Here is a 72,089-nt window from a genome sequence, read left to right on the forward strand (position 1 = left end):
ACCTAATATTGAAGTCAGCCTGGGCTAACTCTCCAATTAAATTAAAAGACAGTGTCATCAGATTTGACAATGATTATACCTCTTTAGTTATGACTAAAATAAAAGTTGTTGTTCCATTTATCAAAAGCTTGAAGAAATTTGATATAAAAGCCCAACTGGTCTTCCCTGCCAAAATCAGGATTTTTCTTCCAGATGGTCAGAAAATATTTAATACATTGGAAGAAGCATTAGCATAAACAAAGAAAAAGAAACTAGTTGATAAGCTTGAAGACATGGACTGGTTAAGTACTAGTTTAAAAAGACATGCAACTAAAAATGGTTGGACTCTAAAAGAAAAAAGTAAAAAAAAAAAAGAAAAAAAGAAAAGCAATGTATCATTTATTTAACTGACTTTGTGGTTCCTTATTATCAATCTTAAACTGCATCTTTGTAGTCAAAATATAAGGTAAATGTTTATCTTTTATTTACTTCCTGTTTTAACAATGCACTAATTGTCTATATACTTAAGTAAAAAGAGGAATTTTTATTGTTTTGAATATCTTTACTACTTAGAAATTTATATACAAAGCCACATGTAAAGTCAGTATTAGGATATACATGTTTCTCGTTTAAAGTTATTGACACACTTATATTCCCCCAAAAGAAACATTTGCAGTAATATAGTTACAGCAGATCTTTTAGTTTTGGTGATATAATTACTGCTGTGCCTTATAGTCTGAATTTATACTTCTACAATTTTATTTTGTGCTTGTACATTGTGGGCTTCTTTGTAATTCATCTTGTGTTTTTGTAGCTGCTTGAGAGGACATATGAAAGAATTTGAATTTGATAATTCTTTCTTATATTAGCTCACTGACTAAATTATTAGATTTAACTTATATATATATATATATGGGTCTAGGTTACAACGTCGACAGATGAGAAGACCGACAGCGAAATCACCGACGCGAGAAGATCGACGGATGAAAACACCGACGCGGAGAACACCGAGATGGGGAAAGGATGTGTAAGTATGCGGTAGTGACGGACGTTAGGGTGCGAGTAAGGTAAGTGTGCGATGTTGGCGGTCTGTAGGGGTAGGGGTGGGTTAAGTGAGTTAGGGTTAGGGCGCGAGTTAGGTAAGGGTGCAGTAGTGAATGTTTTGGGCTAGGGGCGGGTTAAGTGAGTTAGGGTTAGGGCGCGAGTTAGGTAAGGGTGCAGTAGTGAATGTTTTGGGTTAGGGGCGGGTTAAGTGAGTTAGGGTCAGGGAGCGGGTTAGGTTAGTGTGCGATAGTGACGGACCTTAGGGTTAGGGTTTCGGTTAGGGTAGTGGATAGTTGTGTATGTAAGGTTTAGTGTTTGTTTGTTAGGATTTAGGTGTGCTTGTGTTGTGTGTGTGGTTTTTGGTCAGGGAATTTGTTTTGTTTATTGGTTGTTGTGATGATGTGTTGAGTGTGTGTGGTGTCGTGTGTGTGAGCTGTCGATGATGTGGTGTCGGTGATGTCATTGTCGATGTTGTGTGCTGTCGGTGTTATAACCTAGAACCATATATATATATATATATATATATATATATATATTGCTGCCCGACATGGACAAGGTGGTCATGAGCTTCCTTTTAAAAGACAGTCTTTCTGAGCCCTTCTTCGGTTACTTTCCCACTTTAACCTTAAATTTTGTGTGTAAAGTGTTTGTTTTTTTTTTTTCTAGCTTGAGCTACTTGTCAGCTAACACAGTTCACACATGCTGTTTGAGCATAACACATGTGTGGTATGTCAACTTGAAGTTTGACCTGGCTCAAACAGGAAGATGACTGAGAAATGAATCTACGATACGGGTTAACAGAGGATTAATAACTGGAAAGACCTTCTATACTGTTAATCAATATGGTACATCTCACATTTATTAAAATCCATGTTAACATACCTACCTCTGCTTAACTGTTATTAGGTTTATTCTGGCAATGAGTCTGGCAACATCCTTTAGCTCTGCTGAATTCGATCTCTTTGGAGATGTCAGGGAGCACAAAATGTGAAACACTTAAAAATGTAATTTTATACCATCTCCTTCTACATTGTTTTACAGAGGTCATTCGTGTGGATGTTTGTAATAATTTACTGTCTTTTATTTCATGCCGCTGTTTATAGATCATTTTTTAGATACACAACTCTTTTTGCATACAATAATTAGACTGTAAAATTGGTGATTATTTTTTAACAATTCCGAATTCTACCAATACTTATTTAAATATCCATGGCACAGATAGTAAAGTAAAAAACTGTATGTCTCACATGAGCTTTAGTTATCATTGGAATTAAAACGAAAACCAAACTGAATGAAGACAAATAAAACCACAAGGCCACAGCAACCTTGGAAAAACAGCAGGGAACCAAAAGTACTTAACGCAACTTTTTATTTTTAAAATAATCCAGCGTTTTCGCCACAAGTCTCTTGTAGCTTCATCAGAAAACAATAAAACCCTAATACCTGCCTTTATATAACAGGAAGGCAGGAAATGACATAATAAACCATGTTTACATTACTAACACATCAATTAACTGATTAATACTAGTTAGTGAAATAAAATCAATAAAATTGTTTCCCTAATTTAAAATATACAAGTATAAATATACCTGCATTAATTTACACAAATGACATGCATAAATGGAATCTAGACTGGTAAACCCTGCTAGAAAACATTCTAAATCTACTAAACTCCAATGGACACCTAATATAAAACTTGTATAAAAAGTAAAAAAGTGGAAATATATGTATATATTACGTGAGTATAGAAAAAACTATAACTAAAGTACAAAAACGTAATAAAATGAAAATAAGTAAACAAGGAAAAGGGTGATTATAAATAAAAATACCCTCGGCTATCTCAAATAACTTCTTAGCTTAAGGACGGCTGAAATATTACAGCTCTCATTCAGACCTGGTGCTCTAAAAGCATCAAGTCTCAATTGCCATTCTAACTCTAAGTATTCCAGTAATAAGGAAGAAGGCCCTCCCCTGATTGAAAAAGGGATATGGTCTATAGCCATGAATTCAAAACTGTGGCCAGGAAAAGACGCCACATGTTTTGCTAAGGCATTTAAACAATTGCCCCTTCTAATAGCATAATCGTGTTCGTAAATTCGATCACGAAGTCTTCGATCGGTTTTCCCTATGTAAAAACTACTGCAGCATTTGCAAAAGGCAATATAAATCACTGATTTGGTTTCACAATTCAATTTGTAGAAAATATTGTATATAATATTATTAATAGAAAACCTATTTCCTGTTTTTATCAGTTTACACCAGTTGCAAAAGCCACAAATGGTCATTCCTTTTTGTCTATTGAAACTATCCCTATTAAAGTTCCTTTGTGTTAGTTCCTTCAAGTTGTTTCCCCTCCTATATGTAATACCAGGTATCGTCCCCAACCTATTATTTAAGGAGCTATCGTTGGCTATAAAATGCCAATTTTTAGATATTATGGCCCAAATGGCCCGTGAATCAAGTGTAAAAGTTGTAATAAAATTCAAATTAAAATGCCTTTCATCATCAGGAAGTTGAACTGGAATTTGTAAATTGATGGTCTGATTATTACTATTTACCATACCATCCTCTATTCCCCCTTGCTCAATTGCTTTTTTACCTAAAAGGGGTTGATAAAAACCAGAAATTCTTTTATTGGATACCTCATCTATAACTTCCTCTAGAAGAGTAATAGGGTAGCCTCTACTTGAAAACATTTCCTTAAGGAGATTGCATTCTGAATTAAAATCACTTAAAGTATTGCAAAAACGTAATAAAATGAAAATAGGTAAACAAGAAAAAGGGTGATTATAAATAAAAATACCCTCGGCTATCTCAAATAACTTCTTAGCTTAAGGACGGCTGAAATATTACAGCTCTCACAATTAACTGATTAATACTAACTAGTATTAATCAGTTAATTGATGTGTTAGTAATGTAAACATGGTTTATTATGTCATTTCCTGCCTTCCTGTTATATAAAGGCAGGTATTAGGGTTTTATTGTTTTCTGATGAAGCTACAAGAGACTTGTGGCGAAAACGCTGGATTATTTTAAAAATAAAAAGTTGCGTTAAGTACTTTTGGTTCCCTGCTGTTTTTCCAAGGTTGCTGTGGCCTTGTGGTTTTATTTGTCTTCATTCAGTTTGGTTTTCGTTTTGGTTTTGTACTATGGCCACGGGCAGTCCTGATGGTTCAAACAGCTCTATTGTAATGGGAACGGACATCCCAGAAGCTAAGGATAGCTTCAGCGATTTACCAGCTCTTTTTGTTTCCCTCAATTTGAAACTAGACCTACTAAATGCACGTATGGATGCCATGGACTCTAATTTCAGCAGCAGGTTATCCCAAGTCACAAATGACATCACGGGTAATGCACCTCCTGCTTCCGGTGCGCATGGATCAGGCTTCACAGGACGGCTTCCCCTTGAGCAGCGTATTGATACAGTTCCTTGTAGTAATGACTTACTACCATCTAACAGTCGTATCCTTAACTCCCACGGTGACACTACTCGGGTGTCACAATCACTTTTGGGCTCTTTTTCATCTGATTCTCCCATCGAATCAGCGATACCGGCAGGCCAGCGTGGTGGCGGTCCTTCCGGCAATGTAGTTCCTACTACATCTCAACTTCCTCAACGGTCGAATAATACAACGGGACCCTGGCTGGCAGAATGCCCTTCTTCTACCGCTAATCCAACGCGAATGCGTAATACTGGTGGAACAGATAACACAAACATTAGCGGTCAAGTTTCTGGGCTGAGCAATCTTCTTCCAGCTATTAATAACTCAACGGCTGATGGTTTACCTGCACTGACAGATTGGATTAAAAACGTTGATCTTTTCGCTTTTAATAGCGGAAATACAGGTACTGTTTCTGATCATAGAATTTCTCATAATGAAGTAGTTATAGCGGACAAACTAAAAATTTTAGATATTAAACTTCTAAAATTGAAAAGATGCAACTCGAATCAGCATACTTTGAACAATGTTTAGCTGAAAGAATTGTACCTAAAGGGCTACGTAACAATTTCTCACCATCTGGTCTTCTAGTTGATGGAGATTTTTTTAGTGAGTTACAAGCCCTTTTTCAAGACCAAGGAGCATTACTATTGCAGCTCATTGTTAAACATTATGTAAAACATATAGCTTTACTTACTACTGATATTAACAATCTTGATCAAGAAATTAAAGCTGACTTAGATTTTGTCAGGTACAAATATGACTACCAGCGTGTTTTAAATAGCATCGACGCCCTAATGGTGAAATTGAAGTTTAATAAAACTAAAAAGCTAGTAAGGGATAGAACAGCTTACTCCAAGAAGGTAGCGTACCCTAATTTAACAATCCCAGTCAGAAGTGATGGTATTAATGGGAATGATAATATCAACGATACTCTACCTGGTGACACATGGGGTCATGGTAATGAGGAGGGGGGTGATGATGAAGGAGAATGGGAGGTTGTTACTGGTCCTAGATGGAGTAATAGGTTAAAAGATAAAGCTAATAATAAGTTTAAAAGCACTCATGCCTCCGATTCAACCCCACATAACAACCATAATACTAATAAGAGTAATAATTTTTTAGGGTCGCGCAACAATCAGAACTGGCGGAACAAGAACAGGAACCGCCAGTGATAGACATGGAGTCTAGCCAGCCACTTCTCCTGGCTTCTACACCTATTGGCCCTACCATTTTAAAAAATAAAAAGGGCGATTTTAAGATCTACAACTTTTCAGAATTTGTCCCCGATGATGAGCTTATTGAATTACTAGCCTTAGGGAACTCTTTTGTACCCACTCGAAAGAGCAAGCTAGCTGAGGTCATTATTGACCTCAAAAGTTTTGTACGTAAGTTAAATTTACAACTATTGTTTCATAATGAACAACGAGTTGGTGATTATTCCCTTAAACTATCCAGTGTGTTTAATCCACCACTACACTCTAAACTCCAGTTATTTGAAACAGTATGTGAAGCAGATATTAGGTCTCATCTGTCTGTGGGCAGCAAATCGGTGATTGAAAAGCCTTACAAGCATAACACTACTAAAGAACAAAGTGCAGCTTTAGACCTCCTTTGCCGACAGGCTGTTAGAGTTATAAAACCTGATAAAGGTGGGGGTTTAGTGATTCTCAGCGAGGAACAGTATAAAGATAGAATGTCATTGATTCTTGAAACTGAAGCTTATGCACCAGTATCCTTAAATGAGATTAATGGAACCTACCAAAGAATTAGGGGCCTTCTGAGGGATCTATACTTGGCGGCAAAAATAGACATCGATATATATCGATTCCTGGACATCTCTTTCCCGAAAATCCCTGTGATGTTCGGAGTGCCCAAGATTCATAAAAATCTTGTAGACCCTCCAATGAGGGCACTTGTTGATGGTAGGTCCTCGATGACCCATCCTTGCTCACGCCTTATTGACTCTATTCTATCAAAATACTTAGGGCGTATCCCAGGATTATGTAAAGATTCCTGGTCGTTTTTACATCAGATCAATGACATTCCCTTCAATGGTATGGATAATTTCCTTACCATTGATGTGGTTGATTTATACACCTCGATCCCCCATTTGGAGGGTGTCGAGTGGACTGGCCTGCTTTTAGAGGAACTTGGAGCAACTAAAAATGAGATTCAATTAGTGACAGAATTGTTAGACATCGTCTTGACATCGAATTTTTTCCTTTTTTGTAATGACTTTTTCCTACAAAAGCGAGGAGTAGCGATGGGCTCGCCCTGCGGGGCGAGCGTCGCTAACTTCTTCGTAGGATATTGGGAAAAACATTATCTAAGAAACAGGACTGATTTGATGCATCATGTCCGTTTCTACACCAGGTTTCTTGACGATGTCTTCATCTTGTTCCATGGTGATTCCTCTGAAGCAAACACATTCGTGCTGGAACTTAATGCAACTACTTCCTTCCTCAACTTCACTCACAATTTTTCCTATTTAGAGATTGACTATTTAGATGTCAGACTTATAAAAGATAATGTTAGGGAAGAGTATTTGGCCAGTATCTATAGAAAGCTGACATACTGCAACTCCTTCCTGCACTTTTCCAGCGCACATCCCTTTAAACAAAAACATTCCATTGTAAAGGGACAATTGGTGCGTGCAGGAAGGATGTGCAGTACTTTAAGTGATTTTAATTCAGAATGCAATCTCCTTAAGGAAATGTTTTCAAGTAGAGGCTACCCTATTACTCTTCTAGAGGAACTTATAGATGAGGTATCCAATAAAAGAATTTCTGGTTTTTATCAACCCCTTTTAGGTAAAAAAGCAATTGAGCAAGGGGGAATAGAGGATGGTATGGTAAATAGTAATAATCAGACCATCAATTTACAAATTCCAGTTCAACTTCCTGATGATGAAAGGCATTTTAATTTGAATTTTATTACAACTTTTACACTTGATTCATGGGCCATTTGGGCCATAATATCTAAAAATTGGCATTTTATAGCCAACGATAGCTCCTTAAATAATAGGTTGGGGACGATACCTGGTATTACATATAGGAGGGGAAACAACTTGAAGGAACTAACACAAAGGAACTTTAATAGGGATAGTTTCAATAGACAAAAAGGAATGACCATTTGTGGCTTTTGCAACTGGTGTAAACTGATAAAAACAGGAAATAGGTTTTCTATTAATAATATTATATACAATATTTTCTACAAATTGAATTGTGAAACCAAATCAGTGATTTATATTGCCTTTTGCAAATGCTGCAGTAGTTTTTACATAGGGAAAACCGATCGAAGACTTCGTGATCGAATTCTGAACACGATTATGCTATTAGAAGGGCAATTGTTTAATGCCTTAGCAAAACATGTGGCGTCTTTTCCTGGCCACAGTTTTGAATTCATGGCTATAGACCATATCCCTTTTTCAATCAGGGGAGGGCCTTCTTCCTTATTACTGGAATACTTAGAGTTTGAATGGCAATTGAGACTTGATGCTTTTAGAGCACCAGGTCTGAATGAGAGCTGTAATATTTCAGCCGTCCTTAAGCTAAGAAGTTATTTGAGATAGCCGAGGGTATTTTTATTTATAATCACCCTTTTTCTTGTTTACTTATTTTCATTTTATTACGTTTTTGTACTTTTGTACTTTAGTTATAGTTTTTTCTATACTCACGTAATATATACATATATTTCCACTTTTTTACTTTTTATACAAGTTTTATATTAGGTGTCCATTGGAGTTTAGTAGATTTAGAATGTTTTCTAGCAGGGTTTACCAGTCTAGATTCCATTTATGCATGTCATTTGTGTAAATTAATGCAGGTATATTTATACTTGTATATTTTAAATTAGGGAAACAATTTTATTGATTTTATTTCACTAACTAGTATTAATCAGTTAATTGATGTGTTAGTAATGTAAACATGGTTTATTATGTCATTTCCTGCCTTCCTGTTATATAAAGGCAGGTATTAGGGTTTTATTGTTTTCTGATGAAGCTACAAGAGACTTGTGGCGAAAACGCTGGATTATTTTAAAAATAAAAAGTTGCGTTAAGTACTTTTGGTTCCCTGCTGTTTTTCCAAGGTTGCTGTGGCCTTGTGGTTTTATCATTGGAATTAACTTTTTTCTTATATTAATGTTAGCTTGGTAGCTTTTGTAAGTCTGTAAGCTGTTTATACTAGAAGTGGATAGATACAATAAAACAGGCTACATTCTTCACTATTCCCACCATTTCTATGAACTTTAAAAAATAGAATATTTTTGCCAGTTTACTAAAACAGAATGATAAATATACACAGCTTCCAGACCACTACCATTCAAATATATTTAGCAAAAAAAATGTTAGAAGACAATATATTAATAGCCATATGATAAGTTATGCATGTGAAAAATATAGTAACTATAAATAAATGAGCTAACAAGTGATTATGTTTATAAACTGGAACATTTTAGTGCATTCCCTTGGCCATTGCCTCAGGCCAGTCCTGCACTTAATCTTGTTAAACTGTGATTACACTAATGATTTTTTTTTATCAACACAGGATCTAAGGGATAATACCAAATGAATTCAGGCTATGGATATTAATACCTTTAAATATATTCTTGTACATGCATTTATGTCTGTCTGTTGTTTTATTTATTATATACTGCACAGATTACTATACATTTTAGTTTTAAGGACTTTGTGTGTACATCTGCCAATAAATATTTAAATTACGTATTGTACATACGTAATAAACCATTGAGCCATGCAAATTTCAGTTACTTTTGCCATCTAAAAGTACAGACTATTCTGTGGTGTGCTGTTGGTGCAAAGTCTGGAACGTCAGAAGAAGCCCTTTTAGTTAATGACTTTTTTTGCATTCAAACACCATCTAGAGGATTCTCTAATTTGCTAAGATTTTAAAATAGCATTATATGATGTTCATATCAAATCTCTAATATACCACCTTTACCAGTGTGCCCCTTGCCAAGTTTTCCATTTAAGGAGCTACATCCTCCTAAGCTTTGGTTTAGCATCTGGTAATTTCTCAAGGCTGCAGTCAGATCGTTTGCTCTTGCAAGATGAATAATGAACACGATTTCATTTATTTCAATGAAGTCTAAATTAAAGGCATTTAATTAAGGACTGTACCCCTCCCCCACACAAGTATTTACCTTCCGTCAACCCAAGTCCAGGATGTCATGCTTTGCAGGGATTTAACTTTTACAGTTGTATGTTTGTTGACAGAACTATATTCATCACATCTAGACCTCAATAACTGAATGTTTATTTATTATTTAGTTTATTTTACATTTGTTGACCGGGCTAGTGTAACTGGATACCTGTCCATTTTCAGTAGAGGCCCAGGGAGATAAGCTCCAAGATATAACTATGATGTTAACAAGATAGCAAAATAAGGTAACATTAACAATACAAAAACAAAGTCATATTTACAATTCATGTTACTGGTTTCACAGTAAAAAAAAAAAAAAGAAAAATTCAGCAGTGCAGAGTACAGGCATAAGATAGCATGCTAGTACAAAACAAGATGTTCTAGAGGGAGATAGTATTGTGGTTAATAAGGAAGGAAATTACAGCTAATGAGATGAAGGGGTAGGAAGAACAAAGTAGTTAGAGACATATAGCTAGTCAGGTTTAGTACAGGGACATAACCAGTGTGTTCTGAGGAACACTTTCAATTTATTTTTGAAGCACGATAGAGAGGGAATTGAGGAGAGTTCACTGGGAAGGCAATTCCAGGCTTTTCCAACTGTATTAGAAAAGAGGGAGTCGTCTGCCTTGTTGTTTGGTTTAGTGGTAAGTACTAGAAGTCTCTGAGAGGACCTTAAGGATTTCAGGTTTTTATAGGGAGTGATGAGTGTGGATAGAATAGGAGTTTTGGAAGGTTTGTAAATGAGTGTTATGGACTATAGATAGTTGATGGAATTTAATCAGATTTTGTAGTTCAAGCCATCCCAGCTGCTTTAAATTAATGCAATGGTGGGTTCTAAATGGGTGTCCTGTAGCAATTCTGGCAATGTTATTGTAGGACATTTCCAATTTGCTAAGATTATTTTTAGATTGGTGAAAATGGGAGCGGCATAAAGAAGTGAAGAGATTAGATGACTGTATGCTATAGTAGTTTTTGCTAAAGGTAGGAGGAAAGATTTAATCCTACAGAGAGAGCCTAGTTTTTTGTTGACAGTTTTTATAGTATTGTTGATATGGATATCAAAGTTTAGATTGTTGTCTATGGTGATAGCTAATAGTTTGGTGGTAGGTTCGGGGATATAGTAGTTTTATTGGTAGAGATAAGTGAGAAATCAAGAGGAGAGGACTTATTGGTGGGAGAGAAGAGGAGGTGTTTAGTCTTTTTGGGGTTAAGGAGACGGCATCTATGTGTGAACCATTTTTCAACTGTGTTAAATACTTGTTGGGTAAGAGATTGAAGTTCAGAAGAGGTGGTAGCTGAGCATATCAGAGTGGAGTCATCTGCATATTGAATGCATGTGGCTTGGGGGATGGCAAGGTGAAGGTCGTTGATACATATGGAAAAAAGTAGAGGTCCTAGGATGGAACCTTGGGGGACAACAAGGTTGAGGGGCAGGTGAGAGGAAAGAGACTTGTGCCATAGTACGGCCTGTTGTCTTTTATCAAGGTAGGACTGGAACCACTTTATAGAAGATTTATCTAATGACAGGGATTCCAGCATTTTGATAAGGATTTGATGATTTACCATGTCAAAAGCTTTAGACAAGTCTATGAATAGTGCTGAAGAAAGGTTGTTAAGACTGGGGTTTTTGTTGATACAATCTGTGAAGGAGAGAAGGGCTGTGGTAGTGCTATGTGAAGGTCTGAAACCATGTTGACAGTTGGAAAGTAAATTATTTTGGGTTAGATGGTCAAGTAACTGTTTATGAATGTATTTCTCCATGATCTTTGCCAAAGGTGAGAGAAGGGCAATGGGGTGGTAGTTGGAGAGTTCAGTAGAGTGTCCGCCTTTATGGAGGGGGATAATATGGGAAATTTTCCATAAATTGGGGATATGACTTTCGGTAATAGTTCTATTGATCAGAATAGAAATGGGATAGGCAACAGCTTTGGCTGATAGTTGTAAGAATTCAGTGGGTAGTTGGTCTGCTGAGGGTGAACATGGTTTTAGTTTCTGTAAAAGGGTTAGAATATATGTTGTTGGGACAGGTTGAATATGAAAAGTAGGGGGTAAGGTTGATTTATAGGAAGTGTTATGTATGTTATGGAAATATTCTGAAGGCAATGTTTAGGCAGAAAGTTCTAAGGACCTGTGATAAAATCTTTCATATATGTTGCAACATTTTATTTAGTGAAATGCTGTCTGCTAAGAATGGCTTACATTCCAGGCTATTGTAATAGCCCAGGGTTAATTAGCTGTATGGTACTTGCTGGAGTCACTAAGAATATTTTTGAAAAAAAGTAGCACACGAAGGTGAATGCTGCCTATTGGTCACAGGTCCATAGATAAATGCTACTGCTTTAATATTTAAGTAACTTCAGACAGGCAATTTCCATTTATCAGTTGAGCAGTCTTAAAAACAGTTTTCAGTTTCTAAGATATATAAGTTGACAACAGCTGAAAATGAAATTCTTTGCTACATGTACCTACTTTAACCATTTCTTTCTTTTATTCCATACGGGAACTGTCATGTAATACTATGCAAGTCAAAGTGTATATATATATATATATATATATATATATATATATATATATATATATATATATATATATATATATATATATATATATATTATATATATATATATATATATATATATATATATATATATAATACTGCATTCACTGTCATTGCATGGCAATTTAAAGTCATAGTAAAGACAATGGGCAGGATTCACGAAGCCTCCGTGTAAGAGTTATAACTCATACACGGAGGCTGCAGTTAAACGGAGTGATGTCAGCATGCTTTGCATATTCATGAGAGCATGCTGAATCACACCTAAGGCTAACACGGTCCGTGTAAGACAGTAGGGGGCGTGTCCATAGGCCGAGCCCTGTAAGCGGACACGCCCCCAGAAGAGGAAAAGTGCCCAAAGTAAACACCCACGACAGAGTCCACGGAAATGTGAATAAACAGAACACAACACATGCCCCCACAGACTATGAACAGAAAACATATAAATAAACATGTTATATATTTTTTTAAATTGTAAAGATGTTTAACCGTGAGTGCTTCGTTTGCTGGCATGCCCGTAAGCGCAGCTACAGTTAGCAGTCAGTGGGAAAGCATATAAGAACTAAATATGCAAAGTAAGCCAGGAAGCAATAGCGTAGCGGTAGAGATGTTGGCTGAAGAGCAGGCATTCATGGTTCGAGCCCCCACAACACCAATTTTTATTTTTAGCAAAATAAGCACGAAACAAGTCCCTGACAAATATGTACACATAAAACCACATTTTATGTAAAATGTAATGAAATAGCCCATTTATATTGAAGAAATGTGAGGTAACAAAAGAATAAAAAATGCCAGATGTGCCCATAGCTGAGCTACAGTTTAACAGGGTGAGTGCATCTGCCCGTACGTGAGCAGTGGTTTAACTGGTGCAAAATGAGTGCCCGTAGCTGAGCAGTGGTTTAACATGCTAAATCTATGTGCCCCTAACTGAGCTGAGCGTAATATGCGTGCTGATAGCCAAATGAGGCTTAAACCAGCTTACCCCATTTGCGCGGAGCTGCGCACTGTGCAAACAAGCTAACCGACGGGCAACGTTGAGCAAGCCGTATCAAAACTGCCTTTACACAGACACACCCCTCAGCATGTCTAGACAGTCATGAAAAATAAAAAGCAGTGGCCAGGTTCGAACCCAGGATACTATACACCATAGTCAAGGTACCAAACCACTAAGCCATGACAGCAGTACCTAGAAATGCAATAATAGCTAATATATAGGAATGAATACAAACTGGAGCATGACAATGCAGGTTTACTGAAGTTGATACAATTCCAAAATGGCCAATCACAGATATGTGCGGGAAAAACGGACTATATAAGCCCCATAGGCGGGAATACACAGCATAAACGATTGTAGAACTGAACTGCAGGCAGAATGACAGGAGTAGGAGAGGGTAGTTGCTTTCGAGCACAGAGGTGGGGCATTGAGGAGTCCAGGTACATGGTCTGGCTCCTAGTCCACAATCATGAGGCCCAACTCATGCAGGGCCAGGTCCTCTGGGGAGCATACAGGGCTGAGGCGTGGGACCGGTTGGCTCATGATCTCACCAGTGCCACAGGGATTCCAAGGACTGGTGAGCAGGTCCGTCACCACCATGCGGACCTGAAGAGATGCAAGCAGGACCAACTGAACCTTTGGATCCAGGAGGCCTGGCAAATGCCCAACGCCCCACTACTGAGTAAGTTACATTTAATTATGTATGTAAGAAATTAAACTAGCTGATATTATGGAGATGTGTATTCCAATATTACTTCATTTATATTACAGCTGCAGGTGTCCGTTCTGTGAACCGCAGAGCCTATGGCGATAGGCTGGTGCGGTTGCGCCACCAGGCAGGTCAGTAATCCACTACCAGTAACTGTAAAGAAATATAAAAGTATGACAGTCAGCAAAAGAGTGCAGTGTAGTCACTAAGGAATAAAATGTGCAAGTAACAGTGTGAAAGTGTCTGCAAGTATTGCTTGATTACAAAAGTGTGTTTCAGCCTGTAAGTTAAACCGAAAAATGAAAATGTCTGACATAAATTCTGAAATAAAAATGCCCCACCTGTAAGAAAATAGTACACAACCTGCAGCAGGCTGAAAAGTATAGCTGCAGAAGATGATGAAATCACATGTGTGAAATATATCCCTGTTGAAATACTGAAACATGACAGAAGTGAGACTGCTGGAAAGGATTGTAATAACTACAGGTAAAACATGTCAATAAAGCCTAGAAGTAAGTACCATCCTGAATAGTAAAATGAAAGCAAGTGAGAGAGTGTGAGAAAGTGTCATGAATCCAGCAATACAGTAGTAATAACCCCTGAATAAAGTATACTGCAGTCAAGACAGAATGAAATGCATGTGAGAATCAAAACCAAACAGTGAAATCTGTTCAAAGTGTTGCTGCATCTGGAATGTGTATCCCAAAATCTGGATATGTTGCTCTCAGTCTGCAATATGCAGATAGGATGATTGTCTGATATACCAAACATCCACACTTGTCTACAGCTATATAAAGCAAATGTAGCAGGATGATGTAGCTGAACAAAGCTAGATATGAATGTGTATGAAGAACAATAAAATGTATATTGATGTTGCAGTAACAGTCCTATCACCAAGTTGAAATAGTTATCATATAGGAAACTGTAGTTAGAACAGTAGTGTGTATATATCTGTAGCTATTAGAAATGTACAGCATATGTATTGGTATTTGAAGGTGTTAATATTATTTTCTTCACCCCACCCTATAACCACATATAACCCATTCCACGTGAAAATGGTATGTGCAATCACAATTAACACCCCTGGACGTTTGTCCTGTTGGGTCATATATATTTGCATGTCCGTTGATGCATCTGCCCTGTTCATACATCCAAACCTGATGGCCTGTTGCCATCAATTAACCCTGCATGTTGTTGGACTGTGTATTGCTGTTCAAATTATGCATGTGTTATGCACGCTGTTCAATGGTGTGAATATCTGGGTGTTTGGTTAATGGGAATACTAATGCATGCTGTTACAACTAATTGTGAATGGTATTATATGTCACTAACCCAAACTGTCATGACATAATGCAAAACATAGGACGACAGGGAAGGCGGGTTCCAGCGGACCCACCTCTCCCACCTCAGCTGGCGAGTGCACCTGGCACTAGTGCCGAGTCCGGACCCTCCTCCGGTGGCCCTGTGCCACCTGCAGGTGGAAGCGCTGCAGGGGATGGGGCTCACCCCCCCTCTGCAAGTGTGGCCGGAGGAGAACCACCACTCACCCTCCGTAGCGTCCGGACTGTGGTGCGTAGGGAGATTCGGGACTCTGTTCTCGAGCCCCTACGCCAGCTTGAGGCATGGGTGGCACAACTAACGGGCATGCCTGTTGCCCGGCCTACACAGCCCCCAGCACAGCCCCGTCCTGGGCAGTGAAGGAACAGTGGCAACTGCCTATGGGTGGGGATATCAGTTCCACTGTTGCCATCTGTGGGCTCATGGGCTCTGGATATCCAAACCTCCATCCCCGTCAATTGTGTAACCCCCCACACGTGTCATACACCGCCCCTGTATGCGTCTTGTTTGTCTTGTCTGTTTACCTACCCAACCTACCTCCCCAGCTGTACCGACTTCCTTCACCTGACATACCACTCTCACCTGAAAAAAAAAAGGGCACTCTGTACCCACAAAAAATTACGCCCCATACATAGCTGCCCATTCTGCACACATGTCTGCTGGACATGGAATCTATCAATTACAATTGGCTGTACAACAAGTATTATTGTTGTCCTGACACCTCTCTCAGGGGTGGAAGGTTTCAAATGTCACACCAAATTACATACATATGCACAGCTGTTGCTGATGAAGAAATGGGCAGCTATGGGCCTTACCTACATCCCTCCTGCAAATCCCAAGCTTGTTTCCCTACTGTCTTACCCTCTTTGTGACCCCTTTTTCACCACTTTCCTGTCTCCCCATTTTCTTTTCTTTCAAAGAAAATAGCGCGGGTGTGCGCCAGAGTAAGCACTGTTAAGCGGGTGTGCGCGTGTGTGCGCAGAGCTAACCGCCAGTGCGCATGCGTGAGCTCTGCGCAAACCAGCGCTAACCCGGTTACAACTGCTTAAAAGTGCCTTAGTCACTTTGATTGACAGGTCCTGTACTCAGTTCAAAAGCAAAATAAAATCCCACTGTCAGTCCCGAACCCAGGACCTTGGAAACACTAGTCTGTATGACCTACCACTAAGCCATGACTCTTATACAAGAACATTGTGCTAAAATAAATATAACATGTAATAGTAGGGATGAATGTAAAGGGAATATAGGATGTGTAGTACCCAAAGCATGTCATGTAGAATTACTGTCAAAACTACTGGATTCCCACAATAGTACTGTGTGAACACAAACAGCCATGCTAGTTGGTAGCTTGTAGGTAATAATGTCAGTTAAAGTACATATATAAATGTATGTATATGTACATATATATATATATAAATATATATCTATATATAGTTGTAGGAGTCATTGTGCATACACACTTACTACAGGGAACATGAGAGAGGAATGGAGAAATGTGAATCTACAACACAGCCTGAATCATGAGAGAGATACTAACCTTTACACTCACAGAACACTGTCCACAGCATACCAGCATGGTCCCCGCCCTTACAATCTGAAAGGGCAACGCCTATCCCACATACCCTTTTATAGCACTGACCTGAAATCACAGTGAGAACTGCAATCAGTACACAACTGGCTGTATGCAATTAGCAAATGCTGGCTTACAATTGGTGCAGAGGCCATCACATGGACCTATGCAGATACCTACAAAAGCATCCAGTACTAACACTCCACACATGCAATACATTCATTGCACTGTCTGGAAGCAGACAGAGGGAGAGAGAAAAGTGAGAGAGAGAGAGAACAAAAAAAAAAATTATACACTGTGACTCTGTCACCCTAAGCTGTCAGCAGTGACAGTAGCAGCAGCAAGCAGAAGCAGTGGTAATGCAACCAGCTGCGACAAACACAGGTAATGCAAAGTAGCAGGTTAATAGTGTGCATACTGTGAACCCTCCAAATGTGTCATAGGTCTGTATCTATAGGTATGTCCATGTGATATGTTGTGTGTACGTAGTTCCACCAAAAGGGGATGACCATACATTACATGTCAATCAGTCTTAGGCCATGATCCTGGCAGCAGTTGTCTGTGCGTTGCCCCAGCAATGGCTGTAGTGACTGCTTTGAAAGGTCAGCCAGGTTCAAAAGGCAGGATCAGCCCATCACAAAGGCACACTGGCTGGGAACAAGTGTCTGCAGGTACCTGATATCACTGCATATGCATCCCATACTGCATAATTCCATAGCTTAGCAGACCAGGCCGGTTATGCATATGATGTGGTAGTTCCCAGGGTCAGTCGAGGTGCCTCCTTAGTGGTGTGGGACCACTGTCGCTGTATGCCACTGTCCAGGTACATATCCTGTAGTATGGCCAAGATAAATTATCAGTGTTATATGCGGTTGTATGTCCTCTCGGAGTGCAGGTAGCACACATCCAGGGATACCATGAGGTCACAGTGATGCTGTGTGTTCTGCTCTGCTGAGGGCGGCCCTCACCTGGACATGTGAGATGATAGGGAGGTTACATACAGCTGTGATAAATATTTCAACTGGTGGGGGAGAAGGAGGGGGGATACGTGCACCGAACATGTCTGCAAGACTGTTGCCAATATCCGTGTGTTTGGTGAATGTTAAGTAGGTGTGTATTAACACAGAGCATATCTGAGGCATGTGGTCCATATGTGTAACATAACTGAAGAAGGCCTTGTGGTCATCCATAGTGTTTGTGGCCATTTCCCTCCCAGAGTAGGCCGTGGCCGTTGTTATGATGGACCGTAGCGTAGTACCAGTGCTGACCACAGATGCCTTCCCTTAATGTGAATGTGCTCTGTCCTGCAGTAGCCTCCTGCTATTGTTATACAATCTGCCTCTGTCTGGGGTCCACCGGACAGGATGCCTAACCTTTGTGCATAGGGTCTGGGTTAGAAATGTGTGTGCAAGTTCCATGCAATCTGTGGCATGTCCGTGGTAAGCATTTGCAAAGGGGTCAGCAGTGTGGGTTGTGGCTTCCACTGGCCCAGTGTGCTGCATGGATACCATCTCAGTCCCAGCAAGTGAATAACTGTCTAATCACATACATATCAAAGTAGTCTACTGTGCTGGTGGTGGTGGTGGGATATGTATATCCAGGCCGAGTAACTTCTGTCCACATCACAGTAGTGGATGGCGTCCCACATACAGTACCTTGGGATGAACCCCCAGAGTGAGGTTGTGCATTGGACCTGTCAGTGTGTGCTGACCGATGGGGCATGCTACTATGTTGTGTGGAATGTGGCAGGTATTGTTGCACAGGTGTTGGCTGAGCACTGATATCTGGCCATGTACCTGTGTATCCACCACGACACACACACATGCAACATATGGGAGTAGTAGTATATCACTACACATGAGTATCATGTATAGTATGTGTGCCATATATTGCTGACATAGTCTGCTGATATCCTGTTTGTGTTCTCTTCCAGGGAGATGGCGCATCAGCGTAATCCCGCCTACTCTGTAGCGGAAGACGAGGAGATCCACCAGAGCCTGGTGCGGGAGTATGACATCCTGTTTTCCCGCACCAGTCAGAATCAGCAGGAGAGGGCTGCACTGTGGCAAGACCTTGTCCGTAGGGTAAATGATATTGGCACGCATAACAGGACATATGAGCAGGTACGACATCACTGCAGTGATTTAATCCGAAGTGTCCATCAGCGTGCATCAGATATCCACAGGCAACAGGTTGCCACAGGAGGTGGGGTGGCCACACATCCCCCCCTCACCAGACTGGAGGGGCTACTCCTAAGTGTTGTGGCTCCAGCCCCGGAACAGCAACAGCAGTACACCTGCATTATGATGGAGGCTGGTTCCACACAGCAGCACGACATGGAGCGTGCAGGTAATATGCCATATGTACACTTGACTGTTCTGTACACTGTATCATATGCAATATCAATGGCACAGTTGTGCCCACTGACATTAATCTCATCATTTCTGCAGGTCCCTCCGGGGTACAGCAAGGCAGGCCATCCATGCTGGTGAGTGTGTTTAACATAACCTATAATAGTCCTGATAATGCTAGTAACAGTAGTGTAACTCAGTAGTGCTCTGTGTGTATACTGCGGGGTGTGCATGTGTGCAGGTGTGCCTGTGCCCATGTGTGCATGTGTGCAGGTGTGCCTGTGTCCACGTGTGCATGTGTGCATGTGTGCCTGTGTCCACGTGTGCATGTGTGCATGTGTGCATGTGTACACGTGACCATGTGTGCATGTGTGCATGTGTGCATGTGTCCATGTGTGCATGTGACCACGTGTGCATGTGTCCATGTGTGCATGTGTGCACGTGTGCATGTGTCCATGTGTGCATGTGTCCACGTGTGCATGTGTGCATGTGTGCCTGTGTGCATGTGTCCACGTGTGCATGTCTGCATGTGTGCCTGTGTCCATGTGTGCATGTGTGCCTGTGTCCATGTGTGCATGTGTGCATGTGTGCATGTGTGTAGAAGTGCATCACTGGTAACAATGTCTGGAGACTGTAAACTGTGTTTCCTGTCTTCCTCCCACAGGTTCTGGTGCTGCTCTGGTGACCTGCAGCAGGGAACCTGAATCTTGTGCCACGGGTACTGGTAATGATGATATTTGTGTAATGGTACAGGAAGGTGTGTCAGGGTCCGCCATTGGTCAGCCAATTGACAGTACACAGCTGTCAACCCCATCATTGCGCACAGTCATCCTGCCAGTACATCCTTTGTCACCATTGTCCCTAGGTGATGGACAGGATACAGTGGGCATAGACCAGGGTAATGTGGTACCTGTGGCACATGCATCCCCACACAGCAGCCATGGGCAGGGTCCTCCGATGGTACCACACAGACAGTTGCCCATGGGTTCTCGTGGGAGCATCCGTGGGCGTACTGCCTCTGGCCGACGTGCCCAAAGAGGTCTGTCAACCTCAGCTATGTTTCGGACTGTCATGCAGGCACAGTCGCATATGGAAAGGTACACCAGACAGGGTCTGAGGGAGCTGAGAGCATGTCGCACAGCCATGACAGACAGTATGCGTGACATTGCGGATGCTATCCGTAATTTCACCGATGTCATAGACAGACGTTGTGGGGACATATTACAGCAGTTCCACAACCAGATGTCCATGAGCCAGGGCAATGGTGGGCGTTTGCGGCGTCGACGTGGCCGTATGCTGGCAACAGCAGCAGCTGGCAGTCGGCGCGGATGACAACAGGCTCACGCGCCCATAGTGCCAGCAGCAGCCCCAGCAATGCTGGGTCTGTGCTGTCATCGGAACGCCCCAGGAGACCACGTGCACATGGCTCTGGACAGTCCCAACAGGGACCTGTGTCCAGTCAACACACTCCCGCTTCTGATGACAGTACCCAGTCTGGCTTAGTACTGGATACGGTCCGTAGCACCCCTGCCAGGCACAGGTACCGTGTCCGTGCCCACAGACACTGATCTGTATGACCTGCCAGGTGCAGTCTGTGGCTGTCCACAAACCCCTGTATATGGCAGCCATGAGGTGGAACTGTGTGCGTGCATACACACATGCGAAATGTTAACACCTAGGGTGACCACATACACGCACACACTGCACCAACACTGCCCCACCCTGTACTGCTGCCCTCACCAACACACATACACACACATGTCAATTGGTGGTATCAGTGGCTGACTCAGGCATACCTAATCCACACCCTGTGCATATGATGACACTGTGCCACCTCCTGCAATCTCCAACATCATTGCGGGAACAGGTAAACACGTTGCTGATGCACAGGGTGACTACATAGAAGTGTATTAGTAGTATCATGTTGGTAACAGTACAGTGTGCTGCTATGACTGTGTGTATATCCCAGCATGCCTGCTGCAGTAACTGTATGAATGTCCTGAATTGTTATCTGCACCCATAGTACATACCAAAGTGTAACAGCTGCACATAATTGCATGCCGGTGGTAAGGTTGTCAACAGATAGCCGCATACATGGGTAGCACAGGGGAAAGCTAACGCAAGTAGTGATATGCAATGGTGGACATGTACAGTAATGGTGTCAAGTTGCCCACAACGACTATGCAATGTGGATGTTCGCATGTAGATATGTGTGCAGTACCAATGTAATCCAAATCACAAATAACTATGACATAATATCAGTTCTACCATGGGCATCTGCGCTGTGTATTCCTGGGTACATGTTGATAGTGCCTACATATTTGCATTGTTACTTACTGTTATTGTTACCCCTTCTTTGTTGTACAATGCACTACTTCCAGCCCTGTTTACTGTAGCTTTGTTTGCATGCATGTTCGCTTGGGGTTCCCTGGAACACTGCTTACACCTGCAATGCAGAGTTACAGTGCTTCTGTAGACTCCTAGTGACATCTGCATAGCGTACGATACGTATGTCAACTTTACACATGACAGAACGTCACTGTCTGTCCTGTACGCATGTACGTTGCCTGTGACACATTGCACATGTCTTACCTGGCATTTACCCACGTGTGCAGTCATATATGCCAGTGCTATGAAACAGTAGCGGTACACCCACACATACACACCTTCAGTATGTTGTTCCCCATTGGCCCTATGTGTTGGTACTCACCATGGCAATCACACTACTAGGGTAGCATGTGCAAAGGTAACCTGTGAATCACCTCTATGGTCCAGTTGTGGTTTATGTGAGTCATGTGGCAATGTCACAGCTGCCACATGTATGCAGTCAGCCATCACCCTTGGCCAGGAACGTACAACACATGTGTGGGATGCCACCACACAGCCAATCTGGGGACTGGGCTCTCTGAACCCAGTAATGCCATACCCTGTCAGGTGGCATGTCATATATACTACATCCTGGACAAACTTCAACCCCAATCCCTGCTGCTACTATTGATAAAACCCTGAAGATGTTTCTGATAGTTTTGACCAATTCTTTACTGAGACATTTCAGGCCCTAGCTAGCCATCTACCTCCTAGCTCCCCTGGTCCTGAAAGTAGCACCCCTAGAAACCTACTTGCGTTCAGCTGCCAACCAGTCACCACTTCACTTCTCCGTACCTTGATTGAAACAGTGAAACCCACTACACTTTCTGCTGATCAACTCCCTGCCGAGTACCTATCAAAATCAGATGATGCTATTGCTTACCCCGTCTCAAAAGTAATCAAACGAACCATGGTAGAATCTAAATTTCCCACCATCTGGAAAATATCATATGTAATCCCACTTCACAAAGGAGGCAGCTCTACTGAATTCTCCAATTATAGGCCAATAGCTATACTCTCTCCACTTGCAAAGATTATGGAAACTTTATTCATAGACAATTCATGCACCACCTAATCCAAAATCGCCTTATGGCAGACACTCAGCATGGCTTCCGTCCTCATCACAGCACTACTTCAGGCCTCCTAGCCTTTACTAACACCATAAACCATACTTGCAACACTAATTATATATCCTCAGCCCTCTTTTGGATCTTTCCAAGGCATACGATATGGTTGATCACCAACTTGTAATCCACACCCTGCAAACATTCTGTCTAGATACTGGAGCCTTCCAATGGTTTCAATCCTACCTGCATGGTCGACAGCAGGCTGGCCTCTGGCAGAACAAACTCTCTAACCTTCTACCTAACACCCTCAGAGTACCACAAGGCTCTATACTAGGGCCCTTGCTGTTCTCCATCTTCATTAACGACCTTTATACTGTCATCCCAAAAGTCAGCTGTATCCAATATGCTGAAGACTCTACTCTGATCTGCTCAGCCACATCTCCAGTAGAGTTATGGTCAGCTACCCAGACCACCTTTAATACAATAGAAAACTGGCTTTCTGAACATCGTCTGATCCTAAATCCCAAATAAACTAAACTGCTGTTATTTCACCAACACGTAGGTCTACCGCTTTCACCTTTACCATAACATCAACTGATGGCACAATAATCTCCCTGACCCATCTACTAAACTATTAGGTGTCATCATAGACAATAATCTCAAATGTGACCTACATGTTAACCAAATTATCAAAGCCATCAATAAAAACTAGGGTCACTTTACAGAATAAAAGCCTTCCTAGCCCCTCCAGCTAAAGGTGCCATAGCTCGCTCACACCTTCTTTCAACCCTTCTGTATGCATCCCTCTACTCTCGAATATGAACAAGACTGTCCTTAACAAACACTCAATTTGCTACAACCACATTGCCAGGTTTGCCACTGGGCTGCCTTTTAGGACACATCATTGCATCAATCTAAATCAGCTTGGTTGGCTTGCAATACCCAGCCTAATACAGTATAACCAACTGATTATGGCCTATAAAATCCTCTATAATCCGGACAATACTCCTGCACTTCAAATATTATCACCCCCATAACAATCCTAGACCGCTTCGATCCTCTAACAAACTACTAATTCAGACTAGCAAATTTAATAACACAGCCGGTGATTCTCTCTTTGCAAACTCTGTAAGTAGATCCTGGAACTCACTTCCAGCTGATATTACCTTACTTTCCACCTTAGGTCAATTTAACACTAGACTCAAACAACATTTGTCACTTAACTGGCTATGTCAATGTATCAAGCCTGGCTAACTCGAATGTGTAAAATCTGTGAACCAGTTTACTGTGTAATTTAATTTAATCCTGACTTGTGCTCAGGACTAACATTAACCTGTGGAACATGTTTAACTTGCTTACTTATGTAATCTCTGTAAATAATCTGTTTGTAATATGTAATGCTGGTATTATGTAATGCTGTATCTGCTTACCCTTGTAGCTTTTCTCCCCGGCCTCCCCTGGAAATGGACATGCATCCAGTCGGACTATCCCGTCAACAAATGTAGGATAAATAAATAAATAAATAAAATATATTACAGTGACTACAATACAAGTCAGACATTGACACGCACTGACAGCATGCTGAACACACTGGGGCATACGTGGGGACTCAGAATAGCATCCTGCCTGAGCATCACACACCTCCGCAGCTGGCACACAGGCATATGTTCCGTCGGAACAGAGCACATGCCACACATGGCACACACATCCCCTGTGCCACACACTCACAGCCTGTAGGGCTACACAACACACCTGCTACAGACGTGTCAGGTACCTGTCTTGGGTGCTGCACTGGGGTCCCGCTCAACAGGCTGTATCTGGTGAAGGTCACAGTGATATGCCTCAGGGGCACTATGGTCCACCACAGAACACATGCATACAGGTCAGTCAGAGGCATGGACACATATGACTCACTCATTGACCATGCCAGTATGGCTGACCTGAGACATACCTCCCTGGACTACATGATAGGGAACATAGAATGGATCTCTCAGCATGTGGCACAGGCCAGTATGAGCCTGATCTTGGTTGCCAACATACCCTCACCAGGTATGCTACCACTATATGTGGGAAGGGTGTTGTATGTCTACATTATGCTCAGTCTCCACTGTCATTCATAGGGTATCCGCTGGCTGTCAACGTGTGCTTACATGCAAGGAAGCCACAATGATGTGCAAGGGTCATCTTGCACGTGACACCCATGGCCCGATGTATAATGGCAAAGCTCCTTGGTACACACATACTGCCTTATGCTGCAGGACATGGTTTACATAGCCACCTCCGTGGGTATCACACAGGTTAGGACACTAACAGTGCTGCTACACAACAACAGCAGTGTACACCGGAAGATGCATGCACCAGACACTGTCCTCAGCACGGTGAACTGCAATGTCTGTGCAGTACCAGATTCCTGATTCATGGCTCACAGGTGTTACCCATCACTGACAGGTTATGCCCCATACCATGCCTGTCGTCCCCTACACATGTAACACACATGGACAGGGGGTGGTATCCCAAGGTACCACAGATACACACACCTCCAGGTTGTTGGCACAGCACAAAGCATCAGGGCCTAATCATGTGCAGCTAACAGTGTGTCGGACTGCCATCTGGTTCATAGCCTGGCACACACAACCCTCCCATACACAGGAAGACCACCTATCCTCCATAACAACACTGGCAATATGACAGTCTCAAGAACTGTGTTTATATGGCTGGACTGCATCCAGCCAAACATTGTGCGTGAGCATTACTGTAGCTACAACACACTAGTTGAAGGGTTCACAGCATGTGGTCACTGAATTGCAGTGGAATGACATGTTACCACTACCACAACAGGTGGGAACATGCAGCACCTGTACATCGACTACATGTACACTATATGGCCCAGACCAGATGTGTATCCCCTGCTGTAGGTATTTTACCATATACACCCACACTGTATAGAGACATACCACGTGCGGACCCTGCACAGTAAGACACAGTCATATTGGTATACATTGCAAATACCATTTATCCACTCGAGGCATGTGTCAGACATGGTAACTACTGCAGGTCACAGGTATTTATGTGTATGTGTCACACACATACATCATGTGTGCAATGCCATTGCTGGTTTAGGCAATGGCATGCATTGTTATGTACAAAGACCCACACAAGGTCATACTGTGTGACACAACCACACGTGGCAGTTGTGGGTTACCAAAACATACCTATCTGTACTCTGACAATGGTAATAGACACAGTAGCAGAGCGCACTATTGGCATTACTAGCCAACTAGCCCTGTTTGGCTGTGCTGATAGTGTGGTGACATCCCCTGTGTTTACTGGGGGAATATGCAGCATCTGGTGTATTGTAGTATTTGCCAAAAGGATCTGTTCTCTCACACTTGCATTTACACACACCCTACTACCCCCACACACACTTGCCATTTGCAGGATTCATTCCCTTACCTAACTAAGTCATGACACGTGAGAGACGCATTAGCAAAGCGCACTATTCGGATTACTAGATAGTTCCTCTTCTCTGGCTGTACTTATAGGGTGCTGACAACATCAGTATTTTGAAAGGGTAATGTGCATCAGGTAGTGTGATCTCCTGATTGCCAAAACTAACATGTTTTTCATACGGAAATGCACACACACAAACTCCCCACATCCAAACACACACACATGCCATTTACAGGTTTCAAACTCCTACCTAACTACATTATGACACTCGAGAGATGCATTAGCAGAGTGCGCTATTCGCATTACTGGGAGGCTTCCCTTCTCCTGCTGTACTTATAGGGTGCTGACATCATCTGTGTTTAGAAAGGGGAATGTGCATCCTGTAGTGTGTTCTCCCAGTTGCCAAAAGGGACATTTCCCTCACACAAAATTGCACACACACTAACCCCCCTCATCCAAACACACACACTTGCCATTTGCAGGATTCAAACCACTACCTAACTATGTTATGACACTCGAGATGGACGCATTAGCAGAGCACGCTATTCGCATTACTGGGAGGCTTCCCTTCTCCTGCTGTACTTATAGGGTGCTGACATCATCTGTGTTTAGAAAGAGGAATGTGCATCCTGTAGTGTGTTCTCCCAGTTGCCAAAAGGGACATTTCCCTCACACAAAATTGCACACACACTAACCCCCCTCATCCAAACACACACACTTGCCATTTGCAGGATTCAAACCACTACCTAACTATGTTATGACACTCGAGACGGACGCATTAGCAGAGCACGCTATTCGCATTACTGGGAGGCTTCCCTTCTCCTGCTGTACTTATAGGGTGCTGACATCATCTGTGTTTAGAAAGGGGAATGTGCATCCTGTAGTGTGTTCTCCCAGTTGCCAAAAGGGACATTTCCCTCACACAAAATTGCACACACACTAACCCCCCTCATCCAAACACACACACTTGCCATTTGCAGGATTCAAACCACTACCTAACTATGTTATGACACTCGAGACGGACACATTAGCAGAGTGCGCTATTCGCATTACTGGGAGGCTTCCTTCTCCTGCTGTACTTATAGGGTGCTGACATCATCTGTGTTTAGAAAGGGAATGTGCATCCTGTAGTGTGTTCTCCCAGTTGCCAAAAGGGACATTTCCCTCACACAAAATTGCACACACACTAACCCCCCTCATCCAAACACACACACTTGCCATTTGCAGGATTCAAACCACTACCTAACTATGTTATGACACTCGAGACGGACACATTAGCAGAGCGCGCTATTCGCATTACTGGGAGGCTTCCCTTCTCCTGCTGTACTTATAGGGTGCTGACATCATCTGTGTTTAGAAAGGGGAATGTGCATCCTGTAGTGTGTTCTCCCAGTTGCCAAAAGGGACATTTCCCTCACACAAAATTGCACACACACTAACCCCCCTCATCCAAACACACACACTTGCCATTTGCAGGATTCAAACCACTACCTAACTATGTTATGACACTCGAGACAGACGCATTAGCAGAGCACGCTATTCGCATTACTGGGAGGCTTCCCTTCTCCTGCTGTACTTATAGGGTGCTGACATCATCAGTGTTTAGAAAGGGGAATGTGCATCCTGTAGTGTATTCTCCTAGTTGGCAAAAGGGATACTTCTTTCAAACAGTCTTGAACACACACTAACCCCCTCCACACACACTGAGCATGTACAGGATTCAAACCCCTACCTAACTATGTTATGACACTCAAGACGGATGCATTAGCAGAGCGTGCTATTCGCATTACTGGGAGGTTTCCCTTCTCCTGCTGTACTTATAGGGTGCTGACATCATCAGTGTTTAGAAAGGGAATGTGCATCCTGTAGTGTATTCTCCTAGTTGGCAAAAGGGATACTTCTTTCAAACAGTCTTGAACACACACTAACCCCCTCCACACACACTGAGCATGTACAGGATTCAAACCCCTACCTAACTATGTTATGACACTCGAGACGGACGCATTAGCGGAGCACGCTATTCGCATTACTGGGAGGTTTCCTTCTCCTGCTGTACTTATAGGGTGCTGACATCATCAGTGTTTAGAAAGGGAATGTGCATCCTGTAGTGTGTTTTCCCAGTTGCCAAAAGGGACATTTCCCTCTCACAGCCTTTCACACACACAAACCCCACTCACACACACACACTGAGCATTTGCAGGATTCAAACCCCTACCTAACTATATTATGACACTTGAGGGAGACGCATTAGCAGAGCGCACTATCCAAATTACTGGGCATCTGTTCTGCACCTGTAGTATTTATAGGGTGCTGACATCTTTATTTCTACAGAGGTATGTACATGTAGTACTACCTGTCAGGTGGGGGATAGCATATATATGCATTTGCAGCCACCTACGTCAGGGTCAGATATGCACATCGCACTGGCAGGTTATGTTCTATACCATGCTTTGGGACCACAGGACCTGTAACACACAACACAACCAGTCCAGAACACCACACCCACATCCAGGACACACACTTAGCTTCCTGGGAACAGTGCCAGGATATGCAGGTGTTCACATACACCATTCCAGTTGTTAACATCAGGTACAGGCATATTGTGTGTGAGAACTACTCAGGCCTCTACCACTTTACCCTACAGCCACTACAATTTGTGGGTCCATGTGCTATGGCAGAACCACACACCACAGCCACATGGGGAATACATATTGCACCTGTCCATCTGCAACGTGGGTACTCACTGTTCCACACCAGAGGTAGACCACCATTGTTGATATCTGACCATACCCACCTTTCCCTGGACATCCATATCCCATCTCCACCCCCAGGCAAGGTTGTCACTGCACACAAACTGTATTTAGCACAAGCAGACTCTACACTTGTGTAGACTGGGGTGGACGACTTCAGAGGACCCATGCTGGAGGACTATACTGGCCACTCAGCATAATCCTTGACAATTGCATTCTATGAGCATGTGTACGGTTTGCATTGGTCATGCTATCCCACATATACCCATGACTGCTCCACAACAAGACACCTGTCAGCTGTACACCAGCCATATATGTGCGTACAACAGACAGAGTGACCTAATACATTGCAGAGCTGTAGCCCACAGAGGGAGGACATCTGTGAACAGTTCCGGCACGGCACTTCATTCACACATACTCATTACAACACAGTGTTGACAGTGGAATCGTCCAGAGAATGCAGATAGGGCTCCCCTCAGTCTGTTATTGATGGACACCTACTGTCAGAGATCCTCAGCAACCCTCTCACAGCACACACCGACAACATGGCTGTGGCTTAGCACATTCAATCCCTGGGACCTCCACGGTGCCCCTGCTTGACAGAGGCACAGCTCACTAGCCTCACATGTTGCCTTCTGTGACCTACTTTACAGTGGCACAGTAGCCTACTATCCTGGGGATGCAGATGCCAAGCACACTCTGGCTGAGCTGTCATTCCCTAGGGCAACAAGCCTAGTATTGACCTCTACACCCATATGTTCAATTGTCGGATGCACAATATTTGTTGTGCTGTTCTACTGTTTGCAGGTCTTTATTGCCATAGCATTCCCTGTTCCTATGACCAACTTGTGTATCTGTGGAAGATGTTTGCATATGATGGCGATCCACTATATCACTTATGTCTCTGTAGTCATTTACTGTGTGCACTGGGCTGATTGCTGTGTTGTGGTTGGTTCCTGGACTGACACGCACAAATACCAGATATGTGTGGCCAACTGCTAAACGGAGATATGGCCTAAGTGTGTGAGCATGCCCAGTTCAGCCTTTCCATGGCATGTTGTCTGACATATGCCTCATTTATCAAAGTGTGCGAGCATGCCCAGTGTGAGCTTTCCATATGTTGCACTCTGAAGTCCACCACATATTTGGGTGTGTGTGAACTTCAACAATATCTCACGTTTATGGTTGTGTGTTGGGTGTCATGTTGTGTACTAACTGGCCAACTGCTTCATGTCTGCCACAACAGGGATTATACTGTGCCTGCAGGGATTGCATGGGATACTTTGCAGACAGTTCTCAACATACTTTCATAATGACCTAACACTGTAGTACCGTATAGTGTACTGGTTCAGTACTTTCACTGTGGTGGACAGTATCCTGGGCTTTAGTCCTATGACTGCTTGACATCTTCATAGTGAGCACAACAGACTGTGTAGGGGCCAGTTGTGCACATATGACCATGTTGCAATATGTTCAGATATGGACTACCTACACCAGGCTCGTCCAACATTGCTAGTGTATTCCACAACATGGGTGGACATTGGCAAACACTAGCGATGTTCCCTAGGCCATTTCTGATGCTAGTCACAGGGTGTGTTTGTCCTTCGACACACATTGTAACTGGAGTTTGCCATGACATATGTCATGGTTAGTATACTGTGCCTCCGTCTACCTCTGACATAACAGTGATACCCAGGGTTAGCCTACCATCTCCCATACACTCATCAGGATTCCTCTTGAGGGGTGTCGATATGTGGCTCTCTGGCTGACCTGTACCAGGAGTTTACTGAAGAGTGGGGTGCCTTCTGTGTTATGGATCATTCTGTACAGCTTGTCCTATGTATGTCAGTGCTGGGGTTCAGGTCTCTCATGTGCATAGCTCACTGCCATTCAGATTGTACAAGGTGCAACATGTTCATTCATTCCAGGTTGGACATGGCTTCATACATCAGGCACAGCTTTCCTGTAGCTGGGAAGGATGGCGGTGTGTGGGGCTGCAGTTTGTTTACTCAGGCAACACATGGCATCTGTTCATGCTCTTTGCTACCCCTGGTGGGGTACTGTTGTGGACTTTACAGTTGATGGAGGTGTCTGCTGCGGTATATCCCACAGGGGCTATTGTAGTCAGTTGTGACGCTGATGGAGGATGGCTGCAGAGCCACAGTGAGTTCCCCTTATCTACATCTGCCAACCTTCATGTTTGGGTGGGTATATGGTACATGTTTCTGTGAACACTACAGCCACATGTTTGTCCAGTGCAGGATATTTATCACCTTTTGTACCCAGGTCTCACATTACATGTTAGGTACCTCATGGGTTAACACCTGTGTGGTAATTTGTGGGCACTTACTGTATATCCACGGTGGTTGTCTATACACAGTTCTGCAATTAGCTTGCTGACATGGCTATGGCTACAGTTGTCTGTTTGTAGGTGGCCCTTTTGTGGGTTGCTTGTGTCAGCTGGGGGTCGGATATGGTGGGCTGTTTGTACTCCTCTGCATACATGTTCAGTCACAGTCCTTCCATGTTGGCCTATACCTATGGGACATATATACAGAACGGGGGTGGGGGGCCAAGACCAGGCCTTGTGGGATGCCACTCATATCCGCTTTGTAGTCTGACATGGATGCGGCATGTCTGACCATGTCAGTTCTGTCCTTGGTCTGGTTTGCAACCCTCTACTGACATAGGGGTATATATTTAAGCTGCTGAACATATCCATACTGAACTCGTACGGTATTGTCTAGAAGCATGTGCATGGTCCAGCTACGCTGTGTGGACCACATTGCCCTCATCAATGACCTTAATGACTGCTTCAAATGGGTCAGACATGTTTAGGGGCAGGTTCTGCAGTTACGACAGCCACACTGTGTAGGGTCCAGTATCAGTAGGTCCACAATAGCCTTCTGTCTGCGGTACATACTGATCCTTTCCATAGCTGTGCAGAACAAGCTTGTCAGGATCCTGGGGTGGTAGTTTGGAGTATCCATTCAGGCAACACCTTTGTTGTGATGGACCACTGTTGTTGTACACTGCTCTTTGGGTACATATCCTGTGGTAAGGCTGACATTGGGCAGTAGTGTGATTTGGCATTCCATTATTCTTGGAGTCCATGTTGGCCTCAGCACAGGACACCATCACATACCTTTGCTGCTGTGTGTTCTGCTTTGCAGATGATGGCTGTTACCTCAGCATCTGCAATGTCAGGGGACCATCAGTCTGCTGGGATAGGTATTTTGCACTCGTGGCGGGGTGTTTGCACTACACCTGACAGGTTGTATGTTAGCAATATGTGTGTGTGTTTGGTATGTTGTTTGTAATATCTGTGTGATTCGGAGCATATCTGTGGATGCCCAACATGGTTCCTACCATCAGTTGGGTAACCCTTGTGATTATCCTTAGTGTCCTGTACGTTTTGTATCTTCATAGGTTCATGGGTTCATACTAGGCTATACACCCTAGGCCATTAGTAAGCCTAGCCAGAGTGTGTGTGTCTTTCGCCACCCCTTGCTATGTTCAATTATGGCCATTTATGAAGTTCTTCACTGTGCCTCTGTCTGGTCGTGACACAGTGAGGACCCCCAGTATACATGTACGGTCATCCATCCACTTGGCAATATTCCTGTTGAGGGGTGTCAGTGAGGGGCTCTGCCTACCATGGATTGGGATCCTGTTTCTGGGTGTGGGGAGCCTCTGGGTTATGTATCTGTCCCTCCAGCACATCTTATTTCATTATGTGTTGAGGCTGACATCTGTGACTCTCACAGCTCCAATGGCTTTGATTTCCTGTGGTGGAGCATGTCCATTACTCCTGTGTTGGACATGGCCTTGTACAACAGACATACAATGCCTCTGTGTAGGCAGTGTGTGACTGCAGTCAGCTGGGGTGTCTACAGCCAGGCAGCATATGACATATATTTCACACCCTTTATCCTGTTGGTGGGGTAACTATGAGGTCTTCCGAACCGCTGCAGGTGTCATGCACGGTACATCCCATATGAGTCATTGTACTAGATTATGGGTCTGATAAGGGAACAGTACAGCGGCACAGTGACCTCTGTTGATGTTGATGTGAATCCTTTCATGATACGGTGTCCAGTATCGACAATCTTCATAGCCACATTGGCATTGTGGGTGTCACATGACAGATTAATGTCGACCTGTGTCCCTAGGTCCCTGATTACTCCTTGCATACATAATGGTTTGACACCTATGTGGTAATTTGTGTGTACCTTGTCTGGTATTTGGTGGGACATTCATACTGTCCAGTGTCTTCGGATGTCTGGGTGGAGTTCTTGTGTGTGAGAGTGTGGTCTGTCGCATGCTACAGACTGTACAGCAGTTTTGACTACAGTTATGTGCACATGGGTGGTCTCCGCTGCTTTGTGCATTGTCAGTTACCTGGCAATATGGGTGTCTGTGCTGCATATGGATACTCCCCTCCTTTGATGTTTTGGTGCAGGTGTTGGGGCCATAACACATGATATGTGGTATAACCTAGTAGTGCTGGTGTGCTATCACTAGGCTTGCAGCAGGCTTCTGTCACTGCACAGACATCAATGTTCTCCATAATGGGAAGTGCCTCAGGGGCATGCATATTGCAGTTTACACATCTGGCATTGGTCAGCATTACCCTTATGTTTCCTACCACTTATGTTTTCTAGGGTGGTGGGTAGTCTTTTTGGCCTTGCCTACATACGGCTCTATGGAGGCGGCAAAGGCCTTATCCAGTATCCAGACGCACACGGGTAACAGCTGCAAGCCATCCCTGGAACAGCAGCATGGCTTGTCATGCTTGACATCTCAAGCAGACAGACATTAGACCCTCTTGGACTGACAGCTGTAACTGTGCCAGCTGTTAAACATGAGCATTCTGTGTTTGTACTGTGGCATCATTCTTGGTGAGGGTTGGATGCTGCACACAGCCAGTGTCATACCGCCCTGGGGTACATACTCAGAGGGACCATCCATGTCTCTTTTGATGTTGACCAGGGAGGTACATCTCAGGTAATTCACACCAGCATGGACATTGAGTGCATCATATTTCTGCTTGCTTTGGGGTGACCTGCGTACTTGTGTTATGTGGCATTTTGTGGCAGCCTACAGGCAGCTTACTCTACCCTTTCCCTTGTTCAGTCTGGTGAGTGGGACAGCAGTGTGTCTGCCTATACAGACACCTATTACGACTGTATCAGGCATGTTGTTTCTCCTTCTGGCCTGTGACTGTTTGGCACACCAGCTTTGCGTACTATTCATTGCATGTGCTATGTTTGAAGGTTGTGGTTGCTTGTGATCTGCTTTGGAGGCTTCTGTTGGTGTGGTGTGTTTGTAATTAAGGCCTCCGGGAATATTTGTCTGTGTTTATGTGTTTGGTTTACAGTTGTGGTAGGTCTATGTGGGACTGGGTTTGTGGTGTATGTGGTTACCTTCTCCTCCTGACTAGTTTTGACAGTACTGAGTTGGTGGAGCTCAACCTCTGGTTTGGATACATGGATGCATCTATCACATATATTTGTATTTATTGGGGTGTTGTGGTTGTCTGTGTACTTGGGACTGGTGTCACATTGCCTCTGGATTCACAGATTCTACTTGTTGTGGCTGGACTTAGTGGATTGTATGTGTGGACATATGTTATTGCCATACTACTGGTCAGTGATTACTTCCCTTTTTATGTTTGCTCTATCATGTGGTAGCTTCCTCATTCTCTTGCATGGTTTGGTAATGGCTGGAGTCCAGCATGCCAGATGCCTGCGTGTATGGCATTGTGTGTTGTTGTTATTTGTGATTGCATACTCCAAGCATTCCTGGCTGTGTTCATGGAATGCCTGTATAACATGTTCTGTGGTGTGTCCCATATTCTGCACTTGCACAGGGCCTTTTGTGGATTCAACATCGGTTTTGAGGGCTGCAACCTATGCTTTACACATGTTTTTCACTGTGGTATTCTGGCCAGGGACTGGGGTCAGGATGTGTATATCCAGTGTGATTACTCTATGGTCTGGTCTTACCAGTGAGGGGTACACTTCTCATCTTGCCATCCAGTACACATGTTGCTGATTATCACATCCAGTATGCTTACCCCTCTTGTGGGAGTGGTACATTGTTCCTGGGCATTTTGGTTTATGGAATCTGGGTAATTTTCTCCTACTGTGTTGGTGCTAGTATAATGCTCCCGTGTATGTCTGGGTATTTTCAGTCAAGCAATATAATGTGGTTTGGGGGCTTGATATATTCATGTATTCCGACATAGGCCAGGTGCAGTTCCTGGTATTAGGACAGTAGTCTGCAGCAGGCTATATACTGGGAGGCGGTTTTAGCCATTGGTATTTGACCATGGCTAATCCATGCTGCTTCTTGTTGTGGTACCAACATGGGGGTGTGGTTATCCTTGCCATTTCTTGCTAGTCACCCTCCTTTTGTAGCTTGTTCCATGTTTTGCGGCTGTACAGCACAGTATGAGGTGTGACCTGGTAGTGTTAGGGTGCTGATGTGAGCCTTGACCCAGTTCTCTATTACAGGACTGGTATCTACATTCTCCATACTGTGTGCATTTACACTGCACACATCTTGCTGTTTATACATCTGTCATTGGGTAGCATTACATCTAGGTTCCTATCCCTTGTAGAACCTATGAAGGTGGGTTTGTGTTTTGAGACTTACCTATTCAGGGCATGCTGTGGGTACTGACAGCCTTTGCCAGTATCCATGGGGCATGGCATGATAGGTGCATGCCACCCCTAGCAGGTGGTGCATCATGTCAAGCTCCGCATGTCTTCCCAGCCTGAAACACATTGGCTCCCTTTGACTAACTGCATTACTTCAGCCAGTTATTGCACTTGATCATCCCATCGTCATTTTGTGGCTTCATGCTTGGTGAGGGTGGATGTTAGTCAGGGTGCTCAGGTGTGCATATAGTACATGGTGTTACATTACTTAACACATAGCATTCATGCCTCAGGTGGTGCTGCAGGGCTGCCTCTGTCGGATGCGCATATTACACTTCCCTGTACATGTTTGTGAGCAGGTCATGTCATTTTAGGCATCCATGTTATTATTTGAGTGAGTCAGAGGGGTATCATTCCCAGGGTTCCTACTGAGCCAGTGTATGTGCTATGCGTTGCCTCTTTGCCAAGGCCAGGGCATACTGGGCACGCCTCCTTCTGCCTACTGGGGCAGGCTCAGGTTGTTCCTCCTCCGAGTCACGCTCTGCCTGTGATGGCCTTGGCAATGGTGGGGGGCTGTTTGGCCCGGCCCTATGCTGGTCCTGCTGCAGCTGTTTTCGCAAGATCATATTATGTAGCATAGCACATACCATGACAATTTGGGTACATGTAGTTGGTGTGTACTGCAAGGCTCCACCAGATGTGTCCAGACACCGGAACCGTGACTTGAGCAGCCCAAACACACGTGTTTGTGCGTGTGCCTCATTATGGCGTTCCTGTTCAGGTGTGTGTGCGTTTCTGATGGGTGTCATCAGCCACGGCTCCAGTGCATAACCTGCATCCCCCACTAGGTGTCCGTGTGGGATGTCCCCATTGGCAAATGTCTGGTACAGCTGCGTCAAATGCCAGATGTGGGAATCGTGGTAACTCCCAGGGCAGCCAGCACACACATTCATTATTATGCCCTGGGCATCACACATGACCTGGCAGTTGATGGAGGGGAAGCCCTTGCGGTTAATGTAGGCCCTACCCCACTCACCGGCTGGTGCTTTGATGCATATGTGCGTGCAGTCTATTGCACCCACTACCTCAGGGTATTCCGCTATTTGCTGGAAGAGACGCATATTGCTGGCCAATACCTCACGGGCATTGGGGAAATATACATGATCACCGACATGTGCTGACATGGCATCCAGGAACTGGTGCAGTACCCTGGAGGCTGATGCCTGTGATATCCCCATCATATCGCCAGTTGGTCTCTGGAAGGTACCTGTTGCTAGTATTCTTAGGCCAACACATACCTTGGTTTCCACTGGGATGGGTTCCCTCTGTTGGTTCTGTGTGTGAGGCGTGGCCTGCACAGCTCAACAATTTGCTGCAGGAGCTCTCTGTCCACTCTATAGCGCTCTACTATCTCCAGCTCATGTAACCCGTGGTAGGTGACCCTGGGCCTGTACACTCTTCTCTGTCTCCTCACTGTGGGTTGTCTGGCACCATCTGCATTGTCACCACCCTCAGCAAGTCGCCTATGTCTCATTATGACAGCTATGGCAGCCCCTAACATTTCTGCTCTGAGTTCAGCTTTTTCAGTTTTCACTTCTATTAGCTTACTCCTGTCTTGCAGTGTCTCTTAAGGGAAACATCCTGCACTACTGTTTGCAGAGTTTTAAGTGCTGGGCTGGGCTACTATTCTGCCTGTGTAATTGCCTGCTTCTAATTGTTTTCACCTGCTAGCTTCAGCAGTTATCCCTGCTAGCTTCCTATTAATTCTGTTGCTTCCTTTTTCCTCTCTGTTTCCTCAGGGGGGAGCAACGTGCATACTATCAGAAACACGCTCACAGTGGCTTACACGCACGCACACGTGCTTACACGGTTCAGAATCTACTTATTCGGGTTAAAACGCGCGTACACCCACACAAACACTGTTACACGTCTGCCAACAGCCTCCAACATACTCAGCCTGCCCTACACGTGCGCACACCAGCGCAAACAGTGTTAAACATCTCCCAACATGCTCCCACATGCTCAGACTGCCTTACATGCACGCACACTGTCCTACTCGCGCTTCATGGCGCACACACATGCGCATGCACGCCCAGCAAGAAACTTTGGTGTAAGTAACAGTGTACACCTTCCATTTCTTGACTTTCCATGACTTATCTAGTGGCACACCTCTTTCCATGATCTGTGCCTGTCATCTGTCATGTTACACTGGCCTCCAATGAACTGCATTTCTTTCTACCATTCCCCCTTGTGATGTCACCTATCTCCTACTCTATTCCTCCCCCTTATGTATCTCTTACACTACTCAGACTGTGCTCATTTGCTATGTGACTGTGAGATTCAGTATCCTAACCCTCATTTACATGAGATTGCCTACTAATGCTTAGTTACATGTCTTAGACTCAGCTTCCCCCCTTAGCAACCACTACACGGTGGCCATGTTGTTTTTGGTCTGCTGGTCCCTGCATTGTCATTCCATGTATTGCATGAAACCCACATTTGTGGGTTTATAACCTTCATTTTCATGTTTTATACAGTGCAGCCCGTTTGCGCGGGGCTGCGCTGGGTTTAAACATCGGCGATCGCCGAAAAAAATTATATTTTTATTATTTTGGCATCGGGTTATATTGCCAATGGCCACATATTTGGCCATTGGCATGCTGCCTGAGTCATATGCACCCTTTTTGGAGCTGACATGGCTCCGTTGTGGAATTTGCAGAAACGTACTCAGTTGTCAACTGAGTACATTTCTGCAGCTAAAACGTCTCTTACACGGACTGGTTTCTGCTTCGTGGATCGCTAATATACCTCATTTGCATACCTTTCGGATGCAAGTGAGGTATTTAGCATGTCCACGCCCAGTCTGTGTAAGAGACGTTTTAGCTGGTCTCTTACACGGAGTTTAGGGCTGTTCCTGGATCGCGAGGCTTGCATGGAGTGTTGCACGTCTCTTACACTCTGTGCAAGCCTTCGTGAATCCTGCCCAATGTGTTTTAACATGAAATGTACATGTTTAAACAAATGAACAAAATATTAAATATTAGTTTTAGTAACTTCATGCATACTTTTCCCTTAATTTCTTTGGCTTAGTTGTTTATTTAATTACCAAGTATGTAGGTGTAGAAGATGAATACTTATACTTAAAAAAATAGATAATAATGACTAAATATACTCATAGTTAATACTCTGACATATGCTTTTTTAGTAAGAAAAGTAATCAATTTTATTTATATGTAATATTCTTTGACATATTTTTTGTTGATTTAAGCTGAAACATCTCATTTAAGAAATGAGATTTGAGTTAATCTCCACTATATAATATAATCAACCTTATTTTTAGATCTTTGTTCAAAACACTTAAATCTAGACACACTGAAGAAAAGGTTGGAAGAAAGAGAAAAGGAGGGGAAAACTGGGAAAAAATGAGAAAGGGAGTGTGTTTGTAGTGTGGGTGAGGGTGCTTGGGTCTGTGTTGGCTGGATGGACTTCTCTTGGGGGTGGTCTTGGAGTGATTCCAGGTTTGTGGGTTGTGGGGACATTTGTTGAAATATATCTACGGAATTTATAGAAGCAATGTTGAGATTTCTAATCTTGTTAATAACAAAACTGGTCCAGAGTTTCTGCAGTGATGGAGATGTGATCGAATAATAATGTGTGGAATACACCATCACCTGTCCAGTTATATACAAGAAAAGCTTAAAATGAGAAACAAGGAACTGGTACAACATATCCTTTGTAATCACGCGGGATGTGGACTTATGCATCTTATATTTGCTGTCACGCTTTTGAAATGATTGGTTGTGTTTTGATGAATGTTCTCATGGCCTGTGGGCTTGTCCTGGGGTCCTTTTGGGGGGTTGTTCTGCTGGTGTGGGCCTTGGTACCCTTACCTCTATCACAGCTTTAATTAAAGTTATCTTTTACCCTGACATTATGGATTAAATAATGTAATATAAATGTTGATATTCTATTTTTATTATTTATAAAAAACATATGCCATTGAATACTGATATAAAACACTAATATACAAACATTACTTATGTATACTCACATAAATTAAAATCATCACTATTAATGTCATGTATACTTTTAATCTGAAAACATGCCTGGGTGTTATAGAAAGACCTTATATTGAGTACACAGAATGTAATATACAGATGCATTTATCTTATACCATACATTATCTTCTCCATTTGATATGGGCATATTCCCTATTATATTAAAAATGCATGATAAGAAAATCATGAAATCAGATAGAAATCTACAGAAGACAGTAATAACCAAATGGCAATATTAAATGGTTGATCATATGATACATTGCTGAAGGTGGCTCTTGATTAATTTATGCAGTGACAAGATACTAGATTGTGGCTCTCATGTACAAAAACGTGGTTCATATGGTTTCTCCTATTTGCATATATTTAATGTTTAAGCTACAATGGTCATAATGTAGTTTAAAATTCATTTGCTCATTGGATTGTGGTGATACATAGTTATCTACGAGTGTGCATCTGTTATTTACAAACTCCAATTTTTTAGGAAGTAGTAGCATGTGCTTGGTCTCTTCTTCTCATCACATTGACATGGATTGGTTTGTGAGTGGTTTGGATGGTTTATTCCTCCAGCCAAGAATGTTTAATTCCATAACTGATGGTTCAAACATTGTTAAATTTAAATGTCCAATGCTAATCTTACCTTTTTTATCCACAGCAATGTTTCAAAGTAACTGGGTTTATTTTCCTTGTGACAAGTCATTAACCTCTAGATTTACAATAGTTTTTCTCTTTATTACATGTCGATGTATAATTGTCTTTCACTAAGTATTAATAGTCCTTTAAAAAGAAGCAGTTTAAATATTTAAATTTACACAAAGCTCATATAATCTTTTTACAAGAAACACATAAGAGATAAAGTATTTAAGGATTACGCTATACTAATAGGTTCACATTTCAAAACAAAAAGGAAATGTATGTTGATTCTTTGGAAAAATGTGTTACCGAAACCTAAAATCACACATACATACTCTGATAAAGATGGTATGCTGGCAATAATAGTAGTTAAAATTAAACAATTTTATACATTAGTATACTACATAGTATATTACATACTGGATTCCTGGAATTGGAGTGAAAATTAAGAAAATGCTTGATATCATTACTTTACATGCTAAAGTTGAATTAATAATTGCAGATTTTAATTATCTGATAAAGATACTAATAGACATGGTCCAAAATTAATGTCAGCAACAAAACATTAAAAAATGTTAATGATTTGAATATGCATCATTTATATGAACTGAAATCTACTAGTTCTTTACATTGTACACAAACATTGACAAAGTTTTCATTACAAATATTTTATATTCTAAAACTGAAGTACTAATAACATCTTGCCCCTTACCTGAGCACAATGCTATAAAATTCATTATTACCTTAAAATCTAATAACTTACTCTATAACCAAAGAATTCCAGCTTATATAACACAATTAAAAGACTTTAAAGATTGGTTCATAAAATAATTAAACTAATTTATGGAAATTAATGACAATGAAGTGTCAAATTATTCTATGGGATACATTAAAAGCATATTTATTTGGAAGAATTAAAAATTGGTATTTATACAAAAGGAGGGAATGGGATAAAGAATTGGAGGACTTTACAATCCAAAATAAAGTAAAACGAAATATGAAACCTAATGACAAGACTATAAATTCAGAATTAAAAACATTAAATCAAAAATATCTAAACACTTATCATATATCAATACAGTTGGAAAAATGGAAACTTCATTCATACTCGATCCTAAATGTCTACATAAACTAGCCATCAGATCTAAAAAAGTTAATACAAATTATATCAGAGAAATAATATTTAAACAAGGTGGGGAAAGTTAAAGTAGTAACTGACCTAAAAGATATATTAGAATCCTTTAGATGTCGTTATGAAAATACTAACAATAATATATAACAACTTTAGAAAATACTAATACCACCATGAAAATACTAACAATAATATATAACAACTTTAGAAAATACTAATACCACCAAAAAGGATATTCTTAGAGACAAAAAAGATTTCTTCCTACACCTTCAACAAACCAATCAACAAACTCCACAAAAATTCTGGTCTGGGATAAGGATAAGCAAACTTCTTCAGCCAGGTCACACTACTACTCCTGACCCAACCGGTTTCAACAATAGCAACTCCAACCTAATCCCCGATGCCTTTAATAACTATTTCACAGATGCCATTCAAACCCTAGCCAATTCTTTACCACACCCCACTGCTACCCAACCTAATAACTGCAATACTTCTCTACCCACCTTTCAAATACAACCTGTATCTACTTCTCTCATCTGTAAGCTTCTTCAAAAATTGAAACCTTGTACCCCTTCTGCTGACCATCTCCCATCTGAATACCTACAAATTGCCGCAAAAGCCATATACTATCCCATCTCAATCCTTATTAACAGAACTATCTCTGAGGGCAAAATCCCTGCTTTATGGAAAATATCCCATATCATCCCTCTACATAAAGGAGGACCATCTACTGAGCTCTCTAACTTTCGCCCTATTGCTCTACTCTCCCATTAGCTAAGATAATGGAAAATGTATTCACAAACAACTGCTTAACCACTTACTACAAAATAACCTACTGGCAAACTGCCAACATGGCTTCAGGCCATTCCATAGCACATCTACTGCCCTTTTATCCTTTACCGACACTATAAATAAAAATCGTAACAATAACTCTTTTTCCTCTGCTCTATTCATTGACCTGTCAAAAGCCTTTGACATGGTTAACCATAACCTACTATTAAACAAACTAAAGGCTCACTCTCTCGATCCTCAAGCCATACAATGGTTTAGGTCTTATCTGGAAAATAGACAGCAAGCAGTACTTTGGCATAACAATCTGTCTTCACTACTTCCAGTAAATATTGGAGTACCCCAGGGCTCTATCCTAGGTCCCCTACTCTTCTCCTTATTTATTAATAACTTACACATGAACTTACCTCAAGCCACCTGCATTCAATATGCTGATGACTCCACTTTAATCTGCACAGCCAAGAATATATCCTCTCTCCACTCCCTCACCCAAACTGTTTTTCAGAATGTTGAAAACTGGTTTATGCAACACTGCCTCCTCCTTAATCCCAAAAAAACAAAACTACTGCTTTTTACTCCTACTCATAAATCATCCATTCCTTTCTTCTCTTTAACCTCTAACAATGGTACCAACATCAACCCAGAGACTACAACCCGCCTACTAGGTGTAACTATTGATAATCATCTCAACTACGATGAACACATAAACTCTACTATAAAGTCTGTTAACAGAAAACTTGGCACCTTCTATAGAATAAAACCCTTCCTTACCCCTCCTGCAAGGAAAGCAATTGCCCAAACCCACCTTATTTCTACCCTCTTCTATGCCTCTGTTATATATACCAACCTATCCAAAAACAACCTTTCCAAACTCTCCACCTGTTATAATAGTATAGCTAGATTCATCACATGTTCCCCCTTTAAAACTCACCACTGCCTTAACCTCAAACAACTTGGATGGCTAGAACTGAAAAACCAGATACTCTTTCAACAATTACTTATTACACACAAGACCCTGTACCACCCTAACAACACCCCTATCCTTACTCATCTAATTACACCTTACACTAATCTAGCTACACTACGCTCTGCTAACAAGCTTCTAGTTTCCTCAAATAAAGCCAACAACAAAGCCGGGGATTCACTTTTCTCAAACACTGCAGGAAAATTCTGGAATCAGCTTCCTGCTGAATTATCTACCCTTGCTTCTACTTCTCTTTTTAAAAAACATCTTAAAGAACATCTGAAAGCTCATTGGCTTTGTCCATGTACTAACCCAGACCGACATCTTTCCCCTTCTATTCTTAACCCTATCCCTTCTCCTTTAACCTGTACTTCCAAATCGTAGTACTACTCTTCCTCTTGAATAACACAATGACATATATATTCTCTTTCCCATAACTATGACTTGCTCATACCTTCTAGTGTGATTTGTAGAATTGTTTTTAGTTTAGTTTTTTATAGAATTGTTTAGTAAATTTCTACTTGTACTGTTTAGTATACAAATGTATTATTATAACTGTTCACTAGACCATTGCTTCCTCTGTATTTATTCTTAATGGTTCTATGTATTGTTAACTGTCTCAATATTCATGTTTGGAGCTTTTCTCCCCGGGCCTGTACTGAAAATGGACATTTATCCAGCTAGACTAGCCCGGTCAACAAATGTAAAATAAAATAAATAAAATAAATAAATAAATACTAATACCACAGATACCTTTTTAAAAAATAATATACAACAAAAATGAATCAAACAAAAATATTGATAAATCTTTTCTATTAAAGGAACTAAAATATCAAATCAGTAATATAAAAACAAATAAGGCACCAGGACTTGATGGGTTAATCCCAGAATTATATAAATGAATGCCTGATAATGCAGTAAAAGTATTTTACTGAAGGGATTTGATAGGATCAAAACATTTCTAATTATTCCCTCTCTTGGCATTACATGCTTGTTTATCCTGTTACTAAAAAAGATAATGACTATAAACTCTGTTCTTCTTATAGACCTATATATTTGCTTAATGTTGATTACAAATTATGCCTATTCTTGCCAAAAGGTTAAAACTTTTAGTTATGTACTTACCATAACGATAGATGTATGTGATCCATCTCGCCTACATTCATAACTGATCGGCTCTGACTCGGCCGATACACTAGCACAAAGTCTCTCATTGGCTGGGCCAACCCCCTTATCCCAGGATGCACCATGCCCAAACCCCCAGATCTTGTTTGCCCGACAACAACTCACTCACATGAGCCACTCCAACTGTACAATAGTGTTTCCTCCAGATCCAACAGGTAGGGGGAAGGAGGGCGGGTACGTACAAATGTAGGCGAGCTGGATCACATACATCTATCGTTATGGTAAGTACATAACTAAAAGATGTAATGCGATCCTATCTCGCCTACATTCATAACTGATGGGACAGCATCCCTAGCACCTAGATCTTGGGAGGCTCACTGGAAAACACTCCTGAGCACTGTGGAACCAAAGGACGCCCGACCTCTAGAGGCTACGTCCAGCTTGTAATGAGAAATAAAAGTATGTGGAGAAGCCCAAGTGGCCGCTGCACATATCTCATCCACCGACAGTCTGGCATGGAAGGCCACTGAAGTAGCCATAGCCCTAGTAGAATGCACTTTAACTGGAAATGGAAGGTCTCTTCCTGTTGTTGCATAAATAAATGAAACACAATCCCTAATCCACCTAGCAATAGTGGTCTTAGTTACTGCTTTGCCAATCCTGTTATCTGCAAAGGTCACAAACAACTGGTCTGATTTCCTCTGCTGCTGTGTCCTATCCAAGTAAAACCTCAGTTGTCTATGCACATCCAACTGGTGAAGTCTGTATTCTGCCTTGTTGGAAAACTTTGGAAAGAAAACTGGTAGCTCTATAGATTGCTGCAGACAAAGAACAGAAGAAACTTTCAGAAGAAATGACGGGTTTAGTCTTAGAGATACTCTATCTTTGTGAAAGATCAAATAAGGGGGCTTAACAGAGAGGGCTTGAAGCTCCGAAACACTTCTGGCTGAAGTAATAGCTACCAAGAAGGCAGTCTTCCAAGATAAGAACTTTTGCTCACAAGTGGCCGCCGGCTCGAAGGGATGAGACATCAAGGCTCCTAAGACTACTTTCAAATCCCATGGCAAAACAGGTTGGACACCGGGGGGCGAAGCAACCAAGCTCCCTTAAGAAAGGCCTTACACAACTTATGACTCATGAGTAAAGGCTCAAAGGCAACATGATAATTAGAAATCGCTGCCAATTTAAGCATGGAGACAGCGGAACCCTGACTAAAAAGAGTTGCCAAAAAATCTAATACTGCAGACATCGGGGCTGTCAGAGGGTCAAGGTTGTGCTGCTGGGCCCAAATGGCAAACCTTTTCCATTTAGTAGAATATATCTCCTTAGTGGAATCTCTGTGAGAGGAAGACAAAATCCGGACCACTTCAGGCGAAAGGATATGCTGTCTGACTAAGGTCGGAAGTGGAGCAGCCAAGCCATTAGCTTGAGAGTTCGCAGTGATGGATGGGCCTGACCTGACTGAAGAGTCAGGAGGTCTGGAACTGGGTCCAGAATCCAAGGATACTTCACTGTATACCTCCGAAGGAAAGGAAACCAAACTTGGTGGGGCCAGTGTGGTGCAATCAAAATCATGTTGCTTCCCAAGCAGATCACCTTCTGAATCACCTTTGACAGTAGTGGGACCGGAGGGAAGGCGTAGAGCAGACCGAAGGGCCAATTGTGGACTAGACTGTCCCTGGGTGACCCCCCCTGGGGGGGGAAATCAGGGAGAAGAAATTGCTGCACTTTGCATTCCAGGGGCTGGCGAAAAGGTCGCAACAGGGAAACCCCCATTTGGTGAAGATCCGAGCCGCTACTCGGTCGTTCAGGGACCACTCGTGAGGCATCAGAATAACTCTGCTCAGCCTGTCTGCTATCACATTGGACTTCCCGGGAAAGTGCGTTGCCACTAGAAATCTCTGGGAAGCGATCGCCCAGTTCCAAACTCTCATGGCTTCTCTGCAAAGAGGATAAGACCTGGTTCCTCCCTGCTTGTTCAGGTACCATACTACCGCCATATTGTCTGAGAAGATTGCAATGGTACCCTTGGGAAGAGAGCTGTGAAGTGCCTGCAACGCTAGAAGCACTGCCCTCATCTCCAGGACATTGATGTGTAAGTGGGTTTCGTGATCCTACCACATGCCTTGAACCGTCCTGTCCAGAAAATGCCCCCCACCCTATCTGGGAGGTGTCCGTGGTCACAGTGGCAATTGGGGAGGGGGGGCAGAAGAGTTGCCCCTGGTTCAAGTTGGAGGAGAGGAGCCACCAACGAAGATCTCGCCGGCAGGAATCCGTAATGAGAATCGAGTAGGACAAGAGCAGATCTTGGTATGACCACTGGGTCGACAGGAGCCATTGGAGAATTTGCATGTGCAATCTTGCCAGAGGGACCAGAAGAATGGCGGCCGCCATCGACCCCAAAAGCTGAAGGACCATCCTGGCTGGGGCTTTGGTTCGGGGTAGTAAGGCTAGGACTTGGTTCTGTAGTATCTTTATCCTCTCTGTAGGAAGGAATGCTCGCATCTCGACAGAGTCTAGCTCTGCGCCTATAAAGGCAACACGCTGTGATGGCAGCAATGCAGACTTTTCCCAGTTGAATGTAATTCCTAATAGATGTCCCAATTTGATGGTAGCACTCACGGCTTGAATAAGAAGATGCCTGGTGGGGGCGGTGAGGAACCAGTCATCTAGATATGGAAACACCTGGAATCCCAGACGTCTCAGGTGAGCCGTCACCACTGCCAGACTTTTGGTAAACACCCTGGGGGCTGTGGTGAGACCAAAGGGCAGGGCTTGGAACTGGAAGTGACTGGCTCCTAGGCAGAAGCGTAAATGCATCCTGGACGACCTGTTTATCTTGATGTGATAATAGGCGTCCTTGAGATCGATGGAGCACATCCATACTCCTTTTTCCAGCAATGGGAAAATGGATTGCAACGTGACCATCCGGAACTTGGACTTCTTTATGAAGCAGTTTAGGTGGGTGAGGTCCAGAATGGGTCAAGTCCCCTGTTCTTTTCGGCACCAAAAATAACTGAGTAAGTTCCTAGTCCGGTCTGGTCTGCGGGGACTGGCTGGATGACTCCCTTTCCGAGCAGCTTTGCTACCTCTATGGCTGCTTGATCCCGTTGACTGAATGGCACTTCAGGGATTTTCCTTGACTGTGGAGGGGGATGGATAAAGGGAATGGTGTAACCTCTGGCGATGATACGAAGCACCCACTGATCCTGAGTGATGGAACCCCAGGCCCTTGGATGCTCCAAAAATTGACCCCCGACTGGCTCCGGAGACGCACAGTCGGGCAGTCCCTCAGGGACGGTGGAAGGAGGAACCACGAAAGGATTCGCGGTCTCCTGTGTTGCGGGGGCCTCCGCTGCCTCTAGGGTGACATCTTCCAGAATAATTCCCCCCTCCTCTGCCTCTGGAAGGGGGGGGTCACTCTGATGGGCAGGGAAAGACTTTTGGGACTTTCTGAACCACATCTTTCCTCCCCTCTGCGCCTTGGGATAAGGTCTCGAAGGGAGCGAAAAACAGTCCCCAACGGCAGACAAAGTCTTACCCTCCTGCTCGCATCTAGTGAGTGTGTCTTTCACCTTGGGTCCAAAGAGAGAGGACCCTGTCGAATGGAGCGTCTGTGAAAGAAGGCTTGAAAGCCTCCGCAAAGTGACACAAGCGCATCCAGGCTTGCCTCCTAAGGGCTACGCCCGAACTCGCTGCCCTACTTGCCCCTTCAGCTGCATACGATATGAGCCTCATGGACGAGTTAACAATCAACGAAAGGGTAGACAGCTGGGCATTGACAGACTGTGTCAACGCCTCAGGCACGTTACCCGACAGGGTATCTCCCAACTCCTTTATGAGATCCCTTTGGAGCCTCGTAAAATGACACAAATAATTCAGTGACTGCAGGGTAAAGGTTGTTGAAGTCAGGGTATGCTTCTGGTACCTATCCATGCTCCTGGACTCCTTGTTAGGAGGATGGATAGATGTAGATGCCTCTGCCACATCCTGCTGGGTGGCAGACGCCACCACCATAGCATCCACTGGGACTCCCTTGGTTAGAAACTCCTTGCCAGGGGGTGCAAATAAAAATTTGTTGGGGCGAGAAGGAACTGTCTCCACAGAGTCAGGGTGCTCCCACACCCTTCGACAAATAAGGTCCAGTAATTCATCGAAGGGTGGAGACACCCAGGAGGCAGAGGGTTGGGCTCCGAAGGCCTTGAGGAAGACCGACTCCTCCGCGGAAGGGGTTTTGGATGGCCAGTCGCCCCTCTGTCTCAAGATCTCCAGGACATCGGAGAACGAGACATCGTCAGAGGACGAATTCGGGGACCCTTCCGCATCATCAAGGTCGGTGTCCGAGGTGACAGACTCATCTGGGGAGTCTATGTGCTTCCTCTTGCACAAGTTTTTCCTTGGGGGCTCTTCAGGCAAAGACTCTGAAGGCTCCTTGGAAAAAGGGGGACCACACATGGAGGAATCCTCAGGCCTCGGAGCCATGCTGTCCGAAGAAAGGGGGGCACCAGAAGCTCTAGTCGCAGTGTCTAGGGAAGGGATCGCAGATTCAGGTGAAGTCACTAGAGATTTGTCTAGTGCACTCCTCATAGCCTCGAAGGCGGGTCCACCAGAATCTGAAGAAAGGCCCGCCTGCGAGACCATGACCGGTGTCGGGGTCCCCCTAGCCGAGGCACCAAGGGGGAGACTCGGGGCCAAAACCAGAAGCCCCGAGAAATCCCCCTCGGGCTCGGCCGAGGAAACCAGAGAACCGAAACCCTTGGAAGGAACCGAAAAGGTTGCAGCTGAAGATGGCGCCGACAGACAAGCAGTGGGTCTCAGAACCGACTCAGGAACCTCACCAGACTCTGCGAACCCAGTCTCCGATGACACCAGGGTTGTCGGAGGAGGAAGAAACGGAATCGAAATGGTTGGCTCCGGCCGCTGGGCTGCAGCTGAAAATAATTTAGATAAAACAAGTGACTGGAGGAGCCTCTGGACCACCCTATCCAAATCCAAATCTGAAAGCCTGGAGGACCTGGAGGAAACAGACGGGGAGCGAGAAACTTTTTGAACCAGCTCTGAGGCAATGCTGGAATGTCGACTCCTAATTGGCTCCAGAAGGATCGGAGCCAAAGAAGACTCGATTAGCACCAAGACCCCCCTCGGCGCCGATGGTTCAGGAGCCGAAGAAACCGACCCTGATGCAGAAACACTCACCTGCGGCTCCGAGACCAATGGAGCCGAGGAAAACTCAGATAGAAATTCTCTATCCTGCGGCTTCGAGACCAATGGAGCCGAAGAAGGAGATCAAGACTTAGATCTTCTCTCCTGCGGCTCTGAGACCATTGGAACTGAGGAAGAAGACCCAGACATAGATTCTCTATCCTGCGGCTCCGATATCAGTGGAGCCTAGGAAGAGGACAAAGACTTAGTTCTTTTTTCCGGCGGCTTCGACGGACTTGTCGGAGCCGAAGACTTCTTCTTCTTCGATTTCGAAGAGGGAGAAGAAGATAAAGCTTCCTCAAAGGCTGGTTTTAATAACCCTTTCAAGATCAACTTATTTTTCCTCTCTTGTAGTACACGAGAGGAAAAGGCATGGCAAACACTGCAAGATTCTTGCAAGTGTTTAGCCCCTAAGCAATAAACACAGATGGCATGGCCATCTGTTAAAGACATTTTGTAGCCACATTTCGAACATTTTTTAAATCCTGACGGCTTATGCTCTTTTTCTTTGCCAGACATGACCTACAAAGCACTCGAAACACAAGGAAGGGAAGGGAGGGAAGAGCTCTAACTAAAACGCTCGACAAGAAATAGGGCAAAGGCCCTCTAACTCAAACGGGCCTAGCCCGCCAAGCAGGAGGAATCACACAATACCAAAAAAACAAACACAGCCAATCACAAGGTAGTACAGACGAAGATAGCTATTAAAATAGCTGTTTGGTTATGAAATATTTAAGCTACGAGCAAAAACGACCCAAAAAGGCCAAAAAAGAAGGGTACTTAGCCACAGCCAAGTCGAGACCACGTCATTACTTCAGAAGCGGCAAACGAGATCTGGGGGTTTGGGCGTGGTGCATCCTGGGATAAGGGGGTTGGCCCAGCCAATGAGAGACTTCGTGCTAGTGTATCGGCTGAGTCAGAGCTGATTCTCGGCTCCGAGCCCATCAGTTATGAATGTAGGTGAGATAGGATCACATTACATCATATTTTATCAAAATTAATAAATGAAGACCAGACAGGTTTTATTTTAAATAGAAAAGTACATGATAATATAATTAGATTCAATATCTTAGTTGATTTAGCTAATAAAAATAAAGAATTGACAATAATAAGCTTGGATTTAAATAGAGCCTTTGATTCCATTAGCTGGCCGTATTTGTTTAAAGTACGTAGAGAATACAATTTTTCTGAAACATTTATAGATCTTATTACAAATCTGTACAACTCCTGTTCATTTGTGAAAATTGGTTCCTTTTTATCAAGTTCTTTCAAAACCTTAATGGGTACAAAGCAAATGTTTCCCCTATCCCCCTTACTGTTTGCTTTAGCTATTGAGCCCTGTGTAATTTCTTTTACAGCTAATGATAAAATTTCTTGTTTGATAATGATCTCAGTGGCAAAATTCAGTTATTTGCAGATGATATTTTAATAACCACTGGTGATATTGAAATGTCATTGCAACAAATAATTGCATCCATAAACTATTTTTAAAAGGTTTCAGGTCTAAAATTTAATAACATCAAAACAAAAACATTACTAATACATAAAGCAATTACTAATTATCTAAAGAGCTTTAGATTTAATTGGTTCTATCTTGGAGATATGTTTTCAGTAAAAGAATCAGTTCAAATTAACTATAATAATTTAACAAATATAGTGATTAAATTAATAGAGAGTTGGAACACATCTTTTTTTACAATGGAGGATAACTTACTCTGATAAAAATGATTATTCTACCAAATATTTTATTGTATATATAGTCATTAATTTTTCTTCCCACTAAAATATCTTCAATAAGGTAAGTGCAATTCTTGTTAAATTGTTATGGTTTCCTAATAAACCAAGACTATCTCTTGATTGGCATACTAAAGGTTGGGAAGGTGGTGTGGCTTTCCCAAATATTGAACTTTATGCAAAATCTACTATTTTAAAACATATCACTATGGTTAAACTCTTTTTATAAATCTATTTGGAAATCTATACATGAAAGATTAATTCAAAATAATGAACACAATGTAATGCCTCATATTTTATTTGGAATTAACAGATTTTACTGGATTTTAAAACATAACTGTACAAATAAGAAAATTCTAATATCTATCCCATTTGTTGATTATATTATACACATCATTAAAACATTTATAAATACTAATTATACAGCTAAATACTTTTTCTAGTATTCACTATACTCAATACTAGTGGTTGTTTAGAGACATTTAATACAACTAAAATGTTAGAATTTAAGGAAATAAATGTATTATTCTGGCACCAGTTCTTAAATAAAAAAAATTATACACTACTTATTTTCTTTTCAAAATACACTAGAAAAAAACTTGGTTGAATATTCAAAGTTGCAATATGTAAATGGTAAAATGAAAATCATAATGAACTATAAGGGAAAATATTCCTAAAATCTTAGAATTCCTGTTTAATATTAATAGCATATAATAAATCGTATTTGTCAATAATATACAAGATCTTAAGGGTAGGATTTACAATCACAAATTCTTTTTTGAACTATTCTTCAAAGATAAATGGAAGTGGATTTTCTATTCAAGATAACAAAATATTCTAAAATTTAGTTGGAAAACTACATCCTCTCTCTATTGGAAAATCTACAGTGGGAAATTTCTTCATAAAAGCTTTTTAACTCCTAGCAAAATTGAATTAATTTATAAAAATGGAAAAAATAAATGCTGGAGATGTAATTGTGACTCAGTTGCAAATTAGATACGTATGGATATTAGAATGCAAAATGGTTTTGCCTTTATGGAATGAATTTAAAGATTTCTCTCAAGCTTTGTGGTTTGATAAATGTAGTATACCCAGCTCGTTAATTCTGTTTAATGCCCCTAATACCTGATGCTATTCCCAGAATGCAGGTACCTTTCCTTTGGTCTATCTTAACCATAGCGAAAAAGTGGTAACTAAAAATTGGAAATGTAAAACTGCTTTTCTTTGACTTCATTTTCTTAGCTAAAGATGTGTGCAAGAAAGAACTGTTAACCTTAAAAACGAGGACAATGAATATTACACATCAAAGTAAATAGTGGCAAAAACTAAGTGACTTATATAAAAATATTAACGGCTTTTTTCACCGCTTTAAATTTGTTGTGGACTCCGTTTCTTTTTTTGTACAATTTTGATCCTTTAAGTCAATAAAACTTATTTTAGAAAAAAAAAGTTTGAACTCAAACCTAGAGGTGAGAGGAACAGGTAATGGCAAACAAGCAGAAAAAGCTGAAAGGTGATCTTTAACAGAAGACTATGCTAACCCAGCACAGAGCAATCCACACAAATGAGAGAACCAGAGGGATCCACATAGAAAGAGGGTCCTGGTTACGAGCAAGGCATCAAACAGAAAATCTCTTCCATTTGGACAAATATGATTTTTCTGGTAGTGTGTTTTCTTGCCGCCTACAAAAAACTAAGCACATCCTCAGAGAAAAATTACCTAAAAGGAATCAAAACCCTATCATCCACAATGTCAAGTGAAGAGTGGACAAATCAGGATGGATAAGAGACTCACTTGTCTTGTGAGAGTACTTCCATTTGTGAGGTAACTTCTAGTGACTGCCCTTGGCTAGGTGCAGAAGAGGAAACCAATGCTAAGCCAAAAAGGAGTCACCAAGATTTTGAGGTAGTCTTGCTCTATCTTGAGCAGAACCCTTGGAATTAGATGAAAGGGAGGGAAGGCATAGAGAAAAAAGAAGTTATGTTCTTACCATAATGTTCCATCTGTGTTGTTGAGCTTCATTCATTCATTAATTACTGATGAGTATCGGTTCAGTCCTTCAAACTGAGTTGACCTTTATAACAAGCTCACACCAGCCCAAAAAACTCTGGAGCTAAGCTTACCCTTAGTGCCCCCCTCCCTGTTACCTCAGATCAAGTTTGCCCATAAAAGAGAGAAAGCGAAGGCTTTTTCTGAGCAAATTCCCTAAAAACAGGATTTGGACCACATCCAAACTGCCAGGAGCCTTTGGAGGGGGAAGGAGGGTGGGATGTAATAAATGAATGAAGATCAACTACACAAATGTAACATTATGGTAAATAAATAACTTCTTTATCTGATGTTATTCTTCATTTATTCATTACCCTAGCTACTTGATGTACTGGATGGCCCTATGGAAGGATGTTCCTGAGCACCACTGAACCAAAGGATGCTCTCCCCCTGGAGACCAAGTCCAAATTGTAAGGAATGATAAAGTTATGAGGAGTGGCGCATGTAGCTGCTACACAGATGTCATCCATGGTGGCCCTAGAATGAAAAGCAACAGATGTCACCACTGATCCAGTTGAATGTGCCTTGACTTTAGTTGGGAATTTTGTTTTTTGGTATGTGAAGTGTATACAATTCCTCACAAATTTAGAAAGAGTCACCTTAGAAACAGATTTTCCCAAATTTGGTCCTGAATAGGATACAAAAAACTGGTCAGAGTTTCGTAGTGATTTAGTTATGTCTAAACAGAATCGTAATGGTCTATGAACATCCAGTAAATGCAGGCAGTATTCTCCTTTATTAGACAAATTGGGGAAAAAGACTGGCAGGTTGATTCTTTGATTAATGGTCAATTCTGAAATGACTTTGGGCAGGAAGGAGGGATTAGTCCTGAGTGATACTCTGTCCTTAAGAAAGACCATGTAGGGACATTTTATGCATAAGGCTTGTAGTTCAGAAATTCATCTTGCTAAGGTAATAGCTACCAAGAACAGGAATTTTCATGATAAAAATTTTATGCTGCAAATGGGTTTGAAAGGGGATCGAGTCACTGACTGCAGAACTAGTGTCAAATTTCAAGGTTCAATGGGTTCTTTGAATGGAGGTCTAATGTGTGAAACTCCTTTCAAAAAGGTTTTACAGAGACAGTGGGAGATCAAGGACGAATGTTGAAAACCATTGTGGAAATCTGAAATAGCAGCCAGGTATACTTCAATAGTGGAGGCTGCCATTCCTGAATGGAGAAGATTTGACAACTAGTCCAATAAAGCACTAATTGAGGCTGAGCAGAGGTCTAACCTTTTCTGTCGATACCAAATGGTAAATCTCCTCCACTTGTTGAGATAAAGTTTCCTGGTGGATGGTTTGTGTGAAGCCAGAAGAATGTTACTAACAGGGGAGGACAGACCTTTCTGCCTGGTGATTACTGAAAGTGGAGAAACCAAGCTGTCAGCTTGAGACTGGATATGTTTGGATGCATCAACCCCTGCGGGTGCGACAGTAATTCCGGAGTTAGATCCAAAATCCATGGTTGGTGTACTAGGTGAGGCCAAAGGAAAGGAAACCAAACTTGTCAGGGCCAGTAGGGGGGCAATGAGGATTAGTCTGCTTCTCAACCAAAGGGCCTTATTTAGAAATTGTGGGATCAGAAGAAGGGGAGGGAAAGCATAAGTCCTGTGGGCCAATTGTGTATTAGAGAGTCCATCACGGACTCCCCCTGCGGGGGGATTAGGACAAAGTAGCTGCTGCAGTTGTGATTTGCTGGTGAGGCGAATAGGTCGCAGCAAGGCTGGCCCCAGCGGCTGAAGATCTTCGCTGTTATGGTTGTATTGAGGGACCACTCATGAGGCAGGAGGATGCATCTGCTCAGTTTGTCTGCAATCACATTGGAATCCCCAGGAATGTGAGTTGCTATCAGAAAGTGGTTGGAAGCTATCGCCCATTGCCAAGCTCTCATGGCCTCTTGACACAATGAGTAGGACTTGGTTTCCCCTTGTTTGTTAATATACCGACCATCGGCATGTTGTCAGACTGGATAGCAATTGTCCCTGATGGAAGGACAGACTGAAATGCTTGCAATGCTAGAAGCACCGTCCTCAGTCCTAGAACATTGATATGCAGATTAGCCTCCACAGGGGACCAAGTGTCTTGGACCGTCTTTCCCTGGAAGTGGACCCCACTCCATCAGGGAAGCATCCGTGGTTACTATGGCCTTGGGCTGAGAGGGGGAGAAAGGACAACTTAATAGGTCTTTTTTCTGGCCTCATCCACCAAAACAGATCTTGTTTGCATCAGTTTATTATGCGGATAAGAAATGACTGATTAAATCCATGTTATTTGTTAATATATTGGCACAGTATTATGGTAGATACTAACCTCCATGAGGTTAGCATATTGTGCCAGGAATGTAAAAAGTTTGAGTCTCTTCCTACGTTCCAACAATCTATTAACAAATTGTCTAAGGAATTGACAAACCATGAGAAAATAACCAAAGAAAGGAAAATTAAAAAATTCAATAGGGATAGCTTAAACTATCAAAGAGGACACCCATTTGAGGTACAAAGGACTGTCAGATTTCTGGATGCTGATCAGGGGTCCACACCTGTTAGGACGAGGAAAAGACCTAGGTCTATTCTAAAAACTAGAGACGGGTCCAATACTAGCACATGAGGGGAAGATTCCTCATTTACTGATAATGATAGTACCGGACATAAGGAATCACCCAATCGTAAAATTCCCAACACTACTGTCCCTTTAGAAATGGCACCAGGCGTCGAGGTGGACGCAAACACAAACACAGTCACAAAACACAACTCCCTGGAGGGATTGATACAGAATTTCTTAACATAACCAATTGTGAATATTGAAATGTTTTAAATCTGTCTGATATAACATTGTCTGAAGAACAGGAACAACTTTTGAATAAAGGACTTGGAATTGTACCCGGGTTTTTTTCAGATGAATATCAAATTGTTAAAGATATCACCAGTTTCTGTCGTAATCTTAACCTTAAATTGTTTTTTGATGACAGGGAGTCTCAAATATCTACTGAATTCAGATTTCTCAAATCTGAATTTCAGCCCCCTATGAATAAACATGTTTCTATTTTCATGCAATCTGTACTCAGAGATCTATATTTTCAACAAAGGAATATACCATACTTGGACACAATCTATCACCGCCAGAAACAACAGCTCTACAACAATTACGCAATAATCACAATATTGTAATTTTACCAGCTGACAAGGGGGGAGCAGTGGTGGTTATGAACACGAGTCACTATCTTAGTGAGGGCAGATCACAACTTTTCGACACCAGATGCTACATGCATATGGACGTGGACCCTACTCCAGTTTTCAAAAAGGAGAATGATTCCTCTACATTTAGCTGAGGAGGAAGGCATTATTAGCAGGACTAGTGTTTTGCACCTCACTGTTCAGGATCCACAAAAACAAATTTTATATCTTCTCCCCAAAAATTCATAAATCGCTTTCCAATCCACCAGGTAGACCTATTGTTTCGGGCATCGGTTCCTTGACGGAACCATTATCCATGTTTCTTACCCAACATCTTAAACCTCTATTGAGCTTGGTCAGGGCAAGATTACAAGACACGACACAATTTTTACAGATCATTCAGGACACACAGTTGGAACCTACATGGCTTATGTGTTCATTAGATGTCAAAGCCTTATATACAAGTATTCCACACTGGGCGGGATTACAGGCACTACAATATTGGTTGGACCGTTCTTCCCTATATTCTCCAGGATTTAATACACTACTCATTTGTATGACTGAACATGTATTAAATAAAAACATCTTTTACTTTCAAGGAGAATGTTTTTGGCAGCTCCAGGGTACGGCCATGGGAGCCTCTTTTGCTCCTATCTATGCCGATCTTTTCATGGCTTTTTTTGAAGAATGCATGATTTATGAACCGCTACACAACATGTATCTTGTGGAAATTGATATATGGCGTAGATAACCTGGATGATTGCTGGATGGTGTGGCGGGTGGATGCTACAATCTGCAGGAATTTGTGGAATATGTTAATGGTAACATTTGGGGAATTGAATTTACGGTCACATACAACTTACAACCCATTAATTTTTTGGATGTTACTGTCACCAGTAACACCGATCACACTTTGAATACCAAGACCTTTCGCAAATATCCCCAATACAATACCTTAATGCATGCTTCTAGTATGCATCCACGCCACACCATCCGCAACATCCCCGTCTCAATTCATGCGGATGAAACGCATCAACTCCACACATATGGAATATGAGAAAGCCAGTCTGGACTTATTCCAGAGATTTGTTAACAGAGGCTATAAACAACAAGATATAGCTAGGGCTTGGGATTGGTCCACCAGTATTGATAGAAACATCTTACTACAATACAAAACTCAGCATAGTGATCCAACTTCATCTTCTATAAGGTTTGTGACAACCTATGGTAGAAACCATAATGCAATCAAGAGCATTATCAACATCCTATTGGCTAACGATCAGCTGAGACACTGGACGTATAAGAGAATTTAAGTACCTTTATCAGCACTTTTTTTTTTCAAAAAAATACAGTATTTAAATTGATTTTAACTGTGTGTTGCAGGAATATTAACTGAACTGGAAGTTAGTCAGTGTTTGCTGAATTTTGTTATTTGCTAGTAATTACAGGTGTGGGGGCAGCCACATTCTTTGATTTCCTGTCCTTGCCTATTTAAGTGGTACAGTGTGAAATATTTTCTGCTTAAAAACCTCAGCTTTGGCCGGCTAAGAACTTGCTGTATTCAACTGGACGTATAAGAGTACCTTTATCTGCACTTTTTTTTTCAAAAAAATACAGTATTTAAATTGATTTTAACTGTGTGTTGCAGGAATATTAACTGAACTGGAAGTTAGTCAGTGTTTGCTGAATTTTGTTATTTGCTAGTAATTACAGGTGTGGGGGTAGCCACATTCTTTGATTTCCTGTCCTTGCCTATTTAAGTGGTACAGTGTGAAATATTTTCTGCTTAAAACCTCAGCTTTGGCCGGCTAAGAACTTGCTGTATTCAACTGGATGTATAAGAGAATTTAAGTACCTTTATCTGCACTTTTTTTCCCAAAAAATACAGTATTTAAATTGATTTTAACTGTGTGTTGCAGGAATATTAACTGAACTGGAAGTTTTGACTCTGCTCTTCAGTTAGTCCCACCCACCCTCCCTGTTTTTGTTTTGGTTTTGGTGTTAATCTTAGTGGCCTTGAAACTGCCCGCCCCTCTTGTAAATTTGTGTTTAGATACTCCTTCTGGTCCCATCTCATTTGCTCACTCAACTGAGTGCAGTGAGATCATATTCTGATTTCAGGCACTCCTACTGTGTACAAAGAGAGCATCTGGGGAAAAAAAAATTTGAAGCTGGTTTCCTGCCTTTCCTGTTAAGTGGTATAGACTATTTGTAGGCTTCTGAGCCCTCAAGCCCTTCTGTGTTGGAGGGAAGCCTTCTAGCTTAGTTTTTTTTTCTTATAACTAGCCAGATTTCTAGTTTCAGCACTCAAATCTGTTTCTTTGACCTCAGCACTTGTTCAGAAAAAAAAAATAAAAAATTCATCTGCTTTTACTGTACTTGTGTTTCTACCTACTTTATTTTACTTTTGCTCATCTTAAAAGGACTCAATTGTATTTATTGCTGCTTGGTGCAACTCATTCTAAGCCTTTTGGTTTAAACACTTGGGCTTCGGACCGGTTGTTTTGCACTGAGAGGGTTTGTGGTCTGCACTGTAGTGGCAGAACAGGTAGCTTACATCCTTCTAGATTGGGAACTGCTGATTGAGGGCTCAGTGTCTGTTCTTCTAAAAGTGTATTAATTCTGGTTTAAGCACTTGGGCTTTCAGGCCAGTTATTTTACATTAAGAGGGTTCGTGGTCTGCACTCTTGTGGGAGGAGAGGCTGGACTCTGCCCTTCTGAGCTGGGAATTTCTGGTTAAAGGCTTATAGGGCATGCATATCTGAACTGCTTCTTACTGAAGTTGGTGCGCCTTGTTTGCTGTGGCATAGACTGGATTCGGGCCTGCTGGATCTAGCTTTGTTTGTGTAACTTGAGCACTAATCCAGGCATTCTCTAAAGTATTCAATTGTATTTATTACTGCTTGGTAGTAACTTGATTAAAGTGTAGCTATCATTCTAAGTCTTTTGGATTAAGCACTTGGGCTTCAGACCAGTTGTTTTACATTAGGAAGGTTTGTGGCATGCATTGTGGTGGCAGGACAGGTAGCTTTCATCCTTCTAAGTTGGGAACTGCTGACTGAGAGCCCAGTGTCTGTTATTCTTAAAGTGTATTAGTTCTGGTTTAAGCACTTGGGCTTCAGGCCAGTTATTTTACATTAAGAAGGTTCGTGGTCTGCACTCTTGTGGGAAAAGAGGCTGGACTCTGCCCTTCTGAGCTGGGAATTTCTGGTTAAAGGTTTATAGTGCCTGAATATTTGAACTGTATCTTACTGAAATTGGTACACCTTGTTTGCTGTAGCATAGACTAGATCCAGGCCTGCTGAATCTAGCTTTGTTTATATGCTTGTTTGCTTGTTATTTCCCTGGAACGCTAATTCCACCTAATGCGCGGCTTCTCAGCGCTTCTGTGGATCACTAGTGATATCTGCATTGCTTACTGTACTTATTTCCTTGTTTCACTTGAAAGAAAGTTACTGTTTGTCATTTTTGCATTTAAGTTACCTGTAACGCATTGCACGTAAGTTACCTGGCACTTGCTCGCTAAAGCAATTATATAAGTCAGCACTAAAAATTAAAAGCACTACACCCTCACTCCCCACTGGCCCTTGTTTTCAATTATTAAGGAATTCCCAATATTATTCTAGCATGTTCAAAGGTCAGTTGTCAATCTCCTCTCTGGTCCAGCTGGTGAATCTGGGAATCTTGAGGCAATGTTACAACTGCCTCATGTACACAGACAACCCTCTCCTCCTCCCAACAAATTCCAACACATGTGAGAGATGCAACCATATAGCCAAACTGGAGGCTAAGCTCTCTCAACTCAGTACTGGCATAACCAGTCAGGAGGAGAAAGAAACCACACTCACTACAATTCCAGTCTCACATAGACCTACCACGACAGCAAACCAAACACATAATCATACAAAAACATACTCGGAAGCTCTAAATAAAGATCTGCCTAAGCAGCAGAGACCTCCAAAGCAGACACCCAAGCAACCGCTACCCCAAAACAAAACACGTGCAACACATATCTCATAAAGCCAGTGTGCCGAACAGTCACAGCCCTTAAGACTAAACAACACGCCTGATACACTTGTAATAGGTGACTCTATCGTCAGGCACACTGACGTCCCGCTCACCAGGCTGAACAAGGAGAGGGTCACGGTGAGCAGCCTGTCGGGCGCTAGGATCCGCCACATAACACAAGCACTCAGGTCACTCCAGGGCAAGTACAAATATGACTCAGTCATTGTCCATGCTGGTGTGAATGACCTGAGACGTATCTCCCTGGACTACATGAAAAGAGACATAAAGGAGCTCTCTGAGCATGTAGCCCAGGCCGGTATGACCCTGACCTTGAGTAGCATCTTACCCTCACCAAGAATGATGCCACAATATGAAGACAAGATGATCAATTTCAACAATTGGCTTAAGTACTGGTGTCATTCAAAGGGGATCCAATGCCTGTCAGCTTGGGATGATATGCTTGACAAGCCACGATGCTTCGCTAGGGACGGCTTGCACCTGTCACCCCTGGGCTTTCGGATATTGGCAAAGGCTCTTGCTACCCCCATAGTGCCTTTTTTAGGCAAGGCTCAAAAGACAAACCCACCTCCATAGGCATCACAAGGGGTAAGAAACTAAGAGTAATGCTACTCAACGCCAGAAGTCTAAACCTCAAGATGCACGCACTCAAAACTCTCCTTAGCATGGAGAACATCGATATCTGTGCAGTAACAGAAACCTAGTTCCGGGCTCCCGAGAGCATCCCAGCACTACCAGGTTATACCTCATACCATGCTTTTCGGCCCCAAAACTTGGACCGAACCACAAAAGGAGGGGGAGTATCGATATTCATCAAAGATACCCACACCTCCAGGTTGGTGGCAAAGCACGAAGCATCAGAGACTATTCATGTGCAACTAACAGTGGGTAAAACTGCCTTCCAGTTTATAGCCTGCTACAGACCACCCTCCCAAACCCAGGAACCCCACTCAGCCTTTCTGAGAACACTGGAAAATATGAAGGTCTCTCCAAACACCATTATATTGGGAGACTTCAACTACCCAAACATAGACTGGGAGCATTACTCTAGCTCCAACACCCTAGCCCAAAGGTTCCTAGAATTTATAAACTCAAATGCTATGGAACAACTTGTTACCACTCCCACAAGTGGGGAAAACATACTGGACCTGATAATCACCAACATGGGGACTCTATGCTCCAGACCAAAAGTGTATCCCTCACTGGTAAGATCAGACCATAAACTAATCTCACTGGATATTCACATCCCGACCCCACCCCTGCCCAGAAAACCAGAGTGAAAAACTTCTCTAAAGCAAATTTCCCACTCCTCAAAACTGAGGTGGAATCCTTCAAAGCCCCCGGGCCTGTGGAAAATACGGCCCAGACCGCAGAATCCTTTATAAACGCATTCTATGAACACCTTCAGGAATGCATGGATCATGCGATCCCAAATAAAACTAAGACCCAATCCTCCAAAGGCAGACGTCCTGTCTGGTGGACCCCAGCCATAAACAAACTATACAATAGAAGGAGGAAGCTACTAAATGATAGAGCAAAATCCCAAAAAGGGAAGGCATCACTGATCAGTATTAGCAAAAAGCTATGGGCACTCATAAAATTGTCTAAGGCCAGCTTCGAGAGAAAAATTGCACAGGACACTAAGGATAATCACAAGGCTTTCTTTAGTTATGTTAGGAACCTGGGTGGTAATTCCCAGATATGCTCAGAATTAGTCCAAAATGACAAAAAATATACTGAACCCACAGACATTGCCAACATCCTAGCTGACAGGTTCAGTGCAAACTCCCCCCCACCACCAAAAGGGCAAATATCTATCCCAGCAGAGTGCTGCCCCCCTGACATCTCAGATGCTCAGGTAAGAGCCGCCCTCTTCAAAGCAAAAACACAGCATCAATGGGACCAGACGGTGTCCCGGGCTGCGTCCTACATGAACTCCAAGAAGAGCTAAACCCAAACATAAAACTACTGTTCAATCTCAGCCTTACTACAGGATATGTGCCCAAAGAGTGGAGTACAGCAACAGTGGTCCCTCTCCATAAAGGTGGTGCCTCAACGGATCCTGGAAACTATCGCCCCATAAGCCTGACTAGCTTTGTCTGCAAAGCTATGGAAAGGATCATCATGGACCTCATAAAAAAAGATATTGGGGACCTACAGACACTGGATCCTACCCAGTTCGGCTTTGTTAAGGGCAGATCCTGCCTCTTAAACCTGGTTGATTTCTTTGAAACAGTCACCAAGGCCATTGACGAGTGGAAGGTGGTCCACACAGCCTACCTGGACCTCGCAAAAGCCTTCGATACAATACCCCACTCGGGCATTATAGATAAGCTCACCAGCTTAAATATAAACCCCTATGTCACTAGATGGATTGCAAACTGGCTCAAGGACAGAACCCACATGGTTAGAATTGCTGGAGCCATGTCAGACTCCAAACCAGTTACAAGTGGTGTCCCACAAGGCTCAGTCCTGGGACCTCTCTTGTTCGGTATATATTTCTCGGAGGTACAGGCCAACACAGAAGGACTGTGGCTGACCAAGTTCGCAGATGACTGCAAACTGGGCGCCATAATCGACTCTCTAGCCGACACAAGCATCCTACAAAAGGGCCTCATAGAAACAGACAACTGGTGCCAGAGCCATGGCCTCAAGCTAAATGCCAAAATGTGTATAGTCATCCCCTTTGGCAAAAACAAAGTGCCCACAAATTACCACATAGGTGGTAATCCATTAAGTACAGAAGAAGTAATTAGGGACCTGGGGACCCAAGTTGATAGCAATCTCTCATTTGACAACCACGTGGCTAAAGTGGTTAGAAAAACATTTTATATAGCCCACCTAATCATGAAGGGATTCACATCTAGATCAGGGGAGGTCATCGTGCCTCTTTACTCATCCCTCATCAGGCCCATAATTGAGTACAATGCCCTTTTGGGATGTACCTTACCAGACACCTGCAGCAACTGGAAAGACCCCAAAAGTACCTCACCAAGAAGATCAAAGGGCTCAAACAGATGCCATATGCTGCCCGGTTAAAGAAACTCCATCTCTACTCAGTGGCATACCGCCTGTTCAGAGGCGATCTGTGCCTGACGTATAAAGCCATGTCCAACCCGGAATTAATGGACATGCTGCACCTCAGAAAATCCAAATCCCATCGAGCTACGCGCTCGAGAGACTTGAACCTCAGCACTGAAATAAATAGGACATGCTGGAGGGACAGATTCATAACCCACAGGCTCCCTTCACTCTGGAATAAAATCCCAGTCGAGGTTAGGCAGAGTCCCTCATTGACTCTCTTCAAGAGGAATCTTGATGAGTGGATGGGAGATTGTAGGTTTACCCCGGGTATCACTTCTGTGTCACTGTTAGACAGAGGCACAGTATACTAACCTCGAAAAAGGGCATAGCAAAATAAATTTAAAATGGGTGGCGAAAGCCAAACACATTCTGGCTAGGCTTATAAATGCCCTAGGGCAAATAGCCTAGTATGAACCTATGAGACAACTTTTGGGATCTCGGTGCCAGTTCAGCTATAGAAGAGGAAAAACATTAGGTTCATTGTTCTCTCATTTTAAGCATAAGGAAAGTGGGGGGCAATATATAAACAGTTAACTATGTCTGGGGACGAACTGTTAGGAACGTTTCCCTGTGGTCACTGTGGTTCTTGTAAACAGGTTCGTAAATCTAAACAATTCACTAGTCAGAATACTAGTAAAGTGTATGACTGTAAAATATTTGGTAATTGTAGTAGCAGCTGGGTGGTTTGTCATTGTTTGGCCTTTTATGTTGGTCAAACGTCCAGACCACTTAGAACACGTATCAATGAACACAGAAGTGACATCAAGTATAAAAAAGATCATAATGCCCTATTTCGTCACACACTGAAGCATCCACATGCTCAATTTACATTTATGATTATCGACAGGATCATAGGTGATCGGAATAATTCTCAAGGATGGCACAGCATTTTAAATCATAAAGAAAATACTGGATCACTTCATTGGGAGCACTGTTGCCACCAGGTCTGAGTGATCATTTATAATCATAGACATTATTTGTAATGTACGATTTATTCCTAATGCCACATGTTTCAATGTAACATTTCACTATTGTATTTATGTATTTCAGGCTCCAGTGGATACCTTATTTGACGTCCTTTTATCTAGAACTACATGCTTATCATTAATAACCACAACCTTTCATGATGAACATATGCCTATGGTGTTTATGTATACATTTATTATGTTTCATCATGTTCTATCATCATTATTTATGCTCATTATACAATTTGTTAGTTTAATATGTCACTACCATTTATTGTTTTTGGAATCCTGTTCTAGCCATGTATTTATTATTAGTTTAGTGGATTGTTGTATTATTATTTCATTTTTTGCATATTTTCTTTTGCATATATCACTATTTTTGGATCAGTTATTTATGTTGTTATTGTTGATCCTATGAATTCACGCTGCTATATCAACCTTTTCTTTGATATCATGTTTAATAGTATTTTACACTTGAAACTGAAATTTTGGGTGTGGGATCCTACCACTTTGTACATTGGTAGGTTTGGGTTTCTCATTGGTTGGGCATGCTCATAAATATTCATGAAGTATTGCCTCCGTTTTTTTGTCTTGTATCACTGAAGAAGGCATTTATTTGTCGAAACCGGTCTGACTATTAAAGTTATGAATTTTCAGTAACTTATTACGTGTTATTGTTGTTTTGCTCTTTAACAACAGTATAACACCAAAATACAACTGAGAACACCAGTCAAACAAACGAGAACAGGGAAATAGAAAATATCGATTAAAAAAAAAAAAAAAAAAAAGCATTTTAACAGATACCGAAGGGAAAGGACAACAGAGAAAAGGGTAATATCAGGAATGGTATTAAAAATTACCTCAGGAGGTAAGACAGTTTGAGGAAAGGAAAGGTGTGTACCAGCAATGGTACAAAGAGTACCAAATTAGAATACAAAAATGGAAAGAGGCACTCAAGTATGAAAACACTAGCGACAAAGAAAGGATACATTATTAGTTAAAGCAGAAAAACTCCAAAAAGGTTTTGAAAAAAAGAATTTTAAATGACTTAGCTGGCTTGACACGTCTCGATATCTATGGGGCAAACGAGATCTGAGGTAACAGGGAGAGGGGCACTATGGGTAAGCTTAGCTCGAGAGTTTTTTTGGCTGGCATGAGCTTGTTAATAAGGCCGACTCGATTCCAAGGACGGAACCAATACCCATCAGTAATGAATGAATGAAGATCATCATCATCAGATCATTCTTTTTCAAGAAAAAGATAGGGTGTCTACCTTCCAAGCCAGAGGACTGGGGACTCTGGTGCAAAAAAGTAGAAGTTATCTGTTCAAACAATAGGCAAAAGACTACCCAAAAAGTACCCCACTGATGGGCAATGTCCAGAAACACATCGTTGTGAAGTATCCATTCCTGAGCCTGTGTTTTGGACTTCCTCAAGGAGTCTGCCACTATGTTTTGCTCTGAAGGAATGTATACAGTCTTAAGAATCACTTGATACTGAGCAGGTAGATCACAAACTTGAAGAGCTAGGCTGCAAAGCAGGTACGACCATTTCCCTTCTTGCTTGATACACCATATCACTGTGGTATTGGCTGTAAAGATTTTGAGAGGAACTGGAAGAAAAGGGGGGTGAAAGGTCCAAAGGGCGAAAAGGAGAGCTCTCACCTCCTTGACACTGATGTGGTCTGACCTCTGATGAGGGGGCCAGAGACCCTGGATCTTAAGGAGACTGAAAGAGGCTCCCCACCATGTGTCTGAGGCATCTGAAAAAAATGCCAGAGAGGAAAAGTACAGTTTTGTACCTACCATAAATGTAGATGTCCGAACAGGAATGCATCTGCAGTCCTTACAAATGGGTTGTCCTGTCGTCAGGCAGCCCTTCGGTCGGCCGGATTCCAAAGTCTGGGTCTGGCCTCGGCTGGTGTCGCACTTCACCCGACGTCATAGCTGCAGTTCTTCGGGTATAAAGGCATCAGCCGACGCCATTTTCCTCAGTGTTTCTTGCCCCAGATGCCAGTTGCCCTCTTGGATAGCTAAATTTTGGATAAATGCCAATGTTTCCAAATAGTAGAAGGCAAACACAAAAAATAAGCATGTATGTACATATATACAAACAAATACACCATAAGAGATCCCCCAGCTAGCTATTAGATGGGCAAATACCCTAGGAATACCACAGAGGGAAGGAGGGTGGGTAATCCTGACTGCAGATGCATTCCTGTTCGGACATCTACATTTATGGTAGGTACAAAACTGTACTATGTCCTTCAAGGATGCATCTGCAGTCCTTACAAATGGGTAGAATACCATAGCTAAACTAGGGGAGGAGGAAGAAGAAATTATGGTGTAGTTAGGATCCCTTGCAAAACAGCAGTGGCAAACCCTGCTCGGGATCTAGAGTATAAAGGTAAGTTATAATGCTTGGCAAATGTATGCACGGAGGTCCAAGTAGCAGCCTCTATAATGTCCTTGGTAGCCACTCCTCGTAAGAAAGCTGTGGTAGTGGCTGTAGCCCTTGTAGAATGAGGCCTTATGTTCTGTGGAGTTTGCTTTCCATGGTAGGAGTAACAGAATCTGATGCAATTTCCTATCCACTTGGAGATCGTCTGTTTTGAAATTGCTTTTCCTTCCCTTCCTGTTGCATATGCTACCAGAAGCTGGTCAGTTTTTCTATTGCCCTTGGTTCTGTCCAGGTAGTAGCGCAACTGTCTATGTACATCCAAAGTATGCAGCAGTCTTTCCCCCCTGTTCTGTGGATTGGGGAAGAAGGTAGGTAGGTGGATAGCCTGGTTTAAAGACACTCTGGATACCACCTTAGGCATAAATGTAGGATTTGTTCTCATGGACACTCTATCTTGATGGAAGATTAGGAAGGGTTGTGCTGCCATTAAAGCCTGTAGCTCAGAAACCCTTCTTGCTGAGGTAATTGCCAGTAGAAAAGCAGTTTTCCAGGATAGGTGTTGAAGATCTGCTGTTGCTGCTGGTTTGAAAGGGGGGAGTGTCAATTTTTCTAGCACAAAGTTCAAATCCCATGCTGGTAATGGTGGTTTCCTAGGAGGCTTTACATTTTTAATTCCTCTCAGAAACTGCCTGAGTAGAGGATGCGAGAAGACAGGGGGATCAAAGCTGTATTCTGCAAAAATAGCTGATGCATGTATCTTGATGGAGGAATAGGACAGGCCTGTATGGAAAAGCTCTGCCAAATACTCCAGGATGTTGGCAATGTCTACCTTTGACACATCTTTTCCCCTTTCAGTACTCCAAATGAGAAACCTTTTCCATTTTCCTGCATAGTTCCTTCTTGTTGAGGGTCTGCGGGCCTCAAGGATAATGTCTTTAACCCTTTGGGATAAATCTGGGTTAGTTGCTCTTATGTAATGTTCCAGGCAGTCAGCTGCAGAGTTTTCAGGTTTGGATGCAGGGTGTTGTAGCCGCTCTGAGTTAACAGCAAAGGAATCAGGGTAGTGTCCACATTTTCCCCCGAGACATGCTCCTCAGTAATGGGTACCAATGTTGTTTTGGCCAGTCTGGAGCTATCAGAATGATCCTTGGAAGTTCCTCTTTGATTTTCAATAGCACCTTGTGCATCAAAGGAAGAGGTGGGAATGCATATGCTGTCAGGCCTTTCCAACTGAAGGATAGAGAGTCCACCTTCCAAGCAAGTGGGTGGTACGTCCTTGTGCAGAATTTCTTGAGCTGGTAATTGAGTGGGGATGCGAATAGGTCTATTTGTAGCAGTCCCCATTTCTTTGTGATGACCTTGAAGATGTCCGGGTGTAGCATCCATTCGTGAGCATCCGAGGTAGTTCTGCTTAATATGTCTGCTAGGATGTTTTCTTTTCCCGGTACAAAAATTGCTTGTAACTGAATGTTGTAGCTCAGAGCCATATTCCATAGGTCCAGTGCCATCCGGCATAGAGGGTATGAATGAGTGCCTCCCTGTTTGTTGATGTACCACATGACTGTGGTGTTGTCTGTCCTTATCATCAACTGCCCTTCTTGGAGGAATGGTCTGAAATTCTGGATTGCTAGTTTTACTGCCAGCATTTCCTTTTGATTTATGTGCAGGTGCAGCTGATCTGGAGTCCATAAGCCTTGTATGCACTTGTCCAGCATGTGGGCCCCCAACCGAGGTCTGAGGCGTCCGTTGTGATGGTTTGGCTTGGTTGAATGCTGTGGAAGGGCAAACCTGGGTTTGACTGGCAAGCCTGAGCCCACCATAGGAACTCTTGTTTCAGGCATGGGATTAGTGGTATTTCGGTTTCTAGGCTGTGCCTGTGTTGAGACCATAAATCCTTCAGGTACCACTGTAGCTTTCTCATATGCAGTCTGGCATGAGGGACCAGGATTATGCAGGATGCCATGAAGCCCAAGGCCTGCAGTACTTTCCTTGCTGTTAGTTTGTTCTGCTTTGTTAATGCCAAGAAGTAGAGAGGAAGTTGTTCTTGTTTTTCTGCAGTTAGGAATGCCATCTGTTTTACTGTGTCCAATTCTGCACCTAAGAAGGTTATTCTTTGGGATGGTAGCAGTCTTGATTTTTTTATATTGACTGTATATCCCAGGGCTTGCAGTAAGCAAATGACTCTTTGTAAGTCTTCTGTTAGCTTGTTTTTGTTGTCCGCTTGTATCAGGCAGTCGTCCAGGTATGGATATATTTGGATTCCCTGAAGCCTGCAGTGGCGATTACTGATGCCAGGCATTTCGTGAACACTCTGGGCGCAGTAGATAAGCCAAAGGGCAATGCTGAGAATTGATAATGCTCTGATCCTGCAAGAAATCTGAGGTATCTTCTGCAATTTGGTCATATGGGGACGTGCAGGTATGCCTCCTTGAGATCTAGAGTCACCAGCCAATACTCCTTGCCCAGCATGGGAAGAAGTTGCTGTAGGGTCAGCATTTTGAATTTTGGAACAATGATGAATGTGTTTAAAGCGGACAGGTCGAGAATAGGCCTCCAATTTTTCTCTTTTCTTGGTACCAGGAATAGTCTGGAGTAAAATCCCTTTCCTTGTTCCATAGATGGTACCCTTTCCACAGCTCTCATCTTTGCTAATTGAGCTATTTGTTTTAGAGCTTCTGTCTTTTGATTTGGTGGTAGGTTGGCATTCCTCTTTTTCCTGGTAAAGTATGGAAATGAAACCTGTAGCCTTGGTCTATAGTTTGCAAAATCCACTTGTCTCTTGTGATGTAGTGCCAGTTTTTTGAAAATAAGGCTAACTTTCCGCCTAAGGGTGCTGCTATTTGTTCCCTGGTAGGCGGTGCCAGAGCCAAGTCACTGTGATTGTCCTGTTGCAGTGGTAGTAGCTGTGTCTGTGCCTCGCTGGTTGTTACCTTGCCACTGGCGTCCCATGTAGGCACCTCCTCTGGATTGATTTCTGCCTCTTGAACGCCTATTCCTGCCTCTCTGAGTTTTAGAGGAGTCTGGAAAGGACCAATTTTTGGAAGGCCAGTTCCTGCTAAACCTTGGAGGCTGAACCTGTAAGAAATCTTTCACTGTTTGTACAGATTTTGCCTTCTCTTCCATTTTCTTCAGTACCTGTTGAGCAGGAGAACCAAATAAACTGACCTTATCCATAGGAGCATCTAATAGTTTTGCTTTAACATGATCCGGCAAGACCTGTTCTTTCAACCATGCATGCCTTCTTATAACTGTGCCAGTCATGGCTGATCTAAAGGAAGCCTCCAGTGCATCATAGCCACATTTTAAAGAATGGTTACTAACCTGCTGAATGTTATGCACCATTTCTAGAACATATTTCTTATCTAAAGAATCATCAGAGGACAGTTTCTTAGTTAACTGATCAAGCATAAACTCCTGGTATTGGATCATATGAAACTGACAGTTCAATGCCCTAGCTGAGAGAGTAGCAGAGGTGTATACTTTTTTACCCCATCTCTCTAAGGACCTGGATTCCCTTTCAGAAGGGAGAGGGTTTTTAACTGAGGTTGAAGCTACTGCCTTAGGCCCCTGGGAGATAGTCTCGGGATCTGCAAAAGGAGCCTTGTATAAATGGTGATGTGTGTCCGGGACCCTGTAGAACCTATCGGGCTTAGCAGGGGCTGGAGGCAAAGTATCAGGAGCAGTGCAAGCATCATTAAATGCATCATCTACAACAGGAAGAACTGGAGGTATAGCTAAAGGCCTATGTTGTGGTAAATGCAAAAAGGTCCTAAGCCTTTTCCTTGAATCTGAGAAATCTTGTCCCTGCCATTGGAATTGCTCTCTCATGGCATGTAAGGTTTCCCCAAAGGAAAATTCCTCTGGTGGAGAGGCAGAAGGAATCGATTCCTCAGCATCGGAGTCTTCATAAGTAGAAAAAGGAGCCTCTGGATGGTCTGTATTGTCTGTATCATCCGAAGAATCATCTGAGGACACTGGCTCAGGGGGCTCTGCTCTAGGTCTCTTTTCTGGAGGAGGTTGAGAGGCCCTGTCTGGATGAGATTGGGATCCCCTTATTAAAGAGATGAGATCCTCTGCCAGAGTGAGCATTCGGGAACTGGAACTGGGCCTGTGAGAGGGGGGCTTAACAGGCACAGACTTAGAAGTTTTGGCTGCTTTAGCCCTGGCAAAGGCCTTTATGGACATGGCTGCAGGCAGCCTAGCAGCACCACGTGCAGGGGTTGAAACATCCAAAGGGATGATGTCCGATAATTCTTGTGAAACCACAGTAGCAGGTTGAATTTCAGAGGCCGATTCAACCAGGTTAGAAGGGGCCTCGGTAGTCGTCATGGATTCGGCTGAAGATAGAACAGTTTGCTCGGTTTCGGCCGAAACCGAGACACATGTTTGCTTAACCGCGGTTTCGCGAAACCGCGGACCGCGAGTGTCAGTCCTTTTCTTTGCGTTTCTTAACAACTTGTGAAGTCGGAGGATCCGACGGCATTATGTACGCAAAATCTGAGCCGAAAAACTGTTCAGCAAACTCCGACCGACGTCTAAGCGTCCGTCGGTTGAAAGAAGCACAGGCTAAACAAGCTGCTACGTCGTGGTCTGGGCCTAAACAAGGTAAGCAGTAAGAGTGGAAATCTTTATGAGGTATTTGTTTCCCACAAGTTAAACAGTTATTCACTTTTTCTGACATCGGCTGAGGCAAGAAAGAGTCCCCAACGGGGTACTTAGCTTTTTAGAAGTCTTCGAAGTAGTATTCAGTAGTAGTAATCCCTGGATCTGACCGACCGGCACTTGCGAACAGCTTCTGCTTTGGGCGCCACGCGGCAAGAAAGACTGGGGAAAATGGCATCGGCTGATGCCTTTATACCCGAAGAACTGCAGCTATGACGTCGGGTGAAGTGCGACACCAGCCGAGGCCAGACCCAGACTTTGGAATCCGGCCGACCGAAGGGCTGCCTGACGACAGGACAACCCATTTGTAAGGACTGCAGATGCATCCTTGAAGGACATCTAGGTGCTGAAAAGGAAGTTCCAGGTTGACAGCTGATGAATCCACCATTGAAGCTTGAGTCATGAAAGAAGAGAGACTTGAAAATCCAGAGGATGACTGTGTTGGAGCCAACTGACTTTAGGGACCACTGAAACTTTCTCATGTGAAGCCTGGCTAGAGAAAGCATAGGGATGGTGGAAGCCATGAAACCTAGTGTCCTTAGAAACTCACTGTCTGTTATGGAAACTCAAAGAAGAAGGGAATGAAAAAAAGGTGATTAGAGAAAGAGCCTTGGAAGAAGGCAAGGAAGCCAGCATAGGGATGGTCTGGAGC

Source organism: Protopterus annectens, chromosome 12.part0, assembly GCF_019279795.1.
Source record: "Protopterus annectens isolate FY-2018-M chromosome 12.part0, PAN1.0, whole genome shotgun sequence".
NCBI classification, from domain to species: domain Eukaryota; kingdom Metazoa; phylum Chordata; order Ceratodontiformes; family Protopteridae; genus Protopterus; species Protopterus annectens.